Source organism: Hydractinia symbiolongicarpus, chromosome 1 (genome assembly GCF_029227915.1).
Source record: "Hydractinia symbiolongicarpus strain clone_291-10 chromosome 1, HSymV2.1, whole genome shotgun sequence".
In the NCBI taxonomy this organism is placed as follows: Eukaryota; Metazoa; Cnidaria; class Hydrozoa; order Anthoathecata; family Hydractiniidae; genus Hydractinia; species Hydractinia symbiolongicarpus.
The window spans coordinates 8,088,580-8,149,527 of record NC_079875.1 but is presented as its reverse complement, the minus strand read 5'-3'; the positions used below and the strand labels follow the sequence as shown (position 1 = coordinate 8,149,527).

The following is a 60,948-nucleotide window of genomic DNA, read 5'->3' as shown; positions in this document are numbered from 1 at the left end:
ATACAGTAATTAAATTTGTATGAAATTTTTCTAAATTCGTATAAAATTTGTATGAGTTTTTAATTAAATTCATATGAGTTTTAAATTAAATTTGTATGAGTTTTAAATTAAATTCGTATGGGTTTAAAAAAATTCGCATAAGTTTTAAATTAAATTCGTATAAGTTTTAAATTAAACTCGTATGAGTTAAATTCGTACGAGTTTAACAAAAAATTCGTATGAGATTTTAATTAGATGCGTATGGTTTTAAAAAAAAGAAAATCGTTTGACATTGTATTAAATTCGTATATGAGTTTCAAAATAAAATATTTTTTAGATCGCATTTTAAAAGTTTAAAAACGAAAAACGGCGATAGAAATGTTTTTTAGATCGCATTCTAAAAGTTTAAAAACGAAAAACGGCGATAGAAATGTTTTTTTAGATCGCATTTTAGAAAGTTTAAAAACGAAACACGGCGATAGAAATGTTTTTTTAGATCGCATTTTAAAAGTTTTAAAACGAAAAATGGCGATAGAAATGTTTTTTCAGATCGCATTTTAAAAGTTTAAAAACGAAATATAATTCGTATAAAAATTTGTATAAAAGAGAATATAATTTGAATGACAATTCGTAAGAAAGAGAATATAATTCGTATGACAATTCGTATGAAAATCGTATAAAAGAGAATATAATTCGTATGACAATTCGTATGAAAATCGTATAAAATTCGTATTAGATTTTTTAAAAATCGTATAACTATTTAACACTATACGAATTGTATACGATTTTTATACGAATTAAAAGCAATTAAATTTGTATATATTCGTATAAAATATCATACGAAATTTGTAGACGACCCCTATGCGAGTTCTATGATTACTCAAGAAAAAAAATGGAACAAAAATGAGCACACGCCATCGCGTGCCATTGAAAATTATTTCGTGCGAACATCGCACACCTCAAAATGATTAAAAAGTATCATGACGTGCGAAGCTCGCACGCCAGTATTTTTCTTCCTGACGAGGCCTGAGCCTGCCATGTAAAAAAACACCAAATTTTGAGACTGGGTTTGTAATGTTGAAAAGGTTATTTAATTAGGTTTGTCGTATTATCAGCTAAAGACTAAGCTTAGTGGCAGTTCTACTAATACTTATTGGTACTCTGCACATTTGTATGTCTCATATTTTAGACTTTTTCTTCTTAACCAAATTATTTGCTTGTTTTAGGCACAATGTTCCAAACTGGAATGGCCCAGATTAAATTTTTAATAAGAATGCTTAGTTAAACTTCAGTGCTCATGCTGCATACTCTCATAGCTGTCTGTGCCGCTCGCAACTTTTTGTACTAAATATTTCCGTCTATAAGGAGTACGTGTCGCTATATACGAAGTTATACTTTCTATAAGCATGCCTATGCGGAGCCATACTTCGTATAGCTGCACACTCTGAATGGAACCAATATATATACAATATATATTTCTTTTCTGATCTAATATAGCTGCTACTGAAAGTCACACAATTGTGAGTGCATATATGCGCAACACGCATAATCCACAAGGCTATCGCGATCTTCCCAAAGGAAAAAACATTGTAATTAACATTTTAAGGTTGCAATGATCAGAAAGGTTCACCATGTTTATTGTTAATTGTGAAATGTTAATGATACATTCTAATGATATATCATAGTGTGTTTAAAATAAAATATTTTGTTTGTTTCTTTAAATCACAATCAGTAATTATTTAGATTGTTAAAAATGTTTTTTTTTTATTCTCTATGCACAACTTTTAAAGTGCAAAACATGTTAAAGATTTTTTAAAAAAAGTAAGTAATATTCTCATGTTTCTTGAAGAACATTATTATTTTTTGTGTTGGAAACAAGTGGGGGACATGAGAACCAAGTGTCTAAACTAGCCACTCTGTTAGTCTTGACTTTCTTGTCTCCCATACAGTACTGGAATCAGGACACCTAACATCGTGAGTGCATATCATGCACGACACGAACGATCCGCATTCCTATCTTGATCATCGCGATAAAAAAAATGTTAACGAAGAGCTTCGCGATAGTCGCGATGTATAAAAAAATAACTATTAATCGTGATTGTCGCGATGGATCGTGAATAACATTAAAAATATTAAACAATAGATGTGTATGGCTAATCTTGTGTCTTTGTTTTTGTTTTTTTACATTTAAAAATTCTTTTGCATCTTTTATTTTTATTAGAAATTGGATTTTAGAAATAAGGAGACTTAATTACTTGTTGTACGAGCGAAGTAGATAGTAGTTTACGGTCTGTCGGTCGACGAAATAAAAATAATTTTATCGAGAATGTATAAATGGTCGGAACAACAAAAAAATAAAAAAACAACAACGGAGGATGGTGTTACGACAAGCATATTTTTCTATGTATGTTTTGCTTGTATTAGCGGATGTTAAATTAGCGAATGTCCGATTTAATGAAAGTTCATGGAAAAATAATAAATGTATGATTGGAACAACAAAAAATTAATAATGAAAAATAACAACAAAGAGGGTGTTACGACAACCGTTTTCTATGTATTTTCGCATAACGCACGCAGTTTATATTTTTTAGTTGTGAAGGAAAAATAATAATAATTTGTCTCATTAAAAAAATGTAACCAGTACTCAAGGTGAAAAGATTGCATCATAAAAAACTTGTTTTCAAAAGTTATGCAGCAAGTTTTTTTGTGTTGTTTTGAAAGCTGTACAGCAAGAATTATTCTTGTGCTGTTTCGAAAGTTATACAGAATATACCTGTGTTGTTTGAAAGATATACAGCAGATTATACTTAGGCTGTTTCGAAATTTATACAGCAAGTTATTATTTTCCCATTTAAAATAATAAAACACAAAATTTATTTTAATAAAAAAGTTAAGTGTTCTTTTAATGTTTTTTGCGCAGTCTTATAAGAAAATTAATATTTAACTGCAAAAAAGTTTCACGGACTATAGTTTAGTTGACAATATTTAAAGTCTTTCGCGACATTATAATTATTTATTTGTTTCATAAGGAGGAGGTTGTTACGATATGCGTATTTTATGTTGTTTTAATTATTTTTCTAATACCGTGAAAAAGATTTAATGTCATTAATTATTTTTCCTAAATGATATCGACTAAGAAATTCAAGATTTTAGCAAGCAGCGTAATTTTAAACATATATTAATCATAACGAAGGAGGGTGTTGCGACATTCATAATCTTTTTTTTCACGAGATGGGATAAGAAAATGTTTGTTTGTTGATATTTTTATTATTTTTTTTATCGTGAAAGTTAGGGTTGGGCAAGTCTAAACAAGAAAAAAGCTTACGACAACGAAAATGTTTTTGAATTAAAAAAACAACAAAAAACAATTGTTCATATTTAATTGTGCTATTCTCTCATGACATTAATTACGTGTTTTTTATGTTTAAATATGTATCATGGCGGTCGCGATATGGATCGCGGAAGTCACGATGCATCTTTAAAGTTGACTCCACGATGGATCGCGACCTTTACGATGCTAAAAAATTTTACTATCGCGACAGCATCGTGAATCGTGCGCGACGCGCATGATACGCGATCCACGATGTTATGTGTCCTGATTCCAGTACTGTAGCAGAAATAACGATTTATACAAAGAGAAAGCTTTCAAATATGTGTGTATTAAGTGCTTTAAAATGATCCACATCATTTTTTTTGCTTTCTATCATCTCATTTTAATTGTTTTTAAACAATGTATATACAACAATTTTTTTACTTTTTATGATCCCCTTTTGATGGTTTTTAAACAATCTACAGCAATGTTTCTGAGTTCTACGATCCCGTTTAAACTAGCAACTGTTTTTAAACTATCTAGCGCAAAATTTTCACTTTATACATTCCTGTTTTGTAAATTTTTAAATGATCTATGGCGATTGTGTCGACTTCCATGTTCCTGTTTTGATGGTTTTTAAACAATCTTAAGTGATTTTTTGCTTCATGATCCTGTTTTAATGCTTTTTTAAGTAATGTAAGGCAATGTTATAGCTTTCTAAGATCACATTTTGATGGTTTTAAAGCGATCTAGGGCAGCAATTTTCTTATTTAGTTTTGTGATGAAGAATGCAGATGTATACATAATTTGATAATATTCCTATTTTGATATCAATTTCGTTCCATGGAATGTTCATGCAAAAATGCAAAATATATAACATGAAACAAGATTAGTTATGAGCAAATTTCGGGATGTTAATTGCTTACATGTAAGCTTGAAGAATGTATCAACAACTTGATGACTTTGGAATCCAAAAACTAGCCTAACTTGGAAAAAATTAAACAGGGTACATTACCCACATGGATAACTAAACTACTATTTTAAAACCACTGTCTAATGTTATTTTTACAGATGTTAAGAATAAGGTACACTCATTAACTGGAAACACAGGATATATACGAGCAAACACATCACCAATTTTGGTAAACAGCTTGAAATTTAATGTTTGTTTGGAACAAGTCAGCTTACCAACTAGGTACTCATATCATATTCTAGGCTAGCTAATACCTAGATCATTTAACACCAAGAATAATAAACAAAACTGATACATACTATTATCCCATATTATCACAAAATGTTAATAAAAATCTGTATGCCAAATAAATTTTGCAAATATTGCAACAACCCATTTCTGCACTGCTTCTCTGCAAACTGAAAATTTGCTCATAACTAACCTCATTTTCATGTTATGATATGTATATTCAGCGAAACGAAGATGGATATGGTAATAAGTCTATTGAAATGTCTTTAGAAATGTGTGATAAACATGTGTTATTAGAAGCGATGTGAAAACGCTCTGAACTGAAAAAAACTGTTGAAATGAACTAATTTTGATTCTTTTAAAATGATTGCGAAACGAACGCAAAATGATTTGGAAACGGTTATATACAAAATAAATTTCAATTCAACAAAATGATTTAAAACTCTTGAAATGAATTTGAAATAAAATTTTGGTAAAAATTATTTTTAAGATTTTTTTTAAAATCATATAGAGGTTGTTTTAAATGACATATTGTACAAATTAAAATAATTATTTTTGAAACATGAAGACAAACCCAACAACATGTAAGGTAATACCTCTAACGTCAAAAGTCAATGTTGATGAATTTTTTTCTCTCTAATTACGAACAAGTCTTTCTTTTAAATAATTAATCATTTTTTTAAATGAATGATTTTTAAAGGAAGCAGGTATTTGCACATGACATTAAAAGTAAATAGGAAAATCCAGGTTTACTTTGCAAATGTTTCCTCTAAAAAGTATTGAAGATATCTTCAGCGTTTTTAATCAGTTTGTGTCATACTTCTTACAGCTTTGAAGAACATTCTTGCTTTGCAATTGTTTTAGAAATTCATTGAGAAAGATGAATTTAAGTTACAGCCGTTAAAATTAGAATTATTTTAAGTTGGCAATAAAACTGCCGACGTGAGATACATTTTAACTGATTTGTGTCAGCAATATTTTTTTGTAGTAAATTTTTTCAGCTGGCAATAACTTTCGTCATTCATCTTTTATTAGGGCTAGATCTCTCATAAGTTCAATGCATTGATCTCGTAAGACGATGACGAATGGGAATGGAGTACAAGTCTTATTGACATACCTTCCTGATGGTAACTTCGTTAGGTTAATAGTTCACTGCCAACTGGCTTTTTATGTTTCGAGATGAAATCATTAGGTTGAGGCATCATTAGGTTGTTATCACAGAAGTCACCAGTGACATGGTTTAAAAATGCATGTCACCGGCACAGTTTAACATGAAGCAGAACTGTACAGGAAACCCAATTGTTAAGAACATCTCTCCTCACAAAACTGAGGGCAGAGCTGACTTATTGCCTGCTGTGTCATGTGGAAGAAAGAACTTCTCGACCTCTTTTTAATACGATATACAATTTTTTCGATCACTATTATTACGAAGCGAATGGCACCACAGTGTTTCTGTAGCCTAAATGATTTTGGTTAGTTATAATGGCCTTACTGAAAATCGAATGTAATTATTTTATAGTCGCAAGGAGTGGGAGTAGCTTAAACAAAACCAAAATATTGTTATTTAAAAACTTTACAACAAAATTATGTTGGCCTTTTAGGCTAATTTTAAGGGTTGAATTTTGCATCGTGAGTAAACTAAAATACTGTCATTTATGTCCTTGCAAGTAAATAACAAAAAGAAAGTACACTCCCTCAGGAAAAACAGATAAATTATTGATTTTTAAGTTAAATGAAAAGTTTAGAGGGAATAAGTTTCAAAGCAAAACGATTTGGTAGATTAAGCATTTCAGATAAGCATTGTAACGAAATTGTTGTTTGCATAAAAAGTAAAACAGAAATCTTAATAATTTTTTTAGTAAATAGGCATTTACATAAACATTACCACCATCATTGTAATGATGACATTTGCACTAAAGAATTTATTGGATAACTTTATAACATGGTAAGCATGTCTAATTTTTTTTCTCATGGCTATCTGATTTGTTTTTATTATCTACTCCTTTTGTAACTTTGAAAGAGAATTTTTTTTCCAATCTATTGTTATACTGGTCCAACAAGCAAAAATAATTGCTATTTTTTTATTTTTAGGCACTGATTCCAGAAAATGTCCTTGATGTTATTTCTTTCTCTCTTGCTGGAGATTGGAAACGATTTGGTAGATTATTGCGACTAGAAGAATCACAGATAGAATGCATTGACTTAGAAAATGATTTAGTCTATGAAAAATGCAGACAAGTTTTAAAAGAATGCACTCGAAAGCAACCAAGCATTGAGTGGGATGATGTAAGAGTGGTTTTGGAGCAGATCAATAGAAACGATGTTGTGAAAAAATGTGAGAAGATAGAAGCATGTGGTATGTAAGATTTTAACTTTATTTGATGTAGTGTGTAGTGCTGTAAGATGTGTAAAACATTCTTAGAAAAATACATGGCAAATGTCAGTGGCTGGACAGGTTTTTCTACAGAAATTGTTATAAAAGTCCTTTTTCATAAACAGAAAATTTTTGTTCCATTAAATCCAGCATGTTGCATGGTAAGCCTTATACTTATAATAACTCCAAAAAGAGTAAAATTTCTTTTGAAAAACATATTTGAATATTTTCTCAAGTACTTTTAAATCTCCTACATATTAACATCTTTTAATTGGCATCTTGTAGAAGTGATTGGAGTTATCTTGAATACCAATAATTTCACAGGGTTTTCACTCTTGGATTTTCACTGACAATACTGCATTGTCTTAAATTATGCAAAATTTATAATTCTTATTGCTTGAAATTTTTATGTAACAGAGATAAATTTTTATGTGCCTGCTCATTTCTTTGTACCTTTGAATTAGCTTGTAGATGATATTTTTTTTTTGATAAAAGTTGCTAAATATTCTATTTTTTAACATTTAATTTTAGCTGTAAAAGTATCACTAAATTCGGCCATGGAAAAAAGCTTTGGTGAGTATATAGTTTATTTCATATTCAGTAACAAAAACTTTATATGTACTTACTTTAAAAAGATATCTAGACCTGGTATATAATTTGTTTATTTTGTTTTTAGAAAAAGCCAAGGAGCAGCTGAGAGAGAGATATTTACATCAATATAAGTGTTTATTTAACGAGAATTCTAATGAGCAACACAATTTAGACCGCATATCAGCCTTTGTTGAACTAGCTATATCATCTTCCAGCGATGTGCATGAATACTGGAGTCGTAACAGTGACCGAGATTATCACCTGAATCAACATCTGTTTAAGGGCAAAACCATAACTATCGAAGATATAATGTGTGAAAATAAAGACCTGGTTTGTTTGGGAGGTGTAGCAGGCAGTGGCAAAAGCACGCTTCTTCTTTATATGCTGTTAAAATGGGCAAGACAAGAATTGTGGACTGGCAGTGTTGGCCAACAATTTGATTTTGTTTTTACTATTATTTGTCGTGAAATCAATTTTATTGAGAATTGTAGTTCCTTGGAGTCTATATTGAAGAAACTTTATCCAAAAGTTTTCCAGTTAATTTCATTTGAACAATTGCTCTTGATTGCAGACAAGGTTCTAGTAATTGTGGATGGTGTCGATGAATTTATTGGCTTGGATGACATGATATCACAGCAGGATGGTTCACAAAGTGGCTTAGATCTGTCCAGGTCCCTGTTTCAAGCTGTTAACCCTCTTCATCCATCCTTATTCAGACATAAAGTCTTAATATCTGGTCGACCAGAAGCTATATCTAAGGTTCAAAAAAGATTTCAGAAAATTGTTAATGTTAGATCGATAGAAGTACTTGGCTTTAACAATGAAAATGTTGCTCTTTTTGTTCAGAATTATTTTTCAAACAATCGTCAGCAGTATCAAACAGTGTTGCAGAAAATCAAAGAATCAACTAATCTGTCTGTGATGGCAAGTTTACCTGTTTATTTATCCATTATATGCAATTTGTTTTTCAATGAAAGTAATGCTACTGTGAACACGTCTGTTGAATTGTTTTGCTGGGCGTTAGGCCTGTATCTGAAGGATCATTTTCGTGGAAAAGCTGTATCCACTATGAACTTAAGGGAGCTGTTTAAACAGGAATTTGTTCGCAATATGTTGGCTGTCGTAGCTGCAATGGCGTATGAAATGTTATGCTGTGGTACTGTTGTCTTTGATGCTGATTCTCTATCTGGTCAGTTTGAAGAATCTCTAGAATACTGTGGATTGGTAACAAAAGTTTTTGTTGATGAATTTACAGTCAAGTATCAGTTTCGACATCTCAGCTTGCAAGAATTCTGTGCAGCTGCTCACATTTTGAGAAAAGACATACCTCGAAAGGATGTTGTAAACAATAACCGTTTACGTGGTTGTGTTCCATTGTTATGTGGTTTAGAATCTGTATTTTCAACAAGCAGTAATTCACCTCCCATTTTAAAAGCTATCGTTCATGCAATGGAGGTACAAAACTTAACACAGGAGCCTGTTTTAAGTTATCTTGTTGATAATTTATTTAGTTATGGTCATCAACCATGTGTTTTAACAGGTATATATATATATATACTTGTTTTTATTTGGATGTAAATTTCTTTTCAGTGTCTTCATATACGTTATTACACGAATTTATATAATTGGAAAAGTAGGGTTAACTATTTTTTCTTTTAAGAATTATATAAGGTTTTCCTTTCAAAACTGTTTGTTTTACATACTCATGTCCCTGTGTTTTTTACGTCAACCTACAATTTTGATCTTCTACACTTAAATGCACTTTTACTAGACAACATAATCCATGAAATTATATGCACATGAATGATAAATTTGTTTTATTTCTTTTACTTTGTGTGTTAGGTTCAAATGATGCTTGGAATCTTTTTGCGACATCTTATTACGAGCACCACAAACCATTGAATCAATCATTAAAGTCTGTTATATCGAAAAGCGAGATTATTTTGTATTTGAAAAATATTTCACGTATTCAAATGACATTCATGATTTATTTCCTTGATCAAATAATAGCAATAAATCCATTTCCCGTTCAGGATATTTACTTGCAAGTATGGCGAAATGATGTCTCAGAAAGTGAGTGCAAAAGAATGGCAAAGTATATTTGTTTGACCAAGCGTGTTCACATAGAGAGAATGAATGTTCTCCTTCCAGATGATTTAAAATTGATCAACAATGAGTTTGAAAGTATGACAGAGAAAAAAGCCACCCCCGCTATTAAAGAATTGCGTTTTTATGCCTGTAAACTGTCTTCCCACCATTTATTTTCTATGGAATCAGTTTTGACAAACTTACACACACTTGTTTTAAGTTATAACAAAAATATTTCCTTGGACGGATGGAAATTAGTGGCAAGTTTATTTGAAACCTGTTGCTTTCTACAAAAGCTGCATGTTAGGGATTGTAACTTGAAAGATCATGCATTTGCCAGCCTTGCTGCAGTCGCTCCAAAGTTATTAGAGTTTGAAGTATCTGACAATCCTTCAATCACAAACCAAGGTTGGATTAAATTAGTTGAATCAGTGAATAATGGAAGTGTATTAGAGAAGCTTTATCTTCGTGGTTGTTATCTAACTGATTCCTCTCTGGAATCATTGCTTCCAGTTTTCACTTACTTAAAGGAGCTTGATTTGAGTTTCAACAAAGCAATTACATATGGTGGATGGAACAAGCTGTGTGATTTCTTTCTGCAAGGAAAAGGTGAATCACTACAGCGATTGTGTATTAAAAATTGTTTTGTTACTCAATCGTCCATCGAAGTTTTGAAAAAATGCATGCATTCTTTGGAACATTCTGTCGCTTTGCCTACCATATCTAACCAACAAAAAGATGATTTAAACGATGATGGTTCATCTGAAATGATAAAAATAAAGTGCAATTTGAATGATGAAAGTTTAAAAAAGCTCTGCAAGGAGATACAAAGCCCAAGAAGAATTGACCTGAGTTCCAATGAAAACATAACCACGCTAGGTTGGCAACATTTGGCTAATTCTGTGCAAAGCAAGACAAGTAATCTGGAGGAACTAGTCCTATGCGATTGTAATTTAAAAGATGATGATGTATTGGTTTTATCACCATTATATCCAGGTCTTAAAAAACTGAGACTTTCAAAAAACCCTGGAATTACCAATGTTGGATGGAATATATTAGGTTCAATTAAACGAGATGCAGCAGGTCGTTTTTTAAAAGGTCTAAACCTTCGTAGTTGTCGGCTTAATGACTCATCTATGGCGATCCTGCAACCTATACTAGGACATTTAAACTATCTTAGTTTAGGTAATAATTCTCATATCACACCCATTGGGTGGAAATGTTTATCTACTGCTGTCATTGATAGTAAAAAAGTGTGTCTAAAGTTTCTGAGTGTTCGCGATTGTGACATAAACGATGCTTCTTTGAAAGAAATACAACCTGTGATCCCCTTTTTGCATTCTCTGAAGCTTGGGGGAAATCTCAAAATCACTCCAGTTGGATGGAAAGGTATAGGAGAATGCATTAATAATGAAATATGCAATTTGTACGAGTTGGGTGTCATCAGGTGCTTGTTAACAGATGAGGATCTAATTACTTTATTACCACTACTTCCGTTTCTTCAAATGTTTGACGTGCGATTCAATAGATGCATCACAACAATTGGTTGGAAATTATTATCCAGCGCGGTCAGGAAACACCCTTCGGCCAAGTTGAAATCAATGAATATACATGGTTGTTTCATATCAAATTCAGATTTAAAATCTCTTCTAGAAGTAGTGGATATTGTGTAAAGTTATTGTGTAATTTTTTGAAAAATGTCGATTTAATTTGATTTTTATTCTTATTATTTTTAATATTTTATACTTTTGCTGCTTATTTTTCTTTGTTTATCTACATTTATATATATACAAAGATCTATTTGTTGTTTATTTACACATCGTTTATTTTAAATTAAAATTTAGTATGAATTGTATTTTTACTAAACATAACATATACATATACATATTTTATCTTAATTTTTTTATACAATATTTTTTATGTTAAATATACTTGATGTGGGGATAAGATGCAAATTCAATTTAGATTACCTTCTGAAATAATTGCAACATGAAGCTTTGTGACTATTGATATTTTTTATGATTACCATTTTTTTACTTATGGAGATTTTTCTTTAGACATTTTGGATAAAGTTATGCCACCTATTTAATTTGTTTTTTCTCATTTTCACTATTCTAAGGCAATATATAAGGCTTTTTTACATTTTTCAGGAATTTTGGTGGTACTTGTTTTTTTTTACAAAAACCGAAAGATGTTATCATTTATATCACTAACAGAAATTATTATCTGCGAGGTTCACACCAATTGAGTTTCTACTAAGAAAGTCTTGTCCAAGTTCTTTTTTACTTTTTTAAACCTTTCTTGGTGCGTTACTAATAAAATTGATAATCCTTCTATAATTACCCAAAATAAGCAATTATCATTTGTTGTAGTTATTTTGAATTCATACTTTATAATATTTTTGAAATGCAATAAATTTTATTTGTGTTTGCAAGTTTATTGTTTTTTTAAACTATTTAAGGATTCATAACAAATTGGGCTTAAATCTTTCATTCAAGTGAATATGAATAAAATAAATTATGTTGTGATAAAAAAGTAAAATAGCATATGCTTCTCGGTTAATACGATCCTCAGTGCATACATAGATGTAATAAATTTTATTGTGAACATATTTTAACATTGGTATGAGTTTTTAAAAAAGTAATTAACATAATTATACAATAAATAAAACTACCCTCAAGAAAGCAATTATCATTTACCACATAAATCGAAATCACATTTGTTATCACACATGTTTGTAAAACATTTTGTGATAGCGTAGACGTATAAATTTCTGTCATGTCACTCCATTTTTAAATAACAGAAGTTTTTTAGATTCAAGTCATTCCTATTGCTGAAACAATTGAGTATATTTTGGACAAAATTTATGTTCACTAAAAACTGTCCATCAATTGTAGCAGACTAATTTTCAGGAGGCTGTTGTTGAAACTGACAACGGAGAGCACATTAATTTTTCAGTCAAAGTTGTACAAACAAACTGATGGCTGTACAATGGGTGGCCATCTCGTTTTCTCCAACATCTTCTTAAACAAATTAGAGAAGAAATTTGTTAATCCATTTAAACCATGATTTTATAAATGACACGTAGATGACGTCATAAACAGGTGAATAAAGAAGCAGCCAGGCGAATTACTTGATAAACTGAATGCTTATCATCCAAAGATATCTTTCACTAGTGAAGTTAACCCTGAAAGGTTCTTGGACACTAAATTAGTAAACGAAAAGGGTATTTATCGTACACAAGTATACAGACAACCATCCAAATATCCCACACATTGGTCATCGTAAATTCCAAAACTATACAAAAGGAATGCCATCAATGATGATCTCAGTGGTGCAAATTGTATCTTAAATGACTTCGAAATGGAAAAGAATGCAATAAGAAAAAAATTTTGAAATGCAAATTTCCCTTCCAGGATTGTGGAAAGCATCATTGATCAATTTCAAGATTGACTTACTAATAACACCAACAATGACGAGTTTAAAATTCCACCCAACTTCTTTGACTTACCAAAACCATTCATTCCTTTAAAAGTTCCATTTTGTTAAGAAAATATTTCCAAATCATTCATTTCAAAGTTTCACAAGTTTACAAACAATAAGTTCGAAATTGCAACAAATTGGAATACAAAAAAGATACGCAAACTGTTTTCATTAAAAGATCAAAATCCATACCTGTTATGAAGGAATGTGTACCACTTGTAACACATCTTACATTGGGGTAACAAGACAAAATGCTGTGGTTCGCTGAAATGAGCATAATAATCCAACCGAGAATTCAGAACCAGCTAACCATATTTACCATAATCCTGAGCATCAGTTTAGTTGGAAAATTTTGGTAAAAAAAAAACTTGGAAACTACATTTATTGCATTGAAACGTCCAAAATTAAATGAACAACTTGAATCTAAAAAACTTCTGTTATTTAGAAATAGAGAATTACTTTTTTAAAAATTCATACTAGTTTAAAAATATGTTCACATTAAAATTTATTACATCTATGTATGCACTGAGGATGGTTTTAACCAAGAAGCTTATGCTATTTTAAAACTTGTTTTTATATTTTTATCACATTCTATGGCGAGTTACTATAATAATAAATTATGTTGTCTTTGAACATTGGTTCTCACGTTTTTTATTAAGGTGAAAGGCCACTTTAGTAGTCATGTTGGGAAGTCATCTGAAGGTTATAGAGGTGTGCATGGAGGCTATTGATTTGGGCGCAGAAATAAGGAATAATGGCAACGGACATGGTGGTTTGCAACACATCATTCAGTAGTAGGCTGATAACATATGAGTCAGTTGATTGTAAGACACAGATAGATTACTTCCTGGTTAGAAAGTCAGACAAGAAAGTGGTGAAGGACGCGAAAGTTATATCGGGGGAAGAGTGTGTTTTCCAGCATAGGTTGCTGTTTTGTCATATTATCTTAAAGAGTGTTAAAGAATCCAAGGGTAAGTACAGGCCCTGCTGTAAAGTCTGGAAGCTGAAGAAAGAGTAGACAATTTAGTGCAAAAGTTCAGGAGTTAGCTCACAATGGTCAATGTGATAGTGACAATGTTGAAAGTACTTGGACTGCTTTGAAGAATTGTCTTCTAGAAGCTTCTCATGATACCAGTGGGTGCACGAAAGGACCAGCTAGACATAGTCAGACCTGGTGGTGGAATAATGAGGTTGACCAGTTTATAAAGGAAAAGAGGAAACTTTGGAAAGAGTGGAAGTCAGGTGGTAGTAAAGATATTTACTTGGAAGCTAAGCGTTGTGCTTGTACAGCAGTGTATAAGGCAAAATCAGAGGCAGGGAGAAACAGATATGCAGATGTGTTAAGAAGGGAAGACCAGCGCAATGAGGTATTCAAGGTAGCAAAGCAAATGAAGAAGACTAATCAAGATTTGTAGGTGAGAAGTATATACGTAATGATGAAGGTGTTTTGGCTAGCACAGAGGAGGAGAAAAGGGTAGCGTGGAGGAATTATTATCAGATGTTACTTAACACTGAGTTTGATTGGGATGAGGATAATTTGTCTGATGATGATGTTGTAGAAGGGCCAGCTATGCAGATCAAGACAGAATGGGTAGTGGAGGCTATTAGGAAATTGAAGATTGGCAAGGCTGCAGGAGTATCAGGTATTGTTGCAGAGATGGTAAAAGCATCTGGATATATTGGAGTTGAGCTTATTACAAGTCATGCTAATCAGATTATCAAGGATGGTGCTATTCCGAGTGAGTGGCAGTCGAGTGTAATAGTGAATTGTTTCGAGGGCAAGGGTGATGCATTAGAAAGAGGTAACTATAGATGTTTGAAGTTGGTTGATCAGGTAATGAAAGTTATTGAAAGAGAGAAAATGTTGGTGTACATCAGGGTCCTGTACGTAGTCCTTTTTTGTTTGTTCTAGTCTTAGAGACACTGTCGATGGAGTTCAGAACAGGTTGTCCATGGGAGTTATTATATGCAGATGATTTGGTTCTCATAGCAGAGTCGATGGAAGAACTAGTTGAAAAGTTTGAGAAGTGGAAGAAAGGACTATTATTATTATTTTGAATATTTATACAGGATATAGCCACTTCAGTGTTGGAAACACTGTTATCAATGTGGTTCCTGTGTTCGGGATGTATACATTAAGTATACACCGGCATTACCCTCCCAATTTCCCTCACATGGCATGGGTTGACCCGTAGCTGTAGTAAAGACATTTGCTAAACATGCCCGCGCTGTGGACCGAACCACAGACCTTGTGATTACGAAGAGAACTCCATAACCACAAGGCCACGCGCTACAGAAGAAGAAAGAAGAGAAAGCTAGAAGAAAAAGGGCTAAGGGTTAACACAGCAAAGTCTAAAGTCATGATTAGTAGCATTGCAGCCAAGTGTGACCTTGTAGTTAGAAAGTGACATACATTTCAACATGAGAGGATACCTGCATAGGGCATAATATTAAAAAAAATAACCAAAAACTAGTGAGTTACGCAGTAAATATTTTTATCTTGGCAGTTTTTTTTTTCATTGTTGGCATTTTAAATGAAAATAAAAGGTTTTTTTACAGCTAGAAAACATGACTTTTGGCAATTTAGGTACATAGGCAGATGTAACAACCAATTACTAAATGAAAATAAATCTTATTTTTCTTTAAGTTTTTTATTTATTTTATTTTATTTATTTAGGCTTGTGAGGTACAGTTTCTCATTATTTTTTATTGCCTATTTTTTTTTTCTTGTTGTGGTGTGAGTTTCATTATTTTTTATTACCTATAATTTTATTTCTTGGTGTGTTGTAGTATATCCAGCCTGCTAAAGCACACTAAGTTGCTTTTTAAACGCAGTATATGTTAGTTCTGAAAAGTTTTTTTCCATTGTTCAACTGGGAAGGTTGTTGTCAAAAGTAAAGGAAAGAAATCACAGAAACTTGCTAAGCAAGTTGCTTGATTTTTGGGCGAAATTTTAATCTAAAAAAATTATCTAGGTCACATGTATGGGGTTTTAAAAAAAAATGTTATTTTATACTTATCTGGCTAGCCTTTAGTAAAGTTTTTTAAATCTAGCTAGCTAGACGCTGCAATCTAAAACCTTGTCCCAACGAGGGGTACTTGCCTTGTAAATATAAAAGCTAGCCAGCTAGGTAACAAAATCAGCTTTCTAGTCACAAGTTTTTGATAAATAATGCTCCTTGAGTAATATCATCACTATAAAATATAGTTTCAGGGAAAACATAATGAACCAGGATCCTTCTACCGCACCATGTGCAAGTAAGGAACAAGGACTTGAACAAGCCATAGGAATTATAACAGCGAGACAGCCTCATTAATTATTTATAGTAACCAACATAGTGGTTATGAAAAGCAGCCTGTGCCAGGATCTTGTTAGCTCTCAAGTAAGTGCTAGTGCCTTTGACATCAGGCAACAATCCCTGAGGACGAGGATATTTATTTTAAAAATGACCTTACCCCTAAATAAATAATATAAGTTTTATGTTTACGAAAAAGTACCAAAAACTTAACCTATTTCTTAAAATATGTTTAATGTTTTCATCCTTTGATTCATCTAACTATAGTAAATATTCTTTTATAGAATAGATAATTGAATAATAAACAGGAGTGTTAGATTCATTTAATGCATCCTAACAAAAATGGCAAACATTAAAGGTACACTACATTTCTTGAATTGTGTCACAACACTTGTATTGTCATTGTGTCACATCATAGGCAGTTTACTTTGTGTTTTGTTTTACAAAATTTCACATTGTCTGCCATTTGTCAGTCTAAATTTAAAATTGGTTAGATCTTACCTACTGTGATTATTCTTTTGAAAATCCACATTTTACTCTGGAAGAGTGTTAAGTTGTAAAAGGGTTCCCTTGTTTTGTAATAACTGATTCTTGTTTCAATAGATCAATCCTTATCAGAGTCCATCTTGGATTGCGTCTCTTATTCTCTTGCCAGTGATTGGAAACGATTCGGTAGATTGATGCAACTGGAAGAATCACAAATAGATTGCATTGACTTAGAGAATAACTTGGTGTATGAAAAATGTCGAAAGTGTCTCGCAAAGTGTATTCAGATGCAACCTAATCTAAGGTGGTTGGATGTACAAAAAGTCTTGAAAGACATTGGGCGTAATGATGTCATAAAGAAATGTGAAACTCAAGGTAATTCAAAGCAAAGCAAACTTTATTGTGTTAGTGTTAAATGAAATTAACAATTTAAGTGAGAAGTAATGAATTGTTAATCATAGATTTTTGTAGCATTGTTGTTGAGCATATTTTAAACCAGACAAAAAATTGTAATGTATAATCTTGTTTTTGCATTGATTATAGCTACACAGATACCCTTTAAAGTTGGTAACCCCAAATTTAGTAAGTATTTTGCCAATGCAAATGCATAATTCAATTTTCTGTACGATTTCCAATGTTTATGCTTATATATATATATATTTTATACCAGACGAGGCCCGCAAAAAACTTCAAAAACAGTATCTCCGACAGTATGCAGAGCTCTTTGACACATCACATAACAATGTATCTCCACGTGGTATTGATCGGATATCCGCCTTTGTTGAGCTAGCTATTTCCCCTTCAAGAGATGTACGTGAATACTGGAAGCATAATAGTGAGCGAGACTATCATCTCAATCAACATTTGTTCAAAGGGAAAACAATCACAGTGGAGAATATTATGACAGAAAACTCACCCCTTGTTTGTTTAGGTGGAGTTGCAGGAAGTGGGAAGAGTACATTGCTTCTTTATACAGTTTTAAAGTGGGCCAGAGAGGAGCTTTGGAACGTCACTGAAGGACAGCAGTATGATTTTGTCTTCACTATTATTTGTCGTGAAATTAACTCTATGGAAAAATTAGATTCCTTAGAATCTTTGTTAAAATTTTTATATCCAGATGTTTTCCATTGGGTTAGGTTTGAGGAGCTACAGTCTATTGCAGACAGAGTTTTGATAATAATTGACGGCATTGATGAATTTATTGGTTTAACTGATATGATATCACAGCACCACGGTAAGATGATTGGAATCTCGAAATGCTTGTATCAAGCGATTAATCCTGTTAATGCATCATTATTTGATCACAAAGTTTTAATATCTGGTCGACCAGAAGCTATAGGAATGGTGCAACAGAAATTTCGTAAACTTGTAAGTTTAAAGTCCATTGAAGTTCTCGGATTTGATCAAAAGAACATTGAGTTGTTTGTTCATAATATATTTTATGATAACAAAGAAAAAGAGGTACTAGTTTTGCAAAAGTTGAAAGAATCCACTAACCTGTCACTGATGGCAAGTTTGCCTGTGTATTTGTCCATCATCTGCAGCCTTTTTTCGAGTGAAACAAGTATGAATGCTGATACATCTGTTGAACTCTACTCCTGGGCTTTAGGATTGTATCTAAAAAACCACTTTCGCACTGAAGATATGTCATACATGACGCTAAGGGATATATTTAAGCGAAAAGATGTTGGAAAAGTATTGACTGTTGTTTCTGAGATGGCATATCAGATGCTATGTAATGGAACAGTTGTATTCAATGCTGATTCGTTACCACAAATTTGTGAAGAATCTCTTGAGTACTGTGGTTTGGTCACAAAAGTGTTTGTAGATGAGTTCACAATTAAGTACCAATTTCGACATCTCAGTTTGCAAGAATTTTGTGCAGCTATTCACATACTTAAGGAAGGTTTTCCTAGAAAAGAAATCTTGGAGAATCATCGTTTGCGTGGCTGTATTCCTGTGCTATGTGGTTTGGAGTCAGCGCTGATCCCTGGTTGTCATACAGCAAATATAACCAAGGCCATTTTGAATTCTCTTGATGTAAAAAACGGTTTAGCTGAAAAGCCATGTATACATCTTCTGGCAGAAAATTTATTTGTAGAGGCTCGACATTGTGTATTAACAGGTATGTAGTGTTTTTTTTACTTAGGATTTAAGTATATAGACCTATTTCAATATCGCCTTTTCATGATCAGCCGTGGTGGCGAAAAATCAAAACATTGCATGAAAACGAGGTTAGTTTATATAAAGTTCAGGATGTTAAGTAGCATATGTTGGTTTTATAATTTTTAACTTTTTGTTGTAGTAAGACACGAGACGTTTGTTGGCTACCTAACTATAGTTAGCCAACATTAAATATATGGCATTGAAAGGATCGTAGTGAATAAAAGTATATTGAGGGTATCAGTAGTGGTAGTGTGACAAAAATTAAGAATATTTACTGATATTAAGTGTGTATTTATGACAACTTTTATGTTGGCTAGCTATAGTTAGGTAGCCAACAAACGTCTTGTGTCTTACTACCACAAAAAGTTTATATTGTATACTGTAAGGTATACAATATAAACAATATGTAAGGTTCTGGCATAAACCTATTTTTTTCAGAACGTGAAGAAACAACTGAACATACTGCTGTTCTTACAAAAAAGTTTTTATCACAGGACACATCTTTACATAAATAAAAATATTTAGGTCTAGTGTTGTTCTATTCTCTAAGAAAATAGATTCAAGGTTCTTGAAATTGTTCTTATTCTCTTTGGAATTAACTTGACAGCAAGATTAGGCCTCTAACAACTATTTTGGAAATGACAGTGTTACACTTGTAAGGTTATGTTGTTTGGGTGATCATCAAGAAAATAAAACGAAGCCATTCATTAGTTATAATGCCGTCCGTATATATTTAAAACTTTCTTAACTTTCTGAGGCCATCTGTTATAAGTTATTGTGGTAAATCGATCAAGTATTAAACATATCTAAGAGAGTGCTGTCCAGCTTAACTGGCTAAACGTTATTGCATTGAAACAACATGTGCCTTAAAACAAATTCATCTACTATTCTCTTAGCTTTTAAAGGAATCATTGATATAATACAGAAAGGTTTTATGTTAATTCTATCAGGTTTTTCTAAGAAGAGGACCTTTCAAAAAAAGTTGTTGATCTTTGCTTTTACATACAATAAAATTACAACACTCATAGTTATACCTGACATGGAATAACACCTGGCAATAGTTATAATTATAATATTACTGGCAATATTACTAGAAATACTACTTATTGACAGAATGTTTTGTGAATTTAAAAAGCAACAACAAATATCTGTAACTAGCTGCAACTGTAACTTATGAGTATACATGCTTTTACCTTAAGTGATTGCATTGCTCTTATTACATTTTGTTGAATATATAACACGATGAAGACCAATATTCAGTCTAATACCACCAACCCAACATGCTTAGGATAGCCAAGTTATGTTATTTACAGGTGTTTTAAAAAATAAAAGATATCCAATAACAAAGAGTAAAATGTATATTATGTTAACAACATTGGTTGAAGCTCCAACTAGCTAGCTAGTAGTAACGAATGCTAGTGCTAGTGTAGCTAAATATAAAATCCAAACCAATCAACCTTAGCTAGCTAAACACTAGAAAAAAATATAAATCAGCAACTTTAATAAGCCCACTGGGTATAAAATAAGTGCCACTTTCTATATACTTTACCAAAAGTTCAGAATTTGCCCATTTGACAAGTTAATTTGAGAAATAACGGGGTAAACAAACTATATGTGCATCACTTGGCCGACAAATTAAAGTTATCTCTATACTAACCTTGTTTTCATGTTGGTATGTCTGTTCTGGCTGTGTATTTTTTGGAATGGAATCGGTTATTAAAATAGGTCTATTGGATAGGTCTATTGGTCTCATCCATCTACTTTTTATCCACATAGTGTCTGCATATGCGGCAGTTTACTTCAGACTAACTGTGGAATAATTTTATTACTTCACACTAACAGTCAGATAAAAATACTTAAAGGAATGTTGTAGGATACAAACAGTAAAAAACGAAAAACCACATGCTAACAACTAGTGCAATATATACACTAGAAGTCTAATGGATTCTCTACATAAAGCAACGTTTATGTGATTTAACTAGTTAAAGGCACTTTAAGTTGCTCAACTTGTTCTGATGAATTTTCACAAACCAAAAATTTAGCAAGATATGATTACAGCAACTTATTTGAGGATGTAATTTTTTTAAAAGTCTTTGGAAGAATTTTTATTTCTCACTGTTTGTTCAGTATTAAGATTTAGTTTCATTTCAATGGTTCAAAATTTTGTTAAACAGAAATTTATTTTTTGGACACGTTCTGGACAAACTTTTCGAAAGAAGGATTATGTCCCCTGAAATATTTCTGTTAAAATAAAATTCTAACTGTATGTGTCTGTAGACAAAGTAGATATAATTTTAGCAAACCAGACACATTAGGAATTCAATGGGTTAAAATGAATTGAACTCAATAATGATTTTAAAATTAGTGTAACATTACACTTAAAAAGCTTGAGACACGAAAACTTAAAAACAAATGTAAAATATCTGACAATATCTCATGCATAGATAACTAAGTGCCACCTGGGAGCAAAATGGGAAGCTGGCTCAATTCCCAGTTTTGGAACCAACAGGTTGATGATGTCATCAGAATAATATCTCCCTAATCAAGCAGATTTTCCCATGGGCCATTTAACTAGTCATTTCTATAAAAGCAATTCTTTTCTTTGTGTTGCATATTTATGCTGTAATCTTTTTTGTATATATGTTTTATTTATTACTTTTTACTTCACCTATTTTTAGGCTCAAATGAGGACTGGAATCTTTTTGCTGCTGCTTGTTTTGAATACCACAACTTGTTAGATAAAGATTTATTATTTACTATCGCACACAGTGAAATTACCCTATACATTAAGAACTTCTCAAACATTCAGATAAATTTTATGGTTTATTTTCTTAACCAACTGACGTCACTCTCTCCATTTCCTGTAAAAGAGATCTATATACAAATAGGAAGAAGTGACATCTTCGGAGATGCATACAAAGTTCTTGCCAAGTGTATGTGCTTGGCTAGTCGTGTTCACATTGAAAAGGTTGATGTTGTAATGGCTAAAGATTTGTCTGTGATCAATTCAGAATTTTCAAGAAGTATTGAAAATGGTGTAACGCCAGGAATAAAAGATATGCGTTTTTATGATTGTAAATTGACTTCTGATCATTTGTTGTCGTTAGGAGCTGTTTTGCGTAATCTTAATTCACTTGTTTTAAGTTACAACAAAACCATATCTCTAGATGGGTGGCGATTGATTGCTGAGATAATTGAGAATGAGCAGAGCTGTTTAAAAAAACTTCATGTTAGAGACTGCAGCATCAGTGATAGTTCGTTTGAAATTTTGGCACCAATTGTGCCCAAATTAAAGGAATTTGAAGTGTGTAATAACCCTGGAATTTCTCTCAAATCATGGAGTTGCTTGGCAAAGTATGCACTTTCTGAGAACTTGTTACAACGGTTCCGGGCACGTTGTTGCTACCTAACAGACTCCATCATAGAGAAACTAATTCCATTACTTTGGAAAGTGGAAGAGCTAGATGTAAGCTTTAATCAAGCTATCACATCAGTAGGTTGGAAGCACTTATCAGATTTTGTTCAGCAACGTTACGAAGATTCCAATCCGTTAAAACGATTGTTTATCAAAAATTGCTGCATTGATGATATATACCTGAAAAAAATATCGCTTTTTGTAGGGTTTCTGGAAAGTTCACCATCCCGACCCCACATGATTGCAGATCCTGATGAGAAAGAAAAGTCAGAACTGCTAATAATCAATTGTGATTTAAATGATAAAAGCATTAAGCATCATTGTCAGAATATGCTTCAATACGAAAGAATTGATTTAAGCTTTAATAGAAATGTTGGAACTGCAGGATGGAGGTACTTTGTTGAATCAATGCAAGACAAAAAAAGTAAATTGCAACAGTTAGCGGTGTGTGACTGTGAATTAAATGATAAACAAGTTTCAATTCTGTCAACATTGTTTCCACGATTGAAAGAATTGAGACTTTCGGGTAACAATAACATAACGGAAATTGGTTGGAGCATTGTGGGTAATGTAGATCTACACCAACTTCCTTTTCAAGAATTAAACTTTCGAAGTTGTAATTTAAGTGATGCATCTGTTAATATGTTAAAACAAGCATTTTGTCACTTGAGGTACGTGAGCTTTAAGAATAACCCGAATATTACAGAAGATGGATGGAAGGTGTTTGCAGAGAGCGTTCTCCATACGAATGTTGTGTCATTAAAGTATCTAAACATTTCGGACTGCAATATCGATGATTCAAAGTTGAAGATTTTGCTTCCTATTATACCGTGTTTACACACATTAAAACTTGGTGGCAACATGAAGGTGTCGACAATTGGGTGGAAAAGTCTTGGGGATTTTGGGAACAGTGATAAGTGCAAGTTGACTCAGCTTTATATTTTTCGTTGTCTGTTGACTGATGAAGACTTTTTTGTACTAGTTCCACTAATAGCAACTGTTGAAATTATCGATCTTAGATATAACAAGGGTATTACAAACACTGGCTGGCAGGAATTAGCGAGTTATCTTTGCAATCATCCGAAACGAAACTTGCAACAAATAGACATGTATGGCTGCCTGATAGCGAATACTAAGGTGGAATTGCTGAAAGATATGGTCAATTACGTTATTGCATAAAGGCTCTTAAAAAATTCTTTATTATTTCAATGTAAAATGCTTTTAGTATTTCGATGTAAAATGAAAAAAGTCTTATATTTTGTGGAAGTTAAGTTGCTGCTACATTTATGTAAATAATATTTTTTTATTTAATTTTTTTTTAAATAATTCAATACATATACTTTATATCTTCTCAACATTATTTTATTTATGCTAATTTTGATGTAATGGAGTTTTTTAAAGAATTTTTATAAAAAGTCTTCTAAATAAAAATGTTTTTGAATGACAATTTTTTTTAGATCCCAACTTAAGGTGGATTCACATTAAAGGTCTGTGAAACACAGTGACACTGCAAATGTTTTTTTTTATATGTGCTTTCCTTTTAACCCTGCAGTTTTGTTAAATTAAACTTCTCATTGTACAATAATCATGAGATTCAAATTAACGTAATATTGCTCTTATGGTAACACGTGTCTTACCGCAGAGAGCAGTTTCAAGCAATAAAAATGGATGCTGTGCCACAATGCGACAGCGTTAATTTTGCCATTGTGAATCTGCCTTAATGCGTTTTCAGTATAATCACCTAAGTCTAACCGTTCTTGTGTTTAATCTTGCCAGGTAAAACTCTATCCTGTGCAGTTTTTAAAAAACATTAATGTAAAACAATAAATTAATTGTCTATATAAAAATTAATTAGTTTTACTCTTGGTTTAGATGAAAAACCTTAAATGGCTTTATAAATTAATTGTCTATATACAATTTAATTGGTTTTACTCTCGGTTTAGATGAAAACCCTTAAATGGCTTTATGAACTTTTTCAGTTATTAATTGTCATATTTAAATTTGTTTTTAATCAAGAATTGTAATTTTTTTAGGAGCAATTTTCTTTTCAACTATAATCTTAAAAGTTGCATTTATTGTTTCAAATTTGTAGTATTAATTCCCTTTCTTTCTTAATATTTCTTTCTATTTTTAGTGATTAGAAGTATATATGTTTAGTAAAATGCAAATTAATATATTTATTTTTGTGTAAATGCAAAATGGCAGCAGCAAGTGTCGATACACCTGTGCAAGATGAAATCAAATTTTATTTTTGTCACTCTTGTAGCCGTGAAATGAGACCCATATTGCCAGTAGGTTACGTCATTGTCTTTATGTTATTGTCGCTGTTTTTGTCTTCATCGATATCATTGTTTTTTATGTTGTTTCTGTTGTTGCAAACCTATCAGGTGATGAATTTTGAATTATCACTACATCTTTTAAGATCCTTTGTCAGAACCTTATATTTTAACCTGTATGTTCATAGAAATCGTTGTTTTTTCCATTTGATAAACCAAAACCTAGAACTAAATATTTTAGTTGATGCGTGGCTTTAAATAGTTTGAAACCGCATAAAATAGCATTGAAAACGATGAAAAATGGCATTGAAACACCATACTGGTGTTGTTACTTTCGTTCGGTTTTGTTGTATTGTATATTTGTGGTTATTGTTGTTGTGGTTATTGTTAGTGTGGTTATTAGTTGTTGCGGTTATTGTTGTTGTGGTTATTAGTTTTTCCAGTTTTAGTTTTTCCAGTTATTGTTGTTGTGGTTATTGTTAGTGTGGTTATTGTTGTTGTGGTTATTGTTGTTGTGGTTATTGTTGTTGTGGTTATTGTTGTTGTGGTTATTGTTGTTGTGGTTATTGTTGTTGTGGTTATTGTTGTTGCGGTTATTGTTGTTGTGGTTATTGTTGTTGTGGTTATTGTTGTTGTGGTTATTGATGTTGTGGTTATTGTTGTTGTGGTTATTGTTGTTGTGGTTATTGTTGTTGTGGTTATTGTTGTTGTGGTTATTGTTAGTGTGGTTATTAGTTGTTGTGGTTATTGTTGTTGTGGTTTTTATTGATGTTGCTGTTATTTCTAACTATGCAGTTTCTTTTACTTCGATGTGTTTTTATTTATTTTTTTATTTTTAGGACTACCTGTGCTCTGAATGTTTTTCAAGTTTTATAGAAGAATTGGAAGACAGGTAATATTCATAGCTCATAGCTGTGCAGGAATGACAGTAAGCATGTCTCATAGAATACAACTGTGCAGGTGTAACAGTATACATGTCTCATAGAATACGGGTGTGCAGGGGTAACAGTAAACATGTCTTTTAGAATACGGATGTGCTAGTGTAACAGTAAATGCCTAGTAGAATACGATTTTAAGTTCAATTTAAATTTTGTTGGCCACTGCTGTATCGTTAGGTGTAATAAAAGTGAAAGTGCTATTATTTTCCAATAGTTTGCTTGTTACTTCATTGGAGGTACTAGATTAGAAGCTGTCCTAGATCAATCTTTAGAGTGGTTTTTAATTCTGTGACGATCATATATGCTTTGTGAGATAAACACCCTCCTTTACTGCTTTAAACTTTCATAAAATTAGAATTCGTAGAAGCAATAGCTTTTGTGCCCTATGTGTTGCCATCTTTTAGCATAATACTTTTTCAATTTAACCGATTTTTTTTACTTTTTTTACTAAAATTGACTGATGTTTTGTGTACGAATTACTGTTCTAAATATATGTAAATTTAACTAGCGATTCCAGTACTACAGGCACTAGGTTCCAGGCCCTTGTTACACTGGTCCTTAAACGCCCCACACTTTTTTTCTCTATGTTTTTCCCAAAATACAACCTGGAAACTTTGTAACTTTGGTGCAATCAGGAATTTTGGGTGTCCATGTAATTCAGTTACTGGCAATACTGAGAAATGAGAATGAGAAAATGTTAAAAATGAAATAAAATGAAATAAGCGAAATTTTAACAATAGCGGGTATTCTGCACCAGGCTTGCGAAATTTTAACAATAGCGGGTGTTCTGCACCAGGCTTGTAATGGGTAATACCTAGAATGTTGTTTTAATTTAAGCGAAAAACTAAATTTTCGCATTAGTTTTTGGAGTCTGTGAAAGGTACGACATCTGATATTTTTCAAAAAGTAGCATGCCTTACCGGGTAAGTTGTGGTGGCACATTATGTTGTGTTTTAACTTTTGGTGTGACAGGGTGAGCGATGTAATAATCTTCCAGGTTAAGTAGTTAACTGAATTGGATTTTCACAAATTATCTGCTGGGATGATTAAAAGATCCCTATTTTGTTCAAGACAAAATTTGTTTTTGAAAATGAAGCTAAAATGGCAACTCTCTGAAATGGGAAACTCTCTGAAATGGGAAACTCAATCGATGAATTCCGTAATAGATGACACCAAGGTCACAAAAGCAATGCCTTGTAAGCATCGACGTTTGATAGTGTTTTCGTTTATGATCCAGTTGTTGTACTAAAAATTTACCTTACGTTATCATCGTTTTCATGGCTATAAAGGGGATAAATCTATGGTCTTTTTGAAGTACTACTTGTACAGTTAAACAATCATGGTGATAGCTTTAAACATGGCTTGTTGTAGGGTTTCGTGATCATATTATATTCCTAATGAACGAGACGGATCTATAAATTTGCCAAAAGTATTACATAGATTATTTATTTTTTAAGTCTGCATGTTATCATCTCTTTACATTTAAACGTCTGACAATCACTCGACATATACATTAACTTTTCATGCTGTGGATAAGAAAGATACAGATTGATCTTTAACAATTGTTGTAGTTTATGTGTATAGGGCATTTACAAAGTGACAGTTCTATCATGTAAGAATGTAACATAAAAACCTTCTCCGTTGAATTTTTTTGTAGTGTAATGGAAACCGACACACCAGAGTTGCAAGCAGATTTGCTTGGACAAGCCATGGTAAGTCTGCTAACTTTGTGTTCTAGAGAAACTTAGATCATGTTTCTCCCATTTTTAATCAACGTCTTATGCTCTTAGCTGACGGACAGAACACATCCGAATCAATCCAGAACTCACAGATGGAGAAGGCGCCGCAGGAGTCCAGGTACATTGTTTACAAAATTGTGGCCTCTGAGATGTATTTTGTTAAATTTTTCGAGCAATTTTGTGGTTGTAGTTGTTAACAGGACTTAATTATATAGCGCTTGTAAACGTGCACGTAAAAATCGATGCTGTCAATTTGATGGTTATTTAAAAATGGTAGTAAATCTTAAAGCTCAATGTTCAAATTAGTTTTCATTTATTTATAATCTTGTATAAACCCTCTCTTGATTGATCAGACAGACCATATTGTGATAATTGAAATGTGAACATTTTGCATTTTCGAAACATTGTTTAAACATTTTCTTACAAATGAAAATTAACGCAACTGATATTGAGGTGTATGAATAGAATACATATGTTTATCACCTGACTGTTAGTATGAAAAAATCCAATAATTTGATTGGTTTATGATTTATTTTAACGGGGCTTTGTATGAAGCCATACTAACCTGTTTGGGAAGCCATTATTAGAATAGTAACATAAAAACGTAAGCGAATAAATAACATTATTATATACCCGTAAGCAAAAACAGCCATTGAATAAATAATCGTATTCCACCCGTATTATTCAATGCTTGTGACGTAACAATAGTTTTGACAAAACATTCGTAAACGCATGTTTTGATTTTATCCTTTCCGCCTCATTAATTTTTATCGTAATTAACTGTGATTGGTTGTTTCTTAGTGGTCCGTTTTCTGATTGGTCGATTTCCAAACACGTGAAATGGCGGGAACTTTTTTGTCGAGAAAATTCTTTTTACAAAAACATCAAAACAAAGAAATCGAAACAAAAATGAATCGCTTCGGGGACATAGATGATGCAAGAATTGAAAAATTAATAATCGATAAAGATAGTGTTAATACAAAAAAGAGTACTGAAGCAAGCTTTAGGTTATTTTGATTTCACAAAAAAATGTTTCGATCTACTCTATAAAATGAAACGAAAACAAAACAAACACAAAACAAATTAAGTAATATTAATTATAACAATCTCTTTTGGGTATATAATAAAACATATATACAATAGGTAAACATAGGTTATTGGATTTATTAACCCTCGGTGATATTATATTCAACTCCGCTGCGCGTCGTTGAATATAAATCACCTCGGGTTAATAAATCTCAATAACCTATGTTTACCTATTGTATATCTACTTATTATAGCACACAAAAAATATAAAAGTAACTCACCTAAAACTATTTTTTTCGTTTTAATTCATATAAACAATTATTTGAATTTGTTTTGTGAACTTACAAGTTTAAACTCAAACGATCTTAAATTTCGAAACTATGAACGTCGAACCTGCGTTTTTTTTCTTGGTGTCTGTACTTTTGACCTCGGGCTTTGTATTTCCATGTACAACATCAAAACCGGTCAGTGTTCGCTTAGTACCAACAGTGTTTTACGGTGCATAAAAGTACAAAGTACACGCTGGTGAACTTAAGTAACCTACATGGTACACGAATTTTTTTTAATTTTTGAAGCCCTGGTTAATACTGTGTTGTTGTTTGTTGGAGCTGATGTTGCTTTTGATTGGTGGATTGGTTGGTGGTGCCTGTTTAGTAGTTTTTATTAATGCGGCTGTTGTCAGTCTGTTTGTTATGTATTTATGTAAAAAAGTTTTTTTTTAGCTTTCTATTTGAACATGTCACAACGTGGTCCAATGCCTGTTGGTCCAGGCCAACCGTCTGTATTTCAATTTGAACAAGGGGCACCTGATATTGACACGTACGTTATTTTTATTTCTGTCAACCAAATAGCAATCATATAGAGGATTAATCAAATATTGCGTTTGGTGAGTGATTAAATTGTTTTTCTTTTTGTTTTAGATTTATGCATCAACTTTTCAGTAACTTGGGAGTTCAAGGTAGGTGTTAATATTTGGCTGCTCGCCCTTTCTGCAATTGCTATGTATGTTTTGTTGATTTTCTTGGTGTTTTTTAGTGATGGGTGGTGGCATGCCTGGTGGAATGAATCTGTAAGTATTAATAACAATACACATATGTGTTACGGCGTTTACTCCTGTTCTTATTCTTTGAAAAAACGTAACTTTTTAATGAATCTGAACTGAGAAGTTTCCTACGGTGAAGAAGCACATGCTAGACCTTGAGAATCTTGAAACCTTTAAAAACCTTCAACATCCATCTTTTTATAAAGAGGTTCCTTGAATTTGAAGTAACTAAAACTGTACATGAGTCAGTAGAACTTGATTTTTCTGAATTATTTTAAGTGCCATTTTTTACCTTCACCTTGAAAATAGCTCGCCTTGTTCATGACAACAGTGTTAACTAGCCAGATAACAGGACCCTCTGACAACTGATAATTCCATGTTTTCCATGTTTTTTTGTAGTGGCGGCTCTATGGGTGATTACGTGTGGGGTCCGAATGGTTTAGATAATATAATAACGCAAGTAAGTTACAAAAAATATTAACTTTTGCCTTTTTTTCGTTTTAAAAATTTATGCGTCTGGAAAATATATTAAAAAATTCCATAGCTTTTTCATAACGAAGTTAACTGTTTAGTATTTCACAAACTGGTGGTATCCTTTTATCTATTGTGTACTACACCCTTTTTCTTTTGTAAGAGTACGTTGATAAGAATACCAGGCTGAGTTTTCAGGTTAAAAACAATTGATCTGTTTACATTTTAAAAGAAATTGCTAACAAAAAATACATCCTATCATTCATGGTTGAAAGTCTTGCGATTGAAACGTTTATGGTCTTAAACGGCATTTAGTTGACAAAAAATCAAAATTTTGATGTCACCATCATGTTCAGCATACTTTTGTTGTTAACTGTGCCAAATTTTGTCGAACATAAAGTAGTTTTAATTTTTGGACCAATTTTGGCCAAAAATGACATTTAAAGTGGGGAAAAACAAAATTTGATGTCACCATCATGTTCAGCATACTTTATTTGCTAACTGTGCCAAATTTTGTCGAAAACAAATACCATTTTTGACCTGAAACGTCATTTAGATGACTTCCCAGTGCGTGGGAGTTTGGGTACGAAGTTTAAATCTGTAAAAAAAGCGTGTAGTCCAACTTTTTATGTTCGATTATACATGTAATCTCACACGAGAAAAAGTAGTAAAGCGTAGTTGTTTCCTATTTGCATATCAACTCGCTACTTTTTTATGCATTTTTTACTTACCTTATGGGTAGAAAAGTTTGCGGGCAGAAAATTTCGCAAGGGAAGAAAAGGAGGAAGCCCGCATCATTTCCTTAATGAAGTTATCCGCAAAATATTTGGAACTTTGCGAAAATTTTGAAATTCGCAAAAATTTAATTTCCGAAAATTAGTACACACAACTAGTAGTTCTTCTTTTTTTGTAGCTACTAAATCAACTGGATAGCACTGGACCTCCACCAGCTAATAAAACGCAAATCGAATCTTTACCTATCGAAACTATAACACAAAAAGAAGTTGGTAAGAAAGAAATTATTTTGTCTCTACTATGCACATCTGACTGTCTATCTGCATCCTAATGCCTGTTGCCTGTATTACGGGTTTATACTTGACATTTTTAACTCACCAACTAACAGGTTTATTTTGCATATAGTAACTTTTGTGTAAAATAGTGCTTGGGGTTAGTTTTTTAGCGGTAATGTCCAAGGATTTACGGGTTTTGTAAGTTTCATATTTAACTTAATTTTTTTTTTTTAGCGGGCCATGCATATTATATATTATTCTATTATTCCTAGATTCTAGATTGGTATATGTACCAGACAGAGTACCATTTAAATTTATTCTTGCTACATAATTCGGTTTTGTTTGTGTCCAATGACGACTTTTACTCGAACTGCCTTTATTACGAGCGAGAGTTTTTGCGTTGTTGTTTGTTCATGTTTGCATACTCGGCGTTTATTTGAAAGGACGTCTGTTTTTCCGTGTTTGCATCCTCGGCGTTTAATTAAAAGGACGTCTGTTTTAATCATGTTTGCTTCCTCAGCGTTTATTTAAAATGACGTCTGTTTTTCCATATTTGCATCCTCTGCATTTATTTGAAAGAACGTCTGGTTTAATCATGTTTGCTTCACGGGCGTTTATTTAAAAGGGCGTCTGTTTTTTTCATGTTTGTATCCTGGGCGTTTATTTGAAAGGGCGTCTGTTTTTTTCTGTTTGCTTTCCTAGCGTTTACGTAAACGGACGTCTGCTTTTTCATGTTTGCTTCATGGGCGTTTATTTATACAAGTCGTCTGTTTTGAAATGTTTGCTTTACGGGCGTTTATACAGACATACGTACATAGTGTTATTATTTGAGCTTTACGTGCGTGTAAATTAAAGATTAATTTGTGGTTGTTATAAATATAATAAATTATTCTCTTTATAGATGATAAAGTCGAATGTGCCGTCTGCCGTGAAGAATACGCGTTATCTGAGCAAGTCAAGCGTCTTCCCTGCTTGCATCTTTTTCATCCGGGTTGTGTTGATCCATGGTTGGAATTGGTTCGTTTAGTTTTTGTATTTCTTGCTAAACCAATTTTTATGTGCTAACTAGTAGTCATGCCTGTATTCTCAGCTTTTTACGACTGAATTTGTCCTTTGACTCCATTTCCACTTCCAAAAAAAGTACAACGAGAAAAAAGAAATGCTTCTTTTTTTTTGCGCGAAAATATAATTTAATGAGATCAATATGACGCGTGAACAGGAGTAGAAAGTTTTGTAAACATCAGATGCTCAGTTAACAAAATAATCAATCACATTACACTAACACCTTATGTCCTTTTTGGAGTGGAATCCTTTCTTACGCGAGGTTTTCTAAAAATCAACTAATTTAGATCCATAGAATCATACGCTGATTCATTTTTTCGACTTCTTGCGTGCACACTTGAAACAATTTTATGTTCTTCGTTTCTTTTATTTGTTGTTTTTCATTAATTGATTCGGTGTGTTTTTATTTTTCAGCACGATTCATGTCCAGTTTGTCGTTGTAATTTAAACGGTGAAAGACCATCCTCTTCAGACAGCTAACACATGAACGTGTCCAGTACTATGCTTATACTCGTCAGCCTGCGTGAAACACTGTACACCCGCGGTTAGCACTACTGCTTACGCCTTATGTTCTTCAGGGTTTATCTCAAAATCAAGATAGATGTTTTTTAAAATGAACTTGTAAAGATTTTCTAAATAATTATGATGTACTTATAAGTAAGTAGGTTACCATTTTAAAATTTGTAGATGAAAATTAGGAACACGTGGATAGAAAGAAATATTTTGATAACACTGCTTTGTTATTTTTTATTACAAGATTTTGCCAACGTAACTATTGTTCTGATAAAGGACAACGTTAAATTATCCCTCCTGTTTTCAACCACAAATAAAATAGTTGTTAAAACCTTTGTAGTTGAAGTCCATTAAAAGCGAACAACTTTTTCGGTTCTTCATAGTTTACTTTTAAACCTTATAAGAAAACTCCTGTAATTCGAACTCCCATAGTCTGGAAAATCATTTAAATCAAATAGATTCTTCGGTCTCCTAGTAGGAAATTTCAACATCTAATTCAAATTTTGTAAGGCTGGATTTTTCACATCTTGGGATTCGAATGCTTTTACGAAGAAAATTTGTAAGGCTGGAAAATTTTTACATTGTAGTATTGGAATGCCTTTATGAACAAAATCAATTAAAGAAGATTTGAAAGAACGATGCAATCTTTTATCACTTTTTTCTAAAAATTAAAAGAGTAATCAGGATTCCTACGCCTCCTAAAAATCTTAAAAAAATAAAATCCTCCTAAATAATCCTTAAATATCCTAAAATTTCCTGATTTTTTGCAAATACTCCTAAAAATCTCCTAACTTTTTTAGAGAACAACTATTTATGAAACTCTTTTATTTTGTTTGTGGAATATAAGTCAGAAATATTTGCTAACTTACCCTTGTCACTAATTCAAAGGATATCCTAAAAAAGTTACTTGCAAAATAAGTGGGAACCCTGGTAATTCTATGTAAAATATTTGTTAAACAGATAAACGATTTTTACGAATATACCTCGTACCCTTACTTATAGGTTGTTACACCGTGTAAATCACCCTTTACGTATTTGTTGTAAAATTTGACCAATAAAACTCTCTTACAGTAGACTGCTGGTTATTTTAAACTCCATGGGGGATAGAAATTTACTTCGAATAACTAAAATTTCAAATAAGGAAATTTTTTTACAGTAAACTCCTGGTTACTTGAAACTCCACAGGGTGTAAAAATTTACTTCGAATATGACACACTTCATTTGGTTCCTACACTACAAAGACTTTGAGACCATGCTTGATATTTGTTCATTCAAATAAAATGTGTCAGTAAAGGTCTACTTTGCATATGTATTTTCTTCTTTTTAAATTTTCCGCTTTTCTGAGCTGTACTTCTTCTGGGATAGACTTACCTCGATTACTGTACATATTTTGGCGAAATTTGACTTTCTTCGAAATAAGATTTGTTCCTTTAATGCGTTTTCACTATCGCTATCTTAAGAAAAACTGGAATAACTTTGTAGATTTTTATCCTTACAGTCCATACTTAGAAATACCTAGCCTAAACTAACTTCAACCTGATGTCATATTCTGAAAATAATTCTGCCAATATTTCCTGATAAGAATTTTTATTAATTCATCAAGAATGTATTTACATCAACCAGATTAGTAAATAAAAAACACATTAGAAAAATTAAGAAATAATTACTCTTCACTTCTTAAACCTATATCTTTTTAGACAAATTATGTCAGCGCATGCGCACATTGAACATAAATACGTGGTAAACCAATTTTCTACTTGTGTTATGACTGGACCAGCGAATTAAAGTTGTTTTGATGCCTGTGTTATGTTTTCATAAGTTAAGCCGCGATTTAAATTAGTTTTGCTGTTTGTTTTAGGGCATATTAAATTTTAAAGATTTGTTTGCTTCAGTTAGGGTTCACCTGCGGAAAAAATTTAATGGCACTAACGGTATCTCGAATTGTATTTTCCTTTTGGGACGAAAATACACAGGACAACTTTTAAGGTCGCATAAACATCAAATTCCACATTTTGTTGTTAAAACTTATGTTCATCGCAAGAACCCTACAAAAACATTATTTTGCATGTATCAGAATTATTGCAGAGTATAGCGACGCCCATTTCTTCATTAAAAAGTCAAATATAAGGTGCTGTGAAGGGTGTATAGAATTTCAAAATTTTCAATTTTTCGTCAATTTTGGATTACCAAGTAGTTTAATCTGGGTTTTTTCACGTAAAAGTTTAATTGGACAAGGCAAATAATGGAGTACTTTTACTTTTTTAAAGATGCGTTAGCAGGGACAAGTCAGCCTAACGTTTCACTTACGTGATTCATATCTTCACTTCTACTAATATCACGTGACATTTTCTCAGTTACGTTCCGCTTCAAACGTAACTCGCGTTAATCTAAGCTGTATCACCCTGGCCGCAAGTGACAGAAGGACATTTTTAAGAAACACGAAGTCCATAGCTAGTACATCACTATTTTTTTACATGTATTGAACCCCTTCTTAGCCTCACTCACACCTAAAGCTAGCTAGCATAAAACTCCTGACTTAGCTGGAATAATAATAGAACTTAGATAGCATATAGCTAGCTAGCTATTTTAAGACTTTTAGGTGGCATAAAATAAAGCAAACATATAAACACATAAAGACATCTACCCCTCACATAGCTTGTTCTAGCTACAATCGTCCACAAAATATGTTGACTCTGACAATTTTACACCAAAAACCAAGAACCAACGAGTTGTCAGCAAAGTCAGCAAAAGAACATAGCTTCATACATAGCCTAAGCAGTCCGCCCAATGTTAACAAAAAGCTGCTACCTATGTTTATATTTGACAGAAGTTGCTCTAAAGTTTTTTTTATAAAGGGGATTAAACCTACATGGATGTGCGACATCTGTCTGTACTAAGCGCTCGTGCACGATTTACGATATACTACATGTCTGTACTAAAACGCTCAACCTGAATGTGTGGCACACTACAATTCGCATTAATTGCTTCACCGGGCAACACAGTTAGTTACCTGTGACTTAGTCATTTCAACGCCGGTTCCCCCGTCCAGTTAGTATATGCAACAAATTTGAATTTTGATATCCACAAGTAAAGTTAACTAGGCTATATGTGATAAGCATATAAGATGCACATGTAAAGTTTTGTATATATTCATGCCCTAATGGCTGTGACACTTATGCAAATGAGAGATCCAAGTTCAATTCTTGGACAGGGCTAGGAAAGAACATGATTATCTTGCATCTACAACAACAACAACAACAAAAGGTAATAATGAGTAGATGATATGTTTATAACTATTTTAAGGATTATAGGTATTCTTTGAATGCTAGGGCATAGTGTTGCATACATGCATTACTTTCATTTATAGATATATAGATAGATGTGCATATTATACATGGCTAGCGTCACAAATATCGATATATCCTGTCTATTATTTCCAGAAGGGGCCATGGCTCAGATGGATATTCCTAGAGTATTTAATGCTCATTTTGAGCTACGCAGACCCAATTAGGGCCACGCCCTACTAGACAACTCCCAGCAACATCCAACGGTCCACACAGTGCCATTTCCCTCACATGGCTTGGGTTAATCCAGAACTACGGTAACATTCACTCTCCCATGTTGAATCGCCGTCAAGAGGAATTGATCCCCGGTCTCCCGCACAGAACCACTAATCTACGGCGCCATATAGAACACAAAAAGGCAGCTATACTTGTTCGTTTTGCCTTGTCTCAAATCATATTTTCAGAATAAGAATCACTAAAAATTTTCGCTTGAGAACCCCTCCGTAACCCAAGACGCAAAAGTACCTTAAAATACTTAGGTCGCTGCATAAACACTAATACACATTTTTCATGCTAAAACTATTGATTATCACAAAGACAACAGTAAAAGCCATTATTTGTAGCAATAAACTTTTTTGAACGGTATCTTAGATTATTTTTGTCATTTAAACACGTAAAAGCAACCAAGATATTTAACTTCGCATAAACACCAATTTTTCTCATTTTGTTGCTTAGCCTTGCGCTTAGCAAAAAAACAACAGAAAAAGCCATTATTTGTAGCAAAAAAATTTTTTGAACGGTATTTTGGATTATTTTTGTCATTTAAAGACGCAAAAGCACCTAAATATATTTAAGGTCGCATACACACTAATTTTTCACATTTGTGTTGCAAGAAATTGCTTGAGACAAACGCTCTATAAATGAAGGTGATAAATGTATGCCACTGTTCCATCTACAACAAAGATTACCTATTACCCTCAATATAGGTATATATGTCATATACTCATCATTACCTCGTTGTACGTGCAAGGTAATTATGTATTTTCTAGCCCTGTCCAGGATCTCTTATTTGCCTCAGTGTCATAGCCATTAGGCCATATATACCAGGGAATTTACAGCACACAAATAACTGTGTTACCCGGTGTTGAACGACCGGTGGAACTTGTAATAAGAACTGTAAACTGTGCTACATATTCAGCTAAAGCGTTTTAGTACAGTTGTGCATTATTTCTAAATCGAGTGAAGCGCACAACATTGATGTGCTATAACTTTTCCCAAAATTTTGTTGACATTTTTATACCCTGTCATAGCAAGAACAGTCGGCTAGTCTTTTTTTTTTTTTTTTTTTTTTTTTTTGGGGGGGGGGGGGGGGGGGGATTTTTCCAGTGAAAGCTCAAAAATGAATTTTCATCCGGTGTGAACACTTACTACAGGTACACAATGTCGCACTTCCATACAGGAGTAAGCTTATTTAAAAAAACATTAACACAACCTTGGTTGGACAGGAACACAAGTAACAGCTTGTCGTTAAGAGTATGCTGAGTGCTTAGTACATGTTTACCGTGTCGCACATTTGTATAGCCCTCTTTTCCTAAAAACCATATCCTAACTTCGATTAAATAACAACACTGGAAACAGCCTGTTTTTACCTACGATGTTCCTATGGTTCACTTCTTAAACATTCCTTCTATTTACTCCGAAATATTTCCTTCTGTTTGAAACAGTTCCCTTCAAAGTGTAAAACACATCTCTTCCATGAACTCAAAAAGTTCCGGACCCAACTTTGCTCCGTAATATGGAGTGAGCAAGATTTTGACTCCCGTTTGTAAATAAATGACATACCGGTTCCCAGCCATGAAAAAAATCAAGTGTTATATGCAATAAATAACTCTCCAAAAAAACTACTTGCATATTATATTTCTTATTCTGATATTTTTGTTCTTCTAAACACAACACATTTTAACCTAATATCCCAGTCTGTTATTCTGATAAAGCACGTGCTTATAAAGGAAAAAGCATGTAGTTTGCTTGGTGGACGCTATCACAAGTCTGGGGAATCTGGGCCATTTTGACATTGATGGGGTCTATTGATAAGTGAAGTTTACTACTCCGCTATTGAAATGAATTGATTCGTGATACTATTCTATTTTATGAACATGCACATGTGCAGGAACCTGCTACATTATAAAGCTGTTAGCTTTATATTTAGTTGTAATTACAACTAAAGAGAAATGTTCGGTCCACATGTAGAGAAATGTTATGTACATAATACACTTCTCTTATAAGTCAATCTTTTGGTCGTGCGACTGAGCAAATCATCGCGCGGTGTTGCTGCCATTAAGTTTGTGCCGTGAGAGTTGTTAAATTTGTCGATAAAAAATCGTCGCTATAATAATTGATGCGTTTGTCTGTTCGAGCGTTAGTATCAAGCGGTGCTTCGCCAGCACAAAATATGTTAAATGTGCACGAAACATGGTGATATCTAGCCCTGTTTTTCTTTCAGGAAAACACACCGTTAAAATATTTGAGGAAAGGTTAAAAGTTCTTATACCGTAATGCTTCGAATAAACGTCCCTTTCTATTAAACAACCCCTCCCCTCGAATAAGGACCCATTTGATTTGTATAATTAGAATTTTGTATATTTGTGTAAATTTTGTATACAAATGATCTTTCTAGAATTCTTTTTGTTTTTCTTGATATCAATATTTAACAATTATGATTAACTCCTGATTTCAGAAACAGCAATCAATGATTCTTTTTTTACGCTCTTTACACAAAGTATTTTCTGCAAGTTGACAACTTATTGTTAGCCCATAAAAAATATATTGATTTTTAAAAATTTAAGCTTTCTGTTATTACATGCGTACAATTATCACAAAAGCGACAGAAAAAAGTGATAACAGATAGTTGTGACGATAATGTATGCCGTCGTAACTTGCGTAACCATTTCAACCTTAATAGACAATTAACTGTTAATGAAAGCAGTGTAATTCCAACCTTAATAGACAATTAACTGTTAATGAAAGCAGTGTAATTCCAGCCTTAATATACAATTAACTGTTAAGAAAAAAGCAGTGTTACTCCTATGGGAAAATTTTGAGCGTCAAAATGTTGTGTTTTAAAAAATTGAGCAGGATAAAAAAATATGAGAGATGCGAACGCACGCATGAAAATATTTTTTTCATCCGAAGTATTTTTGGAATGTTTTAAGGTTTGTGAACCTATTTATTTATTTACGGTTGTTGTTTTTGTTTTTTTGACCACAACAGTACACGTTTCAATTTTTTTGGTTTTTTTTTTATTGTTTGCTTGTTATTATTCTGAGTTTAAAAACACTACACACACAGTATTCCATTTATTAGATACACTCTAATAAGCGCCCTCTGTGTAATTTTAGTTTGTTCTGCATTTTTTTATCCTCGTCGTATCAAACATTATTAATTAATTTTTCATCGGTTAATTTTTTCTTATCTTTTTAAGCACTATAATTTCACAATTTTCTTTTAGATGTCGATCAATCGAAATAACACGTCTATGGAACACTGGTTATGCGATATTATATATCATAGAGTTATATGTGCATATTATGAAAGCAGAATGTTCTCGAGTAGCTTCCATTCGATTATCTATCCAACGTATACATTGCTGTAAAGATTTAGTTTTGTCTAAATGCAACTCGAGAACTTTCTTGTCAAGGTATGTGGTTATGAGTACTTGTGGAATGCATAGGTTTGCGTGCGCGTCAGGTAGCGTCACTTTTGATCATGCTTTGGGGTATTTTTTTGAGTTAGAAGGTTTGGGCGACGGTGTCGGTGGCTGTGTTGGTGCCAGTAATTTGGGCGATTAAGACAAAATATTTTTGGGAATATGCACCGGTAGTTTGGAAGGTACAAGTAGGCTAGGTAGGTTTTAATGAGTGGAAGGTTTTCAAAGAAATTCGACCTAATGACATTCGTATAAATTTTGAGTTGAATAGAAAATTTTGCTCCGCTATATAAAAATAGAAATAAAAGCGATTGAAGAAAGATTTTCAATTTTTTCTTTACTCTTGAAATAACTGGATTCGAAAATCACTGCATTGCTTTCAGACATATGAATTTTAGTTCCATTTATCAACTTGATTGGCCTTCTTTATGTGTCCTTGTGTAGAGGCATTTCATACTTGTAAATTTTGAAAGATAAAAAGCTGATAATAATAATAAGCACAAATAATATTGAAGAAACTCATTTGGTATAGCTTGTCATAAATATTCAGAACACTTATCAAAATTTCGTGGTACCAACTCAGGCAAAAAAATGGCTCAGTTTAACTTACGACTACAGCTTAGTTCTACAGCGTTTTTTGTGAACTTTGCAAGTGACAAAAATTTCATTTGTTGAATAAGATTCTTTCCGAGATAAGTTGTTTTTTGACAAATAATTCATTCCGAACGAATACGCTTCTAAAACCTAATTGCGACAAATGATTGAGCAAAAATAAAAAGAATAAATAACTGAGTAAAAAAAACGAAAATAAGTAAAATACACCTTTCCCGAGACCATGAGTCATACTTTTTGTAAACTCGTAAAATATTAATACCATATTTGAATTCAGCATAGTTTGTTTAATTTATGTGTAAAAGTTTAACTTGATACGCCAACAGAAAGTGCTATTTTGAGGAGATATATATCACAGTTAAAGTCTTCTTAATGCTCAAGTTACCATGTCCCCCCTCGTTTTCAAAAAGAGGTTGGACTTGCCACAAATCTTTAAATTAGAATAGCAGGTTGTTTACTTGCTGCATTGTTTCGAAATTTTCTTTGTTTATCACATTTTTGATAAGGAATTCAAATCTGTTGTCCGTTTTTCATAAAACTCAACAGAAAAAGTTGCGGCACATCAAAAGAATAAGTCTAAGGAAAGGTGTATTAAAATAAAATTAAAAAAAAAGAAAAACTGCAATCTCCAACTGTAATTATTTTTGGGAAAATTAGTTCAAACATCCGATTGAAAAGGCAAGATTTTTATAGTTCAACTGTACTTGATAATAAAACGGCATTTTGTGGGTACATAACTTTATTGGTATTTAATAAGCATTTCTCTGACAGTAAATAGAACTTCGAAACAGTCGCGTCATTTTATTATATCCTCCACCAATGGTCTTGTTTTCATTTTAAGAGATGTATTTATAAAGTGCTAAAAATGATAAGGTTTTCTGGTATTCTATTTTATGAATCGTCCTTTTATTATTCCAAGCAACGCATTACTTTCTACACTTGAAAATTCATTTATTCTTTATTTTAACAGTTCACCGAAAGTAATGCAGTGATATTTCTTCTCTAAGAATTAATAACGTACAATAAGCCTCAATCTTACTTTAAAAGTTTCTTCTTTCTTTGAAAATTATACCACTGAGTGAATAAAATGTGTGTATCGCTTTTATTTCTCTATTAAATTCTGTCCATTTACGAATGTCACAAAACTGTCTCTCAATTCACAAATTTTGAAAATTCTATTTCCAACAGGAGGAGCTATTTTATCATTAAGACAAAAGTTTAGTTTCTTATTCTCGTATCTAAATTATTTTCTAGATGCAAAGATTACAAGTTTTGTTTTAGCTTCACGGTTTTTCCCTCTCAAGTTATTGTAAGGGAGGGTTTTTTAACCCAGTCGCAAAAACAAATCGTAGCATTTGCTCACTCGTTTTAGTCCGCAAAATGTAAAAATTTAAAATTTAAAGAAGGAAATAAGTATCAGGTTTGACAGGAAGCAGGATGTAAGAAGATGAAATTTCCCAAAAGGGTTGCCAAACTTCTCCCAGACGAAATTTTTATTTTGCTTTTGAAGAACTCAGGCACGATTTTTATTTTGATAAAAGGAGCGTTGAAAACAGGGTGGCAGTTTAGGAAGCTATTGTGCATGTAATGCCGGTCACCGTGTGAATTCCTCCAACGAATTTGGCTTGAACTATATTCCACTGCATGATCTTCTGTGACGCTAAATTTTTCAAAAACACAGCAAATACTCTCATTGCACGTGTAACTTGGAAGCAGAACGTGGATAGGGCGTAAGCATTTTGCGCGAATAAAATTCCACAATGTACTCAAACCACATGTCTTCCTTCAATGCACGGTGTAACTTGTTGATGTGCGACACATTTAAAAGAAAAGAACATGATTTAACTGGATTATGGAATGACTTAAATTCATTCTTACAACAACAAACAAATTTTGTCTGTTGTTGTGAATGGATTTAAGTTATTTCGAATATTCAGTTAGAACATGTTCCTTTCTTTCAAATGTTTCGCATGTCAGCAAGTTACACTGTGCATTGAAGGAAATCTTAGGATTTTTTTTAATTCTTAATAAAAAAAACGAAATAAAAATTGAGTAAGACCCCTGCCTTTTTTATTTTTCTTGTTGTCAACTCTGCAATTTATTTGTAGTTGCGTTCTGGTAGTGGAATCCAACTGTTTCCTATGTCCCTGCTTACTTATACAGAGCAACTGATTTGTATTTCGAATGAGACTATTTGAGTAATTGAGTAATTGAAGCTATTTGAGACTATTTTGATTTTGACCGAACGATGCTTAGAGTAACTGAAACTACTTACTTAGACTGCACGACATTCACATTTTGATATTAGATAGATGTATACGAGATATTCACAGATACTCACACTTTATTTTATTATCGAGACTAATTCGATCAGAGAAATGTTTGCGTTACCAATGGCGGGTTCGAACCACCGAATCAGTGATCACTCGTTCAGAGTGCAACGCGCTAACCAACTGCGCCACTGATCCCCTGTCAAGTAAAGTATAAAAGCTTATGACATTTAAAATTTTTGTTCTACGAAATAATTTTTCAATTTAATATGATAAAAACTCAATGAGATATCGCATACATTAACGCGACAATAAATTGTGCCGCTGAAAAGTAATAATACTTTATATTGCCTTCGCAATCAAGGTTAATTCCAAATCGCTACGATCCATGCTAGATACTGCAATGCATTGACGTGTTAACCGACTTCGCCACTGGATTCATATACTTTATGAACAAATATTGAACATACTTTATAGAAGGGTTCACGAGGCATGCATGACTACCTTTAATTTGAATCCACCTGAATCCACCAAACACAGAAACATTTAAATGATTGAGGTGCAACATGCTCCATATGGTGGAGGCACGACGGGGTATATTAAAAATGGATAAAATTATGATCCACAATAAAAAAACTGTCCCTGAAGTACCGGCACAAAATATATTTAAACCTATTTTGCTTCTGTGCTCTTTGGACAATTTTTGTTGAATTGCAGAAAAAAGTGTGTATGCAATGGAGCATTATTAACCGTCTGGAATATAAAAGCGGGAAATACGACGAATTTATAACACATACACGCCTTTCCTCAATTTCAGACTGAAATTAATATAAAAATCGTCAAACACGATGTCACTCTTGACTTTAGTTAGTTGGAAGCTATTCAATATTTGCTGCAACTAAGCATCGTAATGTTGGATTTTATTGTACAAGAATTTTCGAATTCTGGATAGAATGTTTATTGAAAGGTGGTGTTATAAGAACACTAAAATTATTTTTTTCATTCATTTTTTTATCTAACTCAGACAGTTAACAGACACAATAATAACCGAATACCTAGTGCTGTACCGCAAGCTCAGTTAGTCGGCACTTAGACCTTGGGCGATATTTTGCGGCTCGGATTGCTCGGTTATTTTTCATTAGTGTTGCATAGCATGTGCATGGAAATTTTTCTTGTGACTTGAATTTTTGTGAAAGTTGCAATTATTTTCTCGTGTTATGTTTTTGCCCGAATTTAAAACAAATGGTACACACATTAGCTACCGTTAAATTATAATGAATTGAGTTAAAATATAAATAAATGTTTATTCTGTCTAAGAAAGGAGAAAAGCATTGAGCATTGAGCCAAGTGGGATTCGAACCCACGTCGGAGATGTCTCCCGCTCTACCAACTGAGCTACTGGCTAACAAGAAACAATGAGCATTACATCAATCACGTCTTTGCGAAAGACTGTTTCCATACACTTGATACGACAATCTATAACAAATATAAAATAAAATCCCCCGCCCAATTTAACTATGCGCACATTCTTAAATATTCGAGCATGCTTAAATAAAGACCACAAGAATTTTAGCGAATTAATTATGAAGAAGCAAGTTACTAGGAAGGATTTTTTCGATCGGCGTCATGGGGTTGCATTTTTACGATAGTCAGCGGTGACATCTAAGATAAGATCAGTTTTGAAACGGAGCCAAAGCAATCAGTTTTCCCTCCGAAAAAACTTCACACTTTCTTGATACTTGAAGCAGAATGAGTTTTTAAGCACAAGACTTCTTTGATAAAAGGTAAGACATATTTTGTAATTCTGATGGTATCGAATAAAATCTTGCAAATATTAACAAAAAGTTATATTTGCGAAAAATCCATATAAGACTAGCCTAATACCTAAACCTGTGCTTACACTACCGTCTATAAGAATGTTCATAGACCGTAGCGATGACACAGGAGTTCTATGAGCAGATTGGAGAATATATGTTTGTAAAAAATGAAGTGAAGACACAATTATAAAACACAGGAATTTTATATAATTTTTTTTTTCAAAAATATCACAAAAACTCTATATATCTCTATTCCTCCATAAACACAAACAAAACAAAAAAATCCAACGTTATATAAAGGATAAATAAATCATCGGAAAAAGGTATGTTTGTTTGTTATAGACGTACTGGGTAAAAAAGTGAAAAAATTGGTTGTGCTAGATATGCAACGTCATATAAAAGTTGATTGACTTTACACACAAAAAAATCAAAATGAAAAAAACAAATGTAACAAACAACTTGACAGTCATACATGCTAGCACCAAGACACACAAAAAAATATAGTCAAATTTAACAAAATTAAACTACATAACTGGATCCACTTCTAATAACTTGATTTCTACTGTTGAGTCATTTTTTTCCTTTGTTGCCATTTGAACGAAATCCCCTTAGCTGGTCGTTTATTGCATATGAGTTGAACATTGGCATTAGTTGTAAACTCTGCCAGTTGAATTTTTTGGCCTATGGCAATTCCAAAATAGGACTCAACCTTATGTATACGGCTTGGAAACAGAGTGGTTCTTTTTTTGTATTAATCACATCAGTGAAAATCAAAGATGACGACTTTGAAGCCTTGCTTCTAGCAGACATTGCTTAACAGAATTAAAAAACTATTATACCATTGTCCGGTACGACTTGCATTTCATGCATGAATATTTTATTTCAATCGTTGATAAGTCTATGGATGATATAATAACACTCAATTTCTCTGTTGGACTTGCATTTTAATGCAGGTATTTTCAATGATTTAAGCATAAATTTAGACACAAGTAATTGGTCAACTGAAAGGTTTGTTTTTTTACCAGTTCGTCATAAACATGTCCGAAAATTTTTCATTCAAAACTCGACTAATGGTATTGAACAGCATGGGGTGTGTCATGTTATTAAAGTTCAAGTTGACTTTCTTTACTGAAGTATACTTATTAAAAACTACGTCGTTTGCAAGTCGTATACATAAGGTTGTATTATGCTACACAGCCGAAGTAACATTTCTTCTAAAGCAGACAAAATCTCTGGTCCTTTAAGTATCCGCTTAAAGGACCAGAGATTAAAAAAAAAAGAAAAAGACGATTCTGCTAGGAAAAGCACTAAAAAATATCAAAAAGTTAACAAAAATAAATTATTTTTTTTCACGTTCCATCATCTCACAACTTTCTTCTCGCAGAACTAGAAATACACAAAAGCTTTGTTTACAATCATTTGATGCGACCTTGAATTTTTACTAGCCGTCTGTTTCCTTTCATATTTGTTTCAACACAGGAAAAATATAACCGTTTAGTTAGTAAAACTGCCAAACTTTTGCAACACGTGAAATTAATTTTTATTACGTTCAAATTCTTTCTAAATATGGGATACTTTACGACAGAAAAGTTTGAAAAAAATATTTAGAATTTTTCCCAAGAAATATTTTATCGTGTATTCCCGCCTTAAGGATATGTTAAATCTTCGCGGTTTCTTCAAAGGAGCAAAGTAATTGCCCAAACAGACATAACCGTAGATTTTAGTAAAAAAAATAAAAAATTAACAGAACTGACTTGTTTGTTCAAAAGATATAATCTCTCATTATTGGCAAAGAAATTCCTCTCAACATTATTATCTTTGAACCACATGGGCTGTGGCTAATTAATGAAATTAACTAATCGACCGACAGTTGCTGAAGTATCATCAATTTTTTTTTAATTTCAGATTGTAAATTAATGTAACTACTATGGACTTGAATTCCCCTTCCCTCCCCTTAGTATGGACGTGCCCAAATAGCCTAACATAAAATAGGGTTAAACATAAACCTAGTCCCCAGGGTCTTGCGGCCCCTGAGCCGTTATTACGGAGTGCCGCTATAAACTTCATCAAAAAGACAAAATGACCTGGAAACGAGGTTGGATTAAACATCTGTTCTTTTACTCACCAAAAACGTAAGCAGTGCCGGGTAACCAGTATCCTTCAAAATCAGCACCAATTGCCTCCACCTCTGAATTTAAGGCGGAAACAAAATAATTGCATTACTTCATGTTATGTTCATGTTAACTTCATCAGTTATTTTACGTTCTTGAATGATTTCATGTAAGGGGGAGTATAGAACATCATCAGTGCAATTACTGTATCCACATTGATTTATTTTGTAATTACTGTATCTATCCAGAATTTGCTGCTGTTACAGGAACAGTAAAGCGAAGACGTTTATGTCCTGTTGTCTTTATCTTGACAGCCTTAAACCTCTCTTCACAAGACCTTGAATTTTCTGAAGAAAACCCTTGAGTCTCTACACTACATTCTTTGAAACGCCTTGATCAACACTTGGGATACGCCTACGAATCAAGTTATTGCGTAGGCACATCCCTCTAAACCATCCCCTATAGGCTTGGAAATTTTGTAATGAATACCCAATAAAATAGTCAATTAGAGCCTTTGCCTCTCTGGAACCTTTTTCTCCGTGACAGTTGTCACATTGCTCTCGCTGATGTACTCATAGGCTATACTCATAGGCTTGTCTAAAAGTAGGACTTTCTCATTTTAAAAATGACCACGTACCTTGATTGTTGATTATCTTCCCAAAATTCAAAAAAATTCGCAAATTGACCTTTTTCCTTTTATTTATAACATTTTAAAGTTTTTAGCCAAGAATTATTTTCTCGAATCTGCTGTCACATTTTCGCTGCGGTAACAGACTTTATTTAAATTGAAAAATCCCCGCAAATTTATCTTCGCAAAAATCAATCAAGGGGTGGCCTGGAAGTGTCATGTTCATACGTTCAACCGACTAAATAATCTGATAATTTCAGATTATTTAAGAAGAATCTCCCTCACCCAAGACTGTTATTTGTTATTGTTTTGACGGGGTATAAGCGCATGCGCTATGCTCTGGGCATAACAGGACGTTGCAATTTGTGTCCACTTATAAAATTCTACTTAGAATTTCGACGTTGACCACAAAAAAGGCACCTATAGTTATGGTAAAACAATCTGATAAAATTCTGAATTCCAAGATAATATAAATGGCTACCGTTGATTCAAAAGTGTAAAATTTAGCAGTTTGTAGTAATCTTTAAAATAAGTATTAGATTCATTTCGACTTTGCAGCAAGCTACATGAATAAACAGCAATCCCGAATGCTTGTTAACTATAACGTAGATTTTCTGAAAAAACTATTGAGTCAGGCCCACTCTTTATACTTTCACAAAAAGTAGCTCAAAAAAAACTTCACGGGAAAACCTGTTACGGCTGAATCCAAACGTTTTTGATCATTTCTTTTTATTTTTTTAAAACATCTTTTCCACACTGTTGTGCAACCTTTAGCTCTAACATTCCACAAACTTTCTTCGCATATTTGGTTGACAAAACTTCCTGTAAATGAAAATTATTTTGTTGCCCATGTTTATCAAAAAGTGTTGGGACCGTTTGACTTTAATGCAAATTTTTATTGATTTTTATTTGATTAGCAAAAAGGACCTAATTAAAGACAAATTCTTAACATTAAAATCCCTGCAAATCTATCAACTTACTTTCCTAATTTTCTCAATATTGTGGGGGAAACGTGTGCAAAGTAACGCCAGTATTTTTACATAGAGTTGTTACGCTGAAAATATATTTTTTTTCGAGTGACGGTGGTGACTTGTAATTTTTATGGCAAGACATTACGGCGAGCACGATCTCGCCCACAGAGATCTCGCTGTCCAAGATGGTCACAAACAAAAAAAAGCCCTAGGAAAAAGTTAAGCTCCACCATGAAAAGATGTGATTGGTGGTTGCTTAGTCCTCCGCCCAGTTCTTTCTGGCAACTCTGTAGTATAGTCGCCTGACCGGTTTGTAACATTATAATGGGAATTCTTTAAAATGCTTGCCATGCTAGGATTTAAACGTTATCAAGAATACGTCGAAATAATGAAAACTCTTCAGGTGCACATGGTAAATGAATCAACGAATTCTATTGTATTAAAATCATTTTACTTAACTCTGTTCAGGTTTAATGGGGTGGATGGGGTGGATGGGGTGGATGGGGTGGAGTGTACTCCCAGGGTTTTCGGACTGCACTTCACGTAATAGATCTGTATTGTTATATTGTTTTTTAAGAATCGAGTCATTGGAAACATTCTATATAATTGTTGACAATTTATTTCAATACACTTAATATTACATAATTCAATACATAATAATACCAGTATTTCTGTCCGTCCACGGATTTACTGTCCTTTTTATATAGCATTGCGCGCGTCTTGCTACTTGCGGTACCATTTTGCATGAGAGACAGACAGACTATTAGTAGCCCCGTTGAGAAACATAACTGCCTTCCCCGCTTTTTATTGGTCTCTATATTTTAATACACGTATTTAGTCTCTCTGTACGCCAGAAAAAGTCGTGCGGACACACGAATTGCGAATTATAATGGACAGGAATAATAGCCATATTGTGTTTAAAAAAGCTGTGACACAGCTTCATTTTGAAAAATCTCCGCAGATGCCGTTTTTTACAGACTTTGTTTTGGTTGCACGCAGCTCAATTTTAGAACCACAGCGGAACCCGAAAACAAAACAGAAACATGCGATTACGGTAATTTTGTTTGGAAGTGGTGTGAGGTTTTTATGTCTCCTTTTACCCATTTTGTCTTCTACATATAAGAATGTTTATTTTCGCTATGTAATGTTTATAATGAATATATCATCACGTTTTCTATGTATCAGTCTTAAACAAACCAATTTTACAGCTTTTATTGCCATCATAAAAAAAATATTCCACAAAATAAACTTGATTCTTTCAGTTGGACAGGGTAACAACGGGCTGTTTCCTTGTTGTTTTTATTTAAACCGAGGTTGCGATAAAATTTTTAAAAAGGGTATTATGCCTATACGGATGTGCGACGCAGTTTACCAGTTGCACGCTAAATTTTTAAAATTCTTTTTATTTAACTACAATTGCGGAAAAGTGTACTGAAGCGCTACAAGTTAGGACTTGTATTATAACTACTTTTGAACAAACCAAATTGAAGGTTTTGGCTACTAGCGAAGTTGCTAGATGAGAGTTGTTTATCCCAGCCAACATTATTTCTTTGTGTTATCTTCACCATTCAGATTTTATTAAACTAAGCTGCAACTGTGGATGTAGCTAGCATGCTATTAGCTACCTCTGTCCAAAAAGTGAATGTGTTTAAAGTGGACGTGGTAACGATCTGTGTCCTTCGCACCGATAGTGATAAAATCTTCTTGAAAGGGGTATTATGCCTAATGTGGCGAACTAATGTAAGCAGTGTATATAGATGTGCGCAATGGTTTACTACTGATAACTGCTCAACTTACCACAAAGCTGTTTGATTGTTTTTAACGGGGTTATGACGGGCTAACAACAGGTTGCAACCTATGCTCTAATTTCTGCTAACCGCAAAAGTTGCGGTAAAGTTTAGAAAATATATTACCTCTAAATCATTTCACTGGATTTATGTACTACAGCGCTCCAACTGGTCGCGCATCGCAGTTTTACCGCACTTAAGCACTTGACCTGATGTTTAACGACGAAGAGACTTTATCACTGTAGTGTAGTGGCGCATTTCCTAGTAGTTATGGTGTTCGTTTTAATCACAAAGTTCGTAGTTTGATCCACAACGTTGGTATGTTTAGCAAGTGTCTTTACCACCACTACGGGTAAAACATGCCATGCAAGGGAAATTGAGATGCCGGTGTATACCGCCGGCTTGTCTATATTGATAATGTTCATATCCCCTTTCTGTCACGACGAATGCCGGGCTTAAAGTACACGAAATAACGATCTTACTATATAATAACGAAATAACGATCTTTCCATTTGCTAAGGAATACCTTATCAGAGAAAAAAAAGGTAAATGTGACAATCTTGATTTTTGGTGGCTACAATCTTCACCGACTATTTTTAAGATGACAAAAAATCTACTAAAACTTTACTACCGGCCTATTTTTTGTTGAAATGTTTCAATTTTGTTTCAACTACGTAAGGCTAATCAACTAGTTTTTTTTAACCAAACTACGCACGAAATCATCAAGCTACAAATTATAAATGCGAGAAGTTTTTATATTTTTAATAGCCGCTGTCTTATACTTCCTTTTAATTTTCAAAATCGGTCATAAAATAGTTGCAACATACCGAATTGATTGCGTATATCAAGCAACCTGGTCCCCAGGGTCTTGTGGCCCCTGAGTCGTTATTACAGAGTAAACTTCATCAACAAGGCAAAATACCCTGGGAATGAGGTTGTATATCATGTTGCGGATGATTTAAGTTCACACGCTTTTTCTACTTATAAGCAATATTTTGTTAAATGTGGCTCAAGCGTGCGTTTTTTTAAGCAACACAAAATGTTAGCTGAGGTTTAATGTTGTTTAAGTTTTTGTATTGTTTTTGCTTACAGATTGCTCCGTGTTTTGTGATCCTCTCAAAAGAAGCGTAAGAGTGAAGTAATTTATCGGTCTTTAATTTCAGGGTTTCAGCTTCGATGTTTTAGGCAGCTCTTTAGAATACCAAGACAGCAGTTCTTGAAGGAAATGTGTAACATTTTTAAACAGGAATGGATTTTTCTACGGGTGAAGAATACACTTACATGCCTGCTGCAGCTTCCTTCCAGGTAGTTCAAACAGTAAATAATTTGCTAGCGGGCGAGCCTGCAGATTTTTCTACTGCTCAACGACTAGTCTATTTGATGAGAGCAGTAATCTATGTGTTCTAAATACCTTCCCCCAACAAAATTTAATTCAGGATCCTGAGGAGTATTTTAATTACTTCGTGCTGATAGGCACAAAATGCCGATACGGGAAATATGTAATACAAAATTTTAGGTATAAATGTTTATGCGATTGGTTTGATAACAACAGAATCAGCACAATTGCAACAATTTCAACCATTTCAATAATTTTGACGATGCGTGTATTAACTCTATTTATACTGGGAGGGAGAAATCTACCAACAAACCACTTTTTATTATAACTCCTAAACTCTAAAGGGCAAATCTTGGATAATTGTAAAAACTTTCTAATTGGCAACTTTTCATGGAAACACCTATGGCAATTTTAATACTAAACGTAGTCCAGATTCTTCTATACTGGCTAACAAGTGTTTGACGTCATAGCAAAAATTGTGAACATTAGAAACATTTTTCCAATACTATGCTATTTTTCTGATAATTATCAAACCCCTTCTTAAGTTGTTTGAGGCGTTTAAGTCACGCTATCCCCATCCAGGATATTTAATACGAAAAGATCCCTGCATAAATAGGGTTAAGTAGCGTATTACCGTGACTGTTGGTTCACAAAGTCAATTACAAAAAGTAACGTAATTATAAGAACAACAAAGAATAAAAAAAGAACAAATAGAAATTGACTTTGCTTAACAAACTGCGCCACGAGAAGGCCAGTCATCGGATTTTGCAGTTCGCCACCCGAGCAACAACAAAAAACAATCAGTTCCTAAAGATTTTTTGTTGGTTACAATTTTTTTGAGAATCTGAATTTTCAAGTGTGCGGTTTAATATTAGAATTATGAAATATTTCTTTTTTGTCACCCTGCGACAACATTTACACGACACAAACAAACACGTTACTGACAGTTGCTCAATCCCACCCTCACATAAAACAAGACAGACAATATTCTAAACGAACGACACGAATAACAGTAATACCACACACCAACATCAATAAAAAGAAGAACGTTATCATAGAGAGAGAAGTAAAATGATGGAGAACGAATTGAAACAAAGGAGAACGAGTTAAAATAATGGAGAACGAATTAAAATAATGGAGAACGAAGTAAAATAATGGAGAGCGAATTAAAATAATGAAGAAGGAGGTAAATAACGGAAAGCGAATTAAAATAATGAAGAAGGAGGTAAATAACGTAGAACGAAATAAAACAATGGAGAACGTAGTAAAATAACGGAGAACGAAGTAAAATAACGGAGAACGAAGTAAAATAACGGAGAACGAAGTAAAATAACGGAGAAGGAAGTAAAATAATGGAGATCGAAGTAAAATAATGAAGAAGGAAGTAAAATAATGGAGATCGAAGTAAAATAATGAAGATCGAAGTAAAATAACGGAGAACGAAGTAAAATAATGGAGATCGAAGTAAAATAATGGAGATCGAAGTAAAATAGTGGAGATCACAGTAAAATAATGGAGATCAAAGTAAAATAACGGAGATGGAAGTAAAATAATGAAGATCGAAGTAAAATAGAGTAAAATGATGAGTTGTTACGGTCTTGATAGTGTTACAAATTTAATAGAGTGATTGCATTTTGACAAACTCTTGGCGTTACGGAGTTACGGGATTGTTATGGAATGTTGGGATTTTTATGGAGTGTTGGGTTATTATGGAAAGTTAGGGTTGTTATGGAGATTTGGGGCTGTGATGGAGTGTTGAGTTGTTTTGTAGTGTCCGGCTTTTTTTATGGAGTGTTATAAAGTGTAGGGTTATTAGGGAGTGTTCGGGTTGTTATGGCCAGTTGGTGTTGTTATGGAGAGTTGATAGGGAGTGTTGGGGTTACTAAGTGTTGGGGTTATTTTGGTTGAGTTGGATTTGTTATGAAGAGTCGGGGTTGTTTTGGAGAGGTGCAGTTGTTCGGGAGAGTTTGGGTTGTTCGGGCGAGATGGGATTGTTACAGAGAGTGGGATTGTTACAGAGAATTAGGGTTGTTGTGATGAGTTAGGATTGTTACGGAGAGTTAAGATTGCTGCGGAGAGTTAGGGTTGTTATGGAGAGTTGGGATTGTTGCAGAGAGTTGGGATTGTTGTGGAGAGTTGGAATTGGTGCGGAGAGTTTGGATTATCGCGGAGAGTTTGGATTGTTGTGAAGAGTTAAGGTTGTTGTGAAGAGTTAGGGTTGTTACGGAGAGTTGAGATTGTTGCGGAGAGTTGGGATTGTTGCGTAGAGTTGGGATTGTTGGGGAGAGTTGGGATTGTTGCAGAGTTAAAGTTGTTATGGAGAGTTGGGATTGTTGCGGAGAGTTGGCATTGTTGTGAACTTGTGCGGTTTATGAAGTATTGGAGCTGTGATGGAGTGTTGGGGACTTGTCTTTACGGAGAGTGAAGAGTTTTTGTACAATGGTAAGGTTTTCGTAGAAAATCGTGGAGTTTGTGGTTATGGTATGGTGTCGCAATTATACAGTGTCTGGGTTTTAGGGCTTTTATTGCCAGGGGAGGGGGGCAGTGTTGGGGCTTTTAGTGTAAGGGATATTTAGTGTTCAGTGATATCTACTTTAATTCAACTTTCAGTGATTTTTCATGAGTTTAGCGGAGATAAAGGAAGTGTATTAAAGTTTTAAAATAGGGAAAGAGACAGAGCAAGGGAATCAGATAGTATGATGATTATACAGATGAACCAGATGGCCTAAGTGATAGTAAATGCATTCGTACATATAATGTTATACTGGGAAACATTGTCACAGAAAAAAGGGCAGGCCAAAATTTTGTGTTATATCGACTGAAAAAACAAACAGGATATTTGTAGATGATATAATACGTGCATGAAAAATTCAACGATAGCTAAGGCGGGGACAATAAATAGATGAGACTATAAAGAAGAAAGGAATGGAAAAATTAAAAAGCAGAATACAAGTACTTAGGAGCGTGTTTCAATGAAAAAGGGTGACTTTAGTACGAAATAACTAAAGAAAACATTTGAAAACGTGCACTATGGATACAGAAAAGTACGCAAATTATGGAATATTAATGGAGGCGTGTTACTGAACAATGCAACACAGGATTGGAAAAAGGAAACTTATGCTGTTGCAACAAGTAGTAACATCAAATAAAAGGAGATTGGTAAAGGAAATAATAAAGGAGGACTTGGGAAATTAAGAACAAGGAATTGGAATTAAGTATGTTGGAAGTGCCAGAAAACAACGGTAGAGAGCGAAAGAAATGTGTATCGAAACGAAATAGGGAACGTGCAAACATTAATGCGCGAAAAGAGTAACTGACAAGAGAGATGTTTTAGAAATAGGGTCGTATAATAACATATATTAACTGTATTTAGCTATAACTTTATTTTCTAGAGTACCAAGTCTTAGACATTTAATGTTTACTTAAACTTTTGCATTTCGTGTAGCAACTTGTAAATGTTTGATGACATTCAATGGTCAATACAGGTTGTAATTGTTTGAAGTATTAATTTTTTTGCATTCGTTAATAGCATGCAGTGTTTCGTATGGACCATTGTTGCATTTAATTTGAAATGAGGTGTTACACATTTCTATTTATTATGGACGAACGTATCAGTCTTATCACGTTTGTACGGAATAAGTGTTTTGTTTGACGACTATTCGTTTCACCTCAATTTTCAATATTGGTTAGAATATCCTTTTCGGCTAATAATAATTTCACTTAAATTTAAGTCTTTTAGGTCCGTACTTTGTTGTAGCATAAATTGTTGCGACCAAACTATGCATGTATTTCCACGTTTGGTTAGAACATTCTTTTCGTGTGATAGTTATTGCATTTCAATAAAATTGAACTCTTTGTAATTTGTTATATACGAACAAACTTTGTAGTCCTTTTTTTAAGATTGGTTTACAATATTCTATTCGTGTGATAATTATGGCATTTCAGTATAACTTAAGTCCTAACTGTTTGTAAATTGTTAGTCTTTCAAGATTGATTTACAATATTTATTTAGTCTAATACTGCTTTATTCATTTACATTGACGTCATAAAGATATGTATTTGTTATTGCATGTGGTGTAATGAATAAGCTGTGTATGTATTTCAGGATTACTTACAATACACTGTGGCCACTTTAACATTTAACTTAAGTTACAGTTGTAAATATTTGTATATTGTTAGGACTGTAGTCTGACGAAAAAAAATTGTGTAGGTCATTGCAATGTTGGTTAGAATTTTATTTATGTAATAATTATTGCATTTGACTAAAATTGAAGTCATGTTTGTAAATTTGTTAAGAAAAGACTGTGTATTTTTTTGCAGTTGTTTCTGTGTGTGATAATTATTTTATTTCATTTGAATTGAAGTCTTAAAGGTTTGTAATTCATTATAGCCTAAATTGTTATAAACAAACTACGCAGCTCTTTTTAAGGATGCTTACATGATTAAGTAATGTTGTAGGTATTGTTGTTTATCAGTTATCTGAAGCTGTATACGGCCGAAACGTCGTCAAATACAACTAATTAATGAAACTGACGATGTTCTCTTTTCCTACAAAAGGCATTTGCTTAGCATTTCACTCTGAACGAGGCCTTTATCTAACCTTTTCCGGTGAAAGGATTATTTGGTTGTTATTGCATTTGCATTTGCATAGCATTTCACTCAGATGTCTTTATCCAACCTTTTTCCAAATTCAACCTAAAAATATTTGAAAACGTTTTAATGCATGTACAAAGCTATTTTACATTGACTCGTCAGTTTTGTTTTGTTTTGAATACATTGAAAAGTACAGAGACTAGAAGAAATTAAAAAGCAAAGAATTTTGAATTTAATGTTTCGTTGCAAGTTTACTTACTTCTTATACGTACCGTTCTTCTTGGAAGAATCTATGTTTTTGGTCCCAAAATTGCTGCTATTCTTTTCAACTAAAACTCTGCTTTAGAGGAACTTCACACCAAGATTACGTACCACTCATGGAAACTCCTAACACAAATCCACCATATACATACGAAACCTTCGTATAATTTATTGAATGATAAATACAGAGATCGATAAAAGCAATGAAGAATAGCACAAAAGAATATTACACTTATTTTTTTAGTAACTACAACCATACTTACTGTTCATACGTACCCATTTTCATGCAAGAATCAACGCTTGCCATTTTTTGTTCACAAAATTGTCACCATTCTTTTCCATTTTCACCAGTCCTCATATCTTGTCATATATACACGTGCTTTTCTGTCGCATTTTTTTGGCGAATTTTATTTATAATTACATTCAATTACGCAATTCAAATTATTATGAAAGGATCAACAGTCTATAAGAGAAATATGAAGTGTAACTAACATAAAATGTGAGATAATCAATGTTTCACTTACCACAATATCTTCTTATCCTCTGTAAAAAATTTGATTGCGTGATGCAAACCGCTTCTTGGTGATCTTGATACAAAAGTGACAAAAAACACGCGAACGGTGAAAAATTCCGATAAAACGACAAAAGTGTTACTTATTAAAAACAAAAAACCGCCGGCGCTGTTGTGTTGTTTCGAAATTAACTATATCTTAAGTTTAGGGGCTTGAAATTCCGTATTGTTTATCAACACTGTACGGAATTTCTATAATATATAATACAAAAGAATAAAAACAACGAAAACCTTCTGCGCATACACAATAAAAATAATAATAATTTATAAATTAAATAAAAGCGCTTTGACTCCTGTCCCCCCATCCCCGGGTTCTCCCGACCCCCACTCACTCTATTTATTTAAACGCCGCATAAGTTAATCAATATAATTATAAATAAACACAAACATATAAGCGCACGCAAAACCTCTCAGTAGAATACAAAAATCACAAGCCGAGGCCAATGGGTTACACAAAATCCAATTGAAAAACGGTTATTATCGACTCACATTTTCTTTCAGCTCTCGGGTTGTGGTTTGTGATATAAATGTAAGGTACCTTGAACATTGCAATTCATTTCATCAAATAAACCATAAATTAAAATCTTTCTACCACATAGTAATACCAGAACAACTACTTTTGTCAAACTCTTTTTTACAAACAAACTATAAACTTATCATTCTAATAATTGCTTTAAGTTCGAACATAATAAAACATTGCCGCACTTCTTGCTTTAGGTCCCATGTCCGGACAGCCTTCAAACATATATTTACTTGCTTTTGGTCCCAAGACGGGACAGCCTTTAATTATTACTTGTTTTAGGTTCCAAGTCAGTACAGCATCTAAATATATATTTTCGTGTTTTAGGTCCCAAGACGGGACAGCCTTTAATTGTTACTTGTTTTAGGTTTCAAGTCAGGAAAGCCTTCAAATCTATATTTACTTGTTTTAGGTCCCAAGTTCGGAAAGCGTTCAAATATATATTTGTGTTTTTAGATCCTTATAAGGGATGATTAAAGCGTATACGCATATGCTTTAGTTCCCTTAACGGGACAGTCTTTAAACAGTGTTTTTGGTGCAAAATCAAAATTACCTCAAATTTAACTAAAATATGTCAATATATATATACTGACATATTTTAAGACTGAAGACCAAGGACCCTTATATTTTGCATTTGTTGTTTTGTATTAAGTGCACATTCCAGAGCAATCAATGAATGTCAAGAATTCTTTAAATGTCAGAGAAGCGAAGATTTTATGTTGTCGTGTTTTTTCTCTTTCTTTTTTCTCTCTTTTTTTCTTTCTCCGCTTTCTTTGTCTTCTTTCTGTGCTTTTTCTCTTTCTCATCTTCTTTTATTTCGCCCTTCCGTCCGTCCGTCCGACCGACCGACCGTCCTTTCTTTGTCTTCTTTCTTCTTTCTTGAGGTAGAGAAATGTATGACTTACCAGTACACAAAATGTGTTGACAACTGACATTTGGTGTGTGTGAGTAAAACAAAAAATAAGTTTGCTTCAAAAAACATGTTTTTGAAACAAACTCGGGCGTCCGAAGGTTGCTGTCAGTTGCCAAAAGTCCGAGTAAGTTTTTTAAATAATACAATTTGATATTATCTTTCTTTGACAAGAATATGTTTTTGGTAATATAATTTTTATCTTTTTAATAAATACAATAACAGCTTATTCGGACTACCTTCGTTTGTGGGGTAAACTTAAGACTAAGTATGATTTCAAAACAACACTTAAAACACGCGTTACATGTATTAAGAATAGCAAAACGATGTTTATGGCAAGAACATTTTATAACATAGCCATAACTTAAAAAATAAAATAAACAATAAAGTAAATAAATAAACAGACCTGACTGCTTAACTGCTTATCTTTTGGGACCACCTAACTTATCGTGAAAAGTAAGCAGTAGAGATAGAAGAAAAAATGTAAGACGCGTCCCTTACCTAAACCTGCCTACCTGCCTACTTACTTAAAGACCTCCCTACCTTAAGTGCGCAATCCTGTCTTGTGTTGTCAGCATCATTTTTCCTTTCACGATGTTTCTTCTTTTTCATCTTCACTGTACAATGTGTTTTACTATTCACCCCCCCCCCCTGCCAGTTTCTTGTATCAGCAAAAATGTTCCTTCCAAAACGATCTAAACATAATTGGTGGTTGAAATAGAATTCGGTATTATATGGCAAATAATAAGATACAAAACAAAATAACAAAAAAAAATCACCAAACTTATAAAATAATCAAACAGGAATACAAAACAACCAAACAAACAATCCAATTACTTAACCAATCAATGGAAAAGAAGCAAGAAAACAACAAGGAAACATGAGAAAACAAACAAACAAAACAAAATTAACAAACAAAACAACAACAAAAAAGCATTATTATTATTATTTAACAATATTTATACAGGATTTTTTACACTTCAGTAAAATGAACTACTGCTATCATCGTGTGTCCTGTCAGTAAAAATATATAAAAGAAAGAAAAATATAAGCAAAAACTATTATCTACTAAATAACCACTCATGAGTTAGCTAAGAAATTAATATAAAACGCATGTACGTACATAGAAAAAAGAAAAAGAGAAAAAAGAAAAATGTGAAACTAGAATGTGCAAAAGTTAGAAACAGAAGCTACTTAAATAATTACTAAAAACATATAAAACATATTTTAAAAGCGAATATTTACATAAAATGTTGATAAACTAATTTTTTGAACTGAAATAAGTTATCGCAACAACGTATTTTTAATGGTAAGTCATTGTATAATGCTGCACCAAGATATTTGAAGGATCTTTTTCCGTACTCCAATTTTATACGTGGTAATTTCACTAACATATTTCGATTCCGTGTGTTAATTGAATGCTCGTTGATAACAAAATAATTATTGAAATTTTCGCAGACAGTGCTCGTCAGACAGCTTTTTACCAAAACGCATGCCCGTCCTTTCATCTTTCCTTCAATACTCCCAATCGTATTTTTTCCTCCAACTATTTGTCCGGCTCGATTTTCTATTGATTGTAACTTTTTTCGTTGGGTCATCGTTAATTTTAAATTTAAAAGAGAACTATACAACAAAATGGGTTCAATTACCATCTGATAGATTTTATATGCAGCTTCAAAACTCAGAAATGGTCGCATTTTTCTAAGAAGGTTCAATCTTCCGGCTGCTTTCTTATATGACTTCTCGAAATTATCAACCAGGGTTAGTGACGAATCCAGTTCGTTTCCCAAATATATGTAAGACGTGGAGTGATGAATAGGTTGACCCTGCATTGCCAATTGTATTGTATTTTTGGTATTTTTACGGGATAATCTTTTAGATGTTCCAAATAGCACAGTTTCTGTTTTTCCTTTCTTTAGATTCAGTATGAGTTCGTTATCGTTCAAATAAGTGGATACGTTTTCTAATTCATCGTTCAATGTTGTTTCTATTATATAGGGGTCAGCATTTGCAACATAGATGACGGTATCGTCAGCAAATTGAATACACTTACTTTTCTCAAGGTGTTCCGAGAAGTCATTAAAAAATATCAAAAATAGTATAGGACCGAGTATCGATCCTTGCGGCACTCCACTTACAACATTAAAACTTGCTGATGTTCGATTGCCAACTTCAACAACTTGTGATCGGTTAAAAAGATAATCTGTAAACCACAACAATTCCACATTGTCAACACCGCAAGATGAAAGTTTTTTTAAGACTACATCGTGACTGATCGTATCGAACGCTTTACTTAAATCCAGGAACAGCGCTCCAACTAACTTTCCGTTCTCGGCAGCTTGTCTTACTTCGTCAACAAGTAGTGTTGTTGCAAGATGTGTTTAACGTTTAGCTCTATAGCCAAATTGGGAGTCATTTAGTAATTTCTCATTTTCTAAAAATTCCATTAATTGTGTGTGTACTGCTTTTTCCAATAATTTAGAGAGTATTGGCAACACTGAAATTGGACGATAATTTTCAGGTTTGTTTGTGTCTCCTGATTTAAAAAGTGGGACGATTTTCGCTTGTTTCCATGCGTTCGGAACTGTACTGGAGCGTAAAGACTGGTTAATAATGTGATGTAACGGAACAATTAAATGTTGCGCACAATCTTTAAGCATTCCAGGAGGGAGTTCATCAAGCCCAGTGGATTTCTTTCTCTTTAATTTCTTTTTAAGAAAGAACAAATGTGATTTGGCGGTTTCCAGATAAAGTTCTTCAATTTAAATGCGGATGACTTCAGATTATTTACGACTGTTGAAAAGTAATCACAAAAGGCATTGGCGCGAGTTTGATTATCTTTCTCGTTATTAGACGCATTTTTTGTGTTAGCCTTTGTCGGAAATATAGTTTTCACTGCTTTCCAGAAAGCTTTGGGATTTGTGCAGTTTTCGTCTATTAAGTTCTTGTGATGTTTAGCCTTAGCGTTTTTTTGCATATTGTTGCATTTATTTCTTAAGTCCTTATATTTCCTCCAATCACTTGCACTGTTGCTTTTTCTAGCCTTTCGTAAAAGTTGATCACGCTGGTTCATTATTGATTTCAAGTTTTCGTTAAGCCAAGCAC

The 60,948-nt window shown here is 33.1% G+C and overlaps 4 protein-coding genes across 4 annotated transcripts in view; 3 read left to right on the top strand and 1 right to left on the bottom strand.

The window, feature by feature from the left end:
• The first annotated feature begins 6,326 nt into the window (after nt 1-6,326).
• LOC130636070 (NACHT, LRR and PYD domains-containing protein 9-like) lies at nt 6,327-12,185 on the top strand. The gene is made up of 5 exons (XM_057445667.1): nt 6,327-6,435; nt 6,582-6,846; nt 7,396-7,437; nt 7,541-8,995; nt 9,298-12,185. Exons 1-5 carry the CDS (start codon nt 6,433-6,435, stop codon nt 11,214-11,216), a joined length of 3,684 nt encoding a protein of 1,227 aa, XP_057301650.1. The 5' UTR covers nt 6,327-6,432; the 3' UTR covers nt 11,217-12,185.
• Nucleotides 12,186-16,581: 4,396 nt separating this feature from the next.
• LOC130636079 (NACHT, LRR and PYD domains-containing protein 3-like) lies at nt 16,582-23,830 on the top strand. The gene is made up of 5 exons (XM_057445680.1): nt 16,582-16,680; nt 16,926-17,183; nt 17,352-17,390; nt 17,479-18,933; nt 21,653-23,830. The coding sequence occupies exons 1-5, from the start codon at nt 16,665-16,667 to the stop codon at nt 23,566-23,568; spliced, it is 3,684 nt and encodes a 1,227-aa protein (XP_057301663.1). The 5' UTR covers nt 16,582-16,664; the 3' UTR covers nt 23,569-23,830.
• Nucleotides 23,831-24,497: 667 nt separating this feature from the next.
• LOC130636086 (E3 ubiquitin-protein ligase RNF115-like) lies at nt 24,498-32,685 on the top strand. Its single transcript, XM_057445690.1, has 11 exons — nt 24,498-24,680; nt 25,505-25,557; nt 27,261-27,315; nt 27,394-27,460; nt 29,091-29,187; nt 29,289-29,326; nt 29,404-29,437; nt 29,810-29,870; nt 30,795-30,888; nt 31,793-31,908; nt 32,368-32,685. Exons 1-11 carry the CDS (start codon nt 24,588-24,590, stop codon nt 32,431-32,433), a joined length of 774 nt encoding a protein of 257 aa, XP_057301673.1. The 5' UTR covers nt 24,498-24,587; the 3' UTR covers nt 32,434-32,685.
• A 27,859-nt stretch (nt 32,686-60,544) lies between these two features.
• LOC130646614 (uncharacterized) overlaps nt 60,545-60,948 on the bottom strand; it is a 1,401-nt gene continuing 997 nt past the window's right edge. Inside the window, exon 1 of the mRNA XM_057452538.1 lies at nt 60,545-60,948. This exon is cut by the window's right edge and continues 997 nt beyond it. Within this exon, the coding sequence (XP_057308521.1) occupies nt 60,545-60,948 (404 nt within the window).

Bases quoted from the DNA above. Each gene is read 5' to 3' on its own strand.
- LOC130636079 (XM_057445680.1), top strand. The intron at 17,184-17,351 runs GTAATTCAAAGC...CATTGATTATAG, and splicing joins AAAGAAATGTGAAACTCAAG to CTACACAGATACCCTTTAAA. The intron at 18,934-21,652 runs GTATGTAGTGTT...ACCTATTTTTAG, and splicing joins TCGACATTGTGTATTAACAG to GCTCAAATGAGGACTGGAAT.
- LOC130636086 (XM_057445690.1), top strand. From the start codon at position 24,588: ATGGCAGCAGCAAGTGTCGATACACCTGTGCAAGATGAAATCAAATTT. The intron at 24,681-25,504 runs GTAGGTTACGTC...TTTTATTTTTAG, and splicing joins AAATGAGACCCATATTGCCA to GACTACCTGTGCTCTGAATG. The intron at 29,871-30,794 runs GTAAGTTACAAA...CTTTTTTTGTAG, and splicing joins TAGATAATATAATAACGCAA to CTACTAAATCAACTGGATAG.
- LOC130636070 (XM_057445667.1), top strand. The intron at 6,847-7,395 runs GTATGTAAGATT...ATTTAATTTTAG, and splicing joins TGAGAAGATAGAAGCATGTG to CTGTAAAAGTATCACTAAAT. The intron at 8,996-9,297 runs GTATATATATAT...TTTGTGTGTTAG, and splicing joins TCAACCATGTGTTTTAACAG to GTTCAAATGATGCTTGGAAT.